Source organism: Pseudophryne corroboree, chromosome 4 (assembly GCF_028390025.1).
Source record: "Pseudophryne corroboree isolate aPseCor3 chromosome 4, aPseCor3.hap2, whole genome shotgun sequence".
In the NCBI taxonomy this organism is placed as follows: domain Eukaryota; kingdom Metazoa; phylum Chordata; class Amphibia; order Anura; family Myobatrachidae; genus Pseudophryne; species Pseudophryne corroboree.
This window is the reverse complement of record NC_086447.1, coordinates 752,618,445-752,690,533: the sequence shown is the minus strand read 5'-3', so window position 1 is coordinate 752,690,533 and position 72,089 is coordinate 752,618,445. Positions and strand designations below refer to the sequence as shown.

Genomic DNA, 72,089 nt, shown 5'->3' with positions numbered 1-72,089 from the left:
GGCAGGCCTGCCACAGAATGTGCAAGCTGAATTGTACTACACATCCAACTAGCAATCGTCTGCTTAGAAGCAAGAGCACCCAGTTTTTTGGGTGCCTACAGGATAACAGCAAGTCAGTTTTCCTGACTCCAGCCGTCCTGGAAACCTATATTTTCAGGGCCCTGACAACATCTAGCAACTTGGAGTCCTCCAAGTCCCTAGTAGCCGCAGGTACCACAATAAGCTGGTGCAGGTGAAACGCTGACACCACCTTAGGGAGAAACTGGGGACGAGTCCGCAGCTCTGCCCTGTCCGAATGGACAATCAGATATGGGCTTTGTGAGACAAAGCCGCCAATTCTGACACTCGCCTGGCCGAGGCCAGGGCCAACAGCATGGTCACTTTCCATGTGAGATATTTCAAATCCACAGATTTGAGCGGTTTAAACCAATGTGATTTGAGGAATCCCAGAACTACGTTGAGATCCCACATTGCCACTGGAGGCACAAAAGGGGGTTGTATATGCAATACTCCCTTGATAAACTTCTGGACTTCAGGAACCGAAGCCAATTTTTTCTGGAAGAAAATTGACAGGGCCGAAATTTGAACCTTAATGGACCCCAATTTGAGACCCATAGACACTCCTGTTTGCAGGAAATGCAGGAATCGACCGAGTTGAAATTTCTTCGTGGGGCCTTCCTGGCCTCACACCACGCAACATATTTTCGCCCCATGTGGTGATAATGTTGTGCGGTCACCTCCTTCCTGGCTTTGACCAGGGTAGGAATGACCTCTTCCGGAATGCCTTTTTCCCTTAGGATCCGGCGTTCCACCGCCATGCCGTCAAACGCAGCCGCGGTAAGTCTTGGAACAGACATGGTACTTGCTGAAACAAGTCCCTTCTTAGCGGCAGAGGCCATGAGTCCTCTGTGAGCATTTCTTGAAGTTCCGGGTACCAAGTCCTTCTTGGCCAATCCGGAGCCACGAGTATAGTTCTTACTCCTCTACGTCTTATAATTCTCAGTACCTTGGGTATGAGAAGCAGAGGAGGGAACACATACACCGACTGGTACACCCACGGTGTTACCAGAACGTCCACAGCTATTGCCTGAGGGTCTCTTGACCTGGCGCAATACCTGTCCAGTTTTTTGTTCAGGCGGGACGCCATCATGTCCACCTTTGGTCTTTCCCAACAGTTCACAATCATGTGGAAGACTTCCCGATGAAGTCCCCACTCTCCCGGGTGGAGGTCGTGCCTGCTGAGGAAGTCTGCTTCCCAGTTGTCCACTCCCGGAATGAACACTGCTGCCAGTGTTATCACATGATTTTCCGCCCAGCGAAGAATCCTTGCAGTTTCTGCCATTGCCCTCCTGCTTCTTGTGCCGCCCTGTCTGTTTACGTGGGCGACTGCCGTGATGTTGTCCCACTGGATCAATACCGGCTGACCTTGAAGCAGAGGTCTTGCTAAGCTTAGAGCATTGTAAATTGCCCTTAGCTCCAGTATATTTATGTGGAGAGAAGTCTCCAGACTATATCACACTCCCTGGAAATTTTTTCCCTGTGTGACTGCTCCCCAGCCTCTCAGGCTGGCATCCGTGGTCACCAGGACCCAGTCCTGAATGCCGAATCTGCGGCCCTTTAATAGATGAGCACTCTGCAGCCACCGCAGAAGAAACACCCTTGTCCTTGGAGACAGGGTTATCCGCTGATGCATCTGAAGATGCGACCCGGACCATTTTTCCAGCAGATCCCACTGAAAAGTTCTTGCGTGAAATCTGCCGAATGGAATCGCTTCGTAAGAAGCCACCATTTTTCCCAGGACCCTTGTGCAATGATGCACTGACACTTTTCCTGGTTTTAGGAGGTTCCTGACTAGCTCGGATAACTCCCTGGCTTTCTTCTCCGGGAGAAACACCCTTTTCTGGACTGTGTCCAGAATCATCCCTAGGAACAGCAGACGTGTCGTCGGAAACAGCTGCGATTTTGGAATATTTAGAATCCACCCGTGCTGTCGTAGAACTACTTGAGATAGTGCTACTCCGACCTCCAACTGTTCTCTGGACCTTGCCCTTATCAGGAGATCGTCCATTTTCTTTGAAGAAGAATCATCATTTCGGCCATTACCTTGGTAAAGACCCGGGGTGCCGTGGACAATCCAAACGGCAGCGTCTGAAACTGATAGTGACAGTTCTGTACCACGAACCTGAGGTACCCTTGGTGAGAAGGGCAAATTGGGACATGGAGGTAAGCATCCCTGATGTCCAGGGACACCATATAGTCCCCTTCTTCCTGGTTCGCTATCACTGCTCTGAGTGACTCCATCTTGATTTGAACCTTTGTATGTAAGTGTTCAAATATTTTAGATTTAGAATAGGTCTCACCGAGCCGTCTGGCTTCAGTACCACAATATAGTGTGGAATAATACCCCTTTCCTTGTTGTAGGAGGGGTACTTTGATTATCACCTGCTGGGAATACAGCTTGTGAATTGTTTCCAATACTGCCTCCCTGTCGGAGGGAGACGTTGGTAAAGCAGACTTCAGGAACCTGCGAGGGGGAGACGTCTCGAATTTCCAATCTGTACCCCTGGGATACTACTTGTAGGCTCCAGGGGTCCACTTGCGAGTGAGCCCACTGCGTGCTGAAACTCTTGAGACGACCCCCCACCGCACCTGAGTCCGCTTGTACGGCCCCAGCGTCATGCTGAGGACTTGGTAGAAGCGGTGGAGGGCTTCTGTTCCTGGGAATGGGCTGCCTGCTGCAGTCTTCTTCCCTTTCCTCTATCCCTGGGCAGATAAGACTGGCCTTTTGCCCGCTTGCCCTTATGGGGACGAAAGGACTGAGGCTGAAAAGACGGTGTCTTTTTCTGCTGAGATGTGACTTGGGGTAAAAAAAGGTGGATTTTCCAGCTGTTGCCGTGGCCACCAGGTCCGATGGACCGATCCCAAATAATTCCTCCCCTTTATACGGCAATACTTCCATGTGCCGTTTGGAATCTGCATCACCTGACCACTGTCGTGTCCATAAACATCTTCTGGCAGATATGGACATCGCACTTACTCTTGATGCCAGAGTGCAAATATCCCTCTGTGCATCTCGCATATATAGAAATGCATCCTTTAAATGCTCTATAGTCAATAAAATACTGTCCCTGTCAAGGGTATCAATATTTTCAGTCAGGGAATCCGACCAAGCCACCCCAGCGCTGCACATCCAGGCTGAGGCGATCGCTGGTCGCAGTATAACACCAGTATGTGTGTATATACTTTTTAGGATATTTTTTCAGCCTCCTATCAGCTGGCTCCTTGAGGGCGGCCGTATCTGGAGACGGTAACGCCACTTGTGATAAGCGTGTGAGCGCCTTATCCACCCTAAGGGGTGTTTAATTTATCTGATTCAGGAAAAACTACAGGTAGTTTTTTCACACCCCACATAATACCCTTTTTTGTGGTACTTGTAGTATCAGAAATATGTAACACCTCCTTCATTGCCCTTAACATGTAACGTGTGGCCCTAAAGGAAAATATGTTTGTTTCTTCACCGTCGACACTGGAGTCAGTGTCCGTGTCTGTGTCTGTGTCGACCGACTGAGGTAAATGGGCGTTTTAAAGCCCCTGACGGTGTTTGAGACGCCTGGACAGGTACTAATTTGTTTGCCGGCCGTCTCATGTCGTCAACCGACCTTGCAGCGTGTTGACATTATCACGTAATTCCCTAAATAAGCCATCCATTCCGGTGTCGACTCCCTAGAGAGTGACATCACCATTACAGGCAATTGCTCCGTCTCCTCACCAACATCGTCCTCATACATGTCGACACACACGTACCGACACACAGCACACACACAGGGAATGCTCTGATAGAGGACAGGACCCCACTAGCCCTTTGGGGAGACAGAGGGAGAGTTTGCCAGCACACACCAAAACGCTATAATTATACAGGGACAACCTTTATATAAGTGTTTTCCCTTATAGCATCTTAATATATAATCATATCGCCAAATAAGTGCCCCCCCTCTCTGTTTTAACCCTGTTTCTGTAGTGCAGTGCAGGGGAGAGCCTGGGAGCCTTCCCACCAGCAGTTCTGTGAGGGAAAATGGCGCTGTGTGCTGAGGAGAATAGGCCCCGCCCCCTTTTCGGCGGGCTTCTCCCGTTTTTCTGACAACCTGGCAGGGGTTAAATACATCCATATAGCCCCAGAGGCTATATGTGATGTATTTTTAGCCAGTATAGGTACTTTCATTGCTGCCCAGGGCGCCCCCCCCAGCGCCCTGCACCCTCAGTGACCGTTGGTGTGAAGTGTGCTGAGAGCAATGGCGCACAGCTGCAGTGCTGTGCGCTACCTCATGAAGACTGAGAAGTCTTCAGCCGCCGATTTCTGGACCTCTTCTCTCTTCAGCATCTGCAAGGGGGTCGGCGGCGCGGCTCCGGTGACCCATCCAGGCTGTACCTGTGATCGTCCCTCTGGAGCTAGTGTCCAGTAGCCTAAGAAGCCAATCCATCCTGCACGCAGGTGAGTTCACTTCTTCTCCCCTAAGTCCCTCGTTGCAGTGAGCCTGTTGCCAGCAGGACTCACTGAAAATAAAAAACCTAATAAAACTTTTACTCTAAGCAGCTCTTTACGAGAGCCACCTAGATTGCACCCTTCTCGGCCGGGCACAAAAACCTAACTGAGGCTTGGAGGAGGGTCATAGGGGGAGGAGCCAGTGCACACCACCTGATCCTAAAGCTTTTACTTTTGTGCCCTGTCTCCTGCGGAGCCGCTATTCCCCATGGTCCTGACGGAGTCCCCAGCATCCACTTAGGACGTCAGAGAAAATGATTTATCAGTGAAGAGAAAAAATAGGATTTTAATTACCTACCGGTAAAGCCTTTTCTTGTAGTCCGTAGAGGATGCTGGGGTCCATTTTAGTACCATGGGGTATAGACTGTTCCGCAGGAGCTTTCGGCACTTTAAGACTTTTTCAGAGTGTGAACTGGCTCCTCCCTCTATGCCCCTCCTCCAGACCTCAGTATAGGAACTGTGCCCGAGGAGACGGACAACTTCGAGAGAAGAATTTAAATTAAACTAGTGGCGAGATTCACACGAGCTCACACCATACAAAACATGCCGCCTAACATGGCTTTCAACATAACCCATGCTAACGTGCATGCATAACGCAACAGCTGTGAACATCTTAACACATGAGCACCTGTGTAAAAAGATCAAATGTAATTCTGCAGGAAAAATGAGCACTGGGCAGGCGCCCAGCATCCTCTACGTACTACGAGAAAAGGATTTACCGGTAGGTAATTAAAATCCTAATTTCTCTTATGTCCTAGAGGATGCTAGGGTCCATTTTAGTACCATGGGAATGTACCAAAGCTCCCAGTACGGGCGGGAAAGTGCTAATGTTCCTGTAGAACTGACTGACCAAACTGAAGGTAGTCAGCAGCCAAGGTGTCAAACCTGTAAAACTTAGCAAACGTGTTTGCCCCTGACCAAGTAGCTGCTAGGCAAATTTGCAACGCCGAGACACCCCGGGCAGCCGCCCAGGAAGAACCCACTTTCCTTGTAGAGTGGGTCTTTACTGAACTCGGTAACAGCAATCCTGCTGTGGAATAAGCGTGCTGAATGGTACCTCTGATCCAGCGCGCAATAGTCTGCTTAGAAGCAGGACCCCTAATCTTGTTGGGGTCATAGAGGACAAACAAAGAATAAGAATTTACTTACCGATAATGCTATTTCTCGTAGTCCGTAGTGGATGCTGGGGACTCCGTAAGGACCATGGGGAATAGCGGCTCCGCAGGAGACTGGGCACAAAAGTAAAGCTTTAGAACTACCTGGTGTGCACTGGCTCCTCCCCCTATGACCTTCCTCCAAGCCTCAGTTAGGATACTGTGCCCGGACGAGCGTACACAATAAGGAAGGATTTTGAATCCCGGGTAAGACTCATACCAGCCACACCAATCACACCATATAACTTGTGATCTAAACCCAGTTAACAGCATGATAACAGAGGAGCCTCTAGAAAAGATGGCTCACTACAGCAATAACCCGATTTTTTGGTAACAATAACTATGTACCAGTATTGCAGACAATCCGCACTTGGGATGGGCGCCCAGCATCCACTACGGACTACGAGAAATAGAATTATCGGTAAGTAAATTCTTATTTTCTCTGACGTCCTAGTGGATGCTGGGGACTCCGTAAGGACCATGGGGATTATACCAAAGCTCCCAAACGGGCGGGAGAGTGCGGATGACTCTGCAGCACCAAATGAGAGAACTCCAGGTCCTCCTCAGCCAGGGTATCAAATTTGTAGAATTTTACAAACGTATTTGCTCCTGACCAAGTAGCTGCTCGGCAAAGTTGTAAAGCCGAGACCCCTCGGGCAGCCGCCCAAGATGAGCCCACCTTCCTTGTGGAATGGGCTTTTACAGATTTTGGCTGTGGCAGGCCTGCCACAGAATGTGCAAGCTGAATTGTACTACAAATCCAACGAGCAATAGTCTGCTTAGAAGCAGGAGCACCCAGCTTGTTGGGTGCATACAGAATAAACAACGAGTCAGATTTTCTGACTCCAGCCGTCCTGGAAACCTATATTTCCAGGGCCCTGACAACGTCTAGCAACTTGGAGTCCTCCAAGTCCCTAGTAGCCGCAGGCACCACAATAGGTTGATTCAGGTGAAAACGCTGAAAACCACCTTAGGGAGAAACTGAGGACAAGTCCTCAATTCCGCCCTGTCCGAATGGAAAATCAGATGAGGGCTTTTACAGGATAAAGCCGCTAATTCTGACACGCACCTGGCCCAGGCCAGGGCCAACAGCATGACCACTTTCCATGTGAGATATTTTAACTCCACATATTTAAGTGGTTCAAACCAATGTGACTTTTGGAACCCAAAAACTACATTTAGATCCCAAGGTGCCACTGGAGGCACAAAAGGAGGCTGTATATACAGTACCCCTTTCACAACGTCTGAACTTCAGGGACTGAAGCTAGTTCTTTTTGGAAGAAAATTGACAGGGCCGAAATTTGAACCTTAATGGACCCCCATTTCAGGCCCATAGACACTCCTGTTTGCAGGAAATGTAGGAATCGACCTAGTTGAAAATTCCTCCGTCGGGGCCTTACTGGCCTCGCACCACGCAACATATTTTCGCCAAATGCGGTGATAATGTTTTGCGGTTATATCTTTCCTGGCTTTGATCAGGATAGGAATGAGTTCATCCGGAATGCCTTTCTCCTTCAGGATCCGGCGTTCAACCGCCATGCCGTCAAACGCAGCCGCGGTAAGTCTTGGAACAGACAGGGTCCTTGCTGGAGCAGGTCCCTTCTTAGAGGTAGAGGCCACGGATCCTCCGTGAGCATCTCTTGAAGTTCCGGTTACCAAGTCCTTCTTGGCCAATCCGGAGCCACGAATATAGTGCTTACTCCTCTCCATCTTATAATTCTCAGTACCTTGGGTATGAGAGGCAGAGGAGGGAACACATACACTGACTGGTACACCCACTGTGTTACCAGAGCGTCTACAGCTATTGCCTGAGGGTCCCTTGACCTGGCGCAATACTTGTCGAGTTTTATAAACATGTGGAAGACTTCTGGGTGAAGTCCCCACTCTCCCGGGTGGGGGTCGTGTCTGCTGAGGAAGTCTGCTTCCCAGTTGTCCACTCCCGGAATGAATACTGCTGACAGTGCTATCACATGATTTTCCACCCAGCGAAGAATCCTTGCAGCTTCTGCCTTGCCCTCCTGCTTCTTGTGTCACCCTGTCTGTTTACGTGGGTGACTGCCGTGATGTTGTCCGAATGGATCAACTCCGGGTGACCTTGAAGCAGAGGTCTTGCTGAGCTTAGAGCATTGTAAATGGCCCTTAGCTTCAGGATATTTATGTGAAGTGATGTCTCCAGGCTTGACCATAAGCTCTGGAAATTCCTTCCCTGTGTGACTGCTCCCCAGCCTCGCAGGCTGGCATCCGTGGTCACCAGGACCCAGTCCTGAATGTCGAATCTGCGGCCCTCTAGAAGATGAGCACTCTGCAACCACCACAGGAGAGACACCCTTGTGCTTGGTGACAGGGTTATCCGCTGATGCATCTGAAGATGCGACCCGGACCATTTGTCCAGCAGGTCCCACTGGAAAGTTCTTGCGTGGAATCTGCCGAATGGGATTGCTTCGTAGGAAGCCACCATTTTTCCCAGAACCCTTTCATTGATGTACTGAGACTTGGCTCGGTTTTAGGAGGTTCCCGACTAGCTCGGATAACTCCCTGACTTTCTCCTCCGGGAGAAACACCTTTTTCTGGACTGTGTCCAGGATCATCCCTAGGAACAGAAGACGAGTCGTCGGAATCAGCTGCGATTTTGGAATATTGAGAATCCAATCGTGCTGCCGCAACACTACCTGAGATAGTGCTACACCGACCTCCAACTGTTCCCTGGATCTTACCCTTATCAGGGAATCGTCCAAGTAAGGGATAACTAAAATTCCCTTCCTTCGAAAGAGTATCATCATTTCGGCCATTACCTTGGTAAAGACCCGGGGTGCCGTGGACCATCCATACGGCAGCGTCTGAAACTGATAGTGACAGTTCTGTACCACAAACCTGAGGTACCCTTGGTGAGAAGGGTAAATTGGGACATGAAGGTAAGCATCCTTGATGTCCCGAGACATCATGTAGTCCCCTTCTTCCAGGTTCGCAATCACTGCTCTGAGTGACTCAATCTTGAATTTGAACCTCCGTATGTAAGTGTTCAAGATTTTAGATTTAGAATCGGTCTCACCGAGCCATCCGGCTTCGGTACCACAACAGTGTGGAATAATACCCCGTTCCCTGTTGCAGGAGGGGTACCTTGATTATCACCTGCTGGGAATACAGCTTGTGAATGGCTTCCAAAACTGTCTCCCTGTCAGAAGGAGACATCGGTAAAGCCGACTTTAGGAAACGGCGAGGGGGAGACGTCTCGAATTCCAATTTGTACCCCTGAGATAATCACCTGAAGGATCCAGGGGTCTAATTGCGAGTGAGCCCACTGCGCGCTGAAATTCATTGAGACGGGCCCCCACCGTGCCTGATTCTGCTTGTAAAGCCCCAGCGTCATACTGAGGGCTTGGCAGAGGCAGGAGAGGGCTTCTGTTCCTGGGAACTGGCTGATTTCTGCAGCCTTTTTCCTCTCCCTCTGTCACGGGGCAGAAATGAGGAACCTTTTGCCCGCTTGCCCACGAAAGGACTGCGCCTGATAATACGGCGTCTTCTTATGTTGAGAGGCGACCTGGGGTACAAACGTGGATTTCCCAGCTGTTGCCGTGGCCACCAGGTCTGAAAGACCGACCCCAAATAACTCCTCCCCTTCTTCCAAATGCCGTTTGGAATCCACATCACCTGACCACTGTCGTGTCCATAACCCTCTACTGGCAGAAATGGACAACGCACTTAGACTTGATGCCAGTCGGCAAATATTCCGCTGTGCATCACGCATATATAGAAATGCATCTTTTAAATGCTCTATAGGCAATAATATACTGTCCCTATCTAGGGTATCAATATTTTCAGTCAGGGAATCCGACCACGCCAAACCAGCACTGCACATCCAGGCTGAGGCGATTGCTGGTCGCAGTATAACATCAGTATGTGTGTAAATACATTTTAGGATACCCTCCTGCTTTCTATCAGCAGGATCCTTAAGGGCGGCCATCTCAGGAGAGGGTAGAGCCCTTGTTCTTACAAGCGTGTGAGCGCTTTATCCACCCTAGGGGGTGTTTCCCAACGCACCCTAACCTCTGGCGGGAAAGGATATAATGCCAATAACATTTTAGAAATTATCAGTTGTTATCCGGGGAAACCCACGCATCATCACACACCTCATTTAATTTCTCAGATTCAGGAAAACTACAGGTAGTTTTTCCTCACCGAACATAATACCCCTTTTTGGTGGTACTCGTATTATCAGAAATGTGTAAAACATTTTTCATTGCCTCAATCATGTAACGTGTGGCCCTACTGGAAGTCACATTTGTCTCTTCACCGTCGACACTGGAGTCAGTATCCGTGTCGGCGTCTATATCTGCCATCTGAGGTAACGGGCGCTTTAGAGCCCCTGACGGCCTATGAGACGTCTGGACAGGCACAAGCTGAGTAGCCGGCTGTCTCATGTCAACCACTGTCTTTTATACAGAGCTGACACTGTCACGTAATTCCTTCCAACAGTTCATCCACTCAGGTGTCGACCCCCTAGGGGGTGACATCACTATTACAGGCAATCTGCTCCGTCTCCACATCATTTTTCTCCTCATACATGTCGACACAAACGTACCGACACACAGCACACACACAGGGAATGCTCTGATAGAGGACAGGACCCCACTAGCCCTTTGGGGAGACAGAGGGAGAGTTTGCCAGCACACACCAGAGCGCTATATATATACAGGGATAACCTTATATAAGTGCTTTTCCCCTTATAGCTGCTGTATTTTTAATACTGCGCGTAATTAGTGCCCCCCTCTCTTTTTTAACCCTTTCTGTAGTGTAGTGACTGCAGGGGAGAGCCAGGGAGCTTCCCTCCAACGGAGCTGTGAGGGAAAATGGCGCCAGTGTGCTGAGGAGATAGGCTCCGCCCCCTTCTCGGCGGCCTTATCTCCCGTTTTTCTGTGTATTCTGGCAGGGGTTAAATTCATCCATATAGCCCAGGAGCTATATGTGATGCATTTTTTGCCATCCAAGGTGTTTTTATTGCGTCTCAGGGCGCCCCCCCCCCAGCGCCCTGCACCCTCAGTGACCGGAGTGTGAAGTGTGCTGAGAGCAATGGCGCACAGCTGCAGTGCTGTGCGTTACCTTGTTGAAGACAGGACGTCTTCTGCCGCCGATTTTCCGGACCTCTTCTGTCTTCTGGCTCTGTAAGGGGGCCGGCGGCGCGGCTCTGGGACCTATCCATGGCTGGGCCTGTGATCGGTCCCTCTGGAGCTAATGTCCAGTAGCCTAAGAAGCCCAATCCACTCTGCACGCAGGTGAGTTCGCTTCTTCTCCCCTTAGTCCCTCGATGCAGTGAGCCTGTTGCCAGCAGGTCTCACTGAAGATAAAAAACCTAAAACTAAACTTTTCACTAAGCAGCTCAGGAGAGCCACCTAGTGTGCACCCTTCTCGTTCGGGCACAAAAATCTAACTGAGGCTTGGAGGAGGGTCATAGGGGGAGGAGCCAGTGCACACCAGGTAGTTCTAAAGCTTTACTTTTGTGCCCAGTCTCCTGCGGAGCCGCTATTCCCCATGGTCCTTACGGAGTCCCCAGCATCCACTAGGACGTCAGAGAAATTCTGTTTTCCTTATCCGAGCCGTTCTTGCAACATAAGTCCTCAACGCTCTGACGACATCCAAGGACTTTGTAACGGCTGAGGTGTCAGAAGCCACTGGCACCACCACAGGTTGGTTGATATGGAAATAAGACACAGCCTTTGGAAGAAAATGCTGACGCGTCCGCAGTTCAGCTCTATCTTCATGAAAAATCAAATAAGGACTCTTGTGTGACAGAGCCCCTAATTTAGACACTGGTCTGCCTGAGGCCAAGGCCAACAGCATGACCACTTTCCAAGTGAGAAACTTCAACTCTACCTCTTGTAGAGGCTCAAACCAGTCCGATTTATGGAACTGCAACACCACATTCAGATCCCATGGAGCCCCAGGAGGCACAAAGGGAGGTTGGATGCGCAGAACCCCCTTCACGAACGTCTGGACCTCAGGAAGGGAAGCCAACTGTTTCTGAAAGAAAATGGACAAGGCCGAAATTTGGACCTTGATAGACCCTAATCTCAAGCCAGCATCCACACCCGCCTGTAGAAATAGGAGAAGACGTCCTAATTTTATCTCCACCGCAGGAGACTTCTTGGATTCACACCAAGATACATATTTTCTCCAAATACGATGGTAATGTTTGGACGTTACCCCTTTCCTGGCCAGAATAAGTGTGGGAATGACTTCATTGGGAATACCCTTACGGGCTAGGATCTGGCGCTCAACAGCCATGCCATCAAACGCAGCCGCGGTAAGTCTTGATAAACAAACGGCCCGTGCTGAAGCAGGTCCTCGTGAAGAGGCTGAGGATCTTCCAGTAATAACTCCTGAAGATCTGGATACCAAGCCCTCCTTGGCCAGTCTGGAGCAATGAGAATTGCTCGAACCCTTGTTCTTCTGATGATCTTGAGAACTCTTGGTATTAGTGGAAGTGGAGGGAATAGATACACCGACTGAAACACCCACTGGGTCACCAGTGCATCCATTGCTATTGCTTGTGGGTCTCTCGACCTGGAACAATATTTCTGAAGCTTCTTGTTGAGACGTGATGCCATCATATCTACTTGAGGAACGCCCCAACGATCTGCTACCTCTGCAAAGACTTCTTGGATGGAGATCGTGTCTGCTGAGGAAGTCTGCTTCCCAGTTGTCCACTCCCGGAATGAAAATTGCCGACAGCTTTTAAATGTCTTTCTGCCCAGAGGAGTATCTTTGTCACCTCTGCCATTGCCGCTGTTTTTTTTTTTGTTCCGCCCTGGCGGTTTATGTAAGCTACTGCCGTTACATTGTCTGACTGGATCTGTATGGGACGACCTTGAAGAAGGTGTGCCGCTTGATGAAGGCTGTTGTACACAGCTCTCTATTCCAGAATGTTTATGTGAAGTTGTACTTCTTGACCTGACCATCATCCTTGGAAGCTTTCCCCTTGTGTGACTGCTCCCCAACCTCGGAGGCTTGCATCTGTGGTCACCAGGATCCAAGTCTGAATCCCGAATCTGCGTCCCTCCAGGAGGTGAGAACTTTGAAGCCACCACAAGAGTGAAATACTGGCTTTTGTTGACAGGATTATCCTCCGGTGCATGTGTAGGTGCGATCCGGACCACTTGTCCAGTAGGTCCCATTGGAACAACCTGCGTGGAATCGGACAAATTGTAGAGCCTCGTAGGCCGCTACCATCTTCCCCAGCAGGCGGATGCACTGATGAATCGATACGCGTGCTGGTTTTAAAACTTGGATCTCCAGAGCCTTTTCCACCGGTAGGAATACTTTCTGTGCTTCCATGTCCAATATCATTCCCAGAAATTATAACCTCATTGTGGGTTCAAATTGTGATTTTGGAAGTTTTATAATCCAACCGTGCTGTTGAAGCACCGTCAGGGAAAGTGCAATGTTCTGCACTAGTTTCTCCCTGGATCTCGCTTTTATGAGGAGATCGTCCAAGTATGGGATGACTTTGACTCCTTTCTTGCGAAGAAGAAGAACCATCATCTCCGTCATTACCTTGGTGAATATTCTCGGAGCCGCGGAGAGCCCGAAAGGCAATGTTTGGAACTGGTAGTGGCAGTCCTGCACCGCAAACCTCAGGTATGCCTCTTTGATGTCCATTGATACCAGAAAATTCCTTTTCCTCAAAGCTGGAGATCACTGCTCTCAGGGATTCCATCTTGAATTTGAACTTTTTCAAATAAAGGTTCAGAGTATTTAGGTTTAAAATCGGTCTGACCGAGCCATCCGGTTTCGGCACTACAAACAGGCTTGAATAAAACCCTTTTTCCTGTTGTGACACGGGGTGTGGTATGGTATGCCGGCGGCCGGGCTCCCGGCGACCAGCATACCAGCGCCGGAAGCCCGACCGCTGGCATACCGACAGCGTGGCAAGCGCAAATGAGCCCCTTGCAGGCTCGCTGCGCTCGCCACGCTGCGGGCACAGTGGCGCGCTACGCTATTTATTCTCCCTCCAGGGGGGTTGTGGACCCCCACGAGGGAGAAAAAATGTCGGTATGCCGGCTGTCAGGATTCCGGTGCGGTATACCGTGCGCCGGGATCCAAACAGTCGGCAGCCTGAAGACCACTCGACACAGGAACTAAGGAAATTACGTTGTCTTGACATAATTTCTGTATTGCATTCAGCACTTTTGCTCTGTCCTGAACAGAAGCTGGTAAGGTTGATTTGAAAAATCGGCATGGGGGAAGGTCCTGAAATTCCAATTTGTACCCTTGGGATACTATCTGCAATACCCAGGGATCCAGATCTGAGTGAACCCAGACCTGGCTGAAAGACAGTAGACGTGCCCCCACACGATCGTACTCCCGCAGGGGAGCCCCAGTGTCATGCTGAGGTTTTAGCAGAAGTAGCTGTTGACTTCTGCTCCTGTGAGCCTGATGGTGTTGATTTTTTACCTCTTCCTCGACCTCTTCCTGCGAAGAAGGAGGTACCCTTTGCCTTTTTGGACTTGTTGGGACGAAAGGATTGCATGTTATGAGAATGAAATCCTTTCCTAGGTGGAGCAGCTGCTGAAGGCAGAAATGCTGACTTGCCTGATGTAGTTGTTGAAATCATGGCATCCAGCTTGTCTCCAAAGTGGGCTTCTCCATTGTAAGGAAGCGCCTCAATATTCTTTTTTAATTCCGCATCAGCATTCCATTGGCGGATCCACAGCGCCCTGCGGGCTGAAATCGCCATAGCGGAGGATCTTGAGCTCAGCAACCCAATATCCTTCATAGCTTCAACTAAGTAACCTGCAGCATCTTTGATATGGCTGAGAGTTAGGACTATTTCATCCCTGTCAACTGTGTCTATGTTAACAAGCAAGTTGTCAGACCATTTTTCCCACAGCGTTACCTACCCACCCACAAGCAATGGTGGGCCTGAGCACCGTTCCGTTAGCCGTATATATGGATTTTAGGGTTGTTTCTAATTTACGGTCAGCTGGATCTTTTACGGAGGCTGAACCAGGGGAAGGCAAAACTATTTTCTTAGCCGAGAAACTGAGGTGTCTATCATTGGGGGTGTCTCCCATTTGTGCCTGTCTTCCTCAGGGAAGGGGTATGCTACACGTATCCTTCTGGGAAGGGTAAATTTCTTCTCAGGGTTAGCCCAGGATTCTTCAAAGAACGCATTTAAATCCTTTGAAGGAGGAAAAGTCACAACCTGCTTTTTATTTAATTTAAAATAATCCTTTTCCTCTGGGACCAGTGTTGTTTCAGGAAACTCCAACACTTCCTTTATAGCAACTATCATACATTGTATGCTTTTGGCTAATTTGGGGTCTACCCCTCTCAAATGCCCAGTGTCGACGTCAGAGTCGGAATCTGTGTGTGTCCCCTTGCATTATCTGGGCCAGAGACCTTTTCTGGGAACTGGATGGGACCCGAGTGGATGATATGGAGGGGTCAGTAAACAGTGCATCCTCCACAGACTGCCTCCAATATTTAGTCTGTTGTTCAGACTCAGAGAATTTCTTTGCAAGCATTGACATATTCTTTTGCAACATTCTCACCCACTCTGGGTCCTTCCAAGAGGGAAGGGCCACCACATTACCCTTTTGTGCATCTAAAATGGGTTCTTCCTGGGAAGAACCCTCCCCAATGTCTGACATGTTACACATTTATATATATATACACACACACACACACACACACACACACACACACACACACACACACACACACACACACACACACACACCCCTCCCCCCCCCCCCTCCACACCCCCTATCACACAGGGGAGCTATTGGGGACAGACCCACACTAGTCTGTCAGAGAGACACAGAGGGATTTGCCAGTCCACACACTGCGCCTTATTGTGAATTGTGGAAATATTACCCACTTACAGAACATATACCAATAATAGGCCCACAGACCTAATTATAATGAACACTCTCTGCCCCTTTTATAACACCCTGTACTTGTATCAGCGTTGTCATGAGGAGAAACAGCATTCAGGAGCTTCACACTGGAGTTTCTGCTGGAGAAAATGGCACCCAGTGAGTGTTCTGACAAGTCTGAGGAGAAGCCCCCCTTCAGCCTCAGCAATGTAATATTTATACTGGCTGGGGATGGCACATTAGCGCTGTACACGTATGTACCCTTTTTGCCAGTGAGAGGAAGGTTTTAAAACATGCCCTCAGAGCGCTCGCCCCCCCCCCCCCGCGCTCTGCACCCTTGTGCTGAGAGACATGGCGCGTGCGCACCTGTATGCCGCCAATGATGACCGGAGGATCCCCTTTCTGCAGAACTATGGTAATATACTCACCAGCCTTCTGGCTCTGTTAGGGGGTGGCAGCAGTGCTGTGGGAGTGAACGCTGGCCAGGCTTGGGCCGTGTTCAGTACCCTTCAGGAGCTATGGTGTCCTGCCAGCAGAAGCAGAACCATTAACTAATTGAGAAGTTGGTTCCTACTCCCCTCCCCCTCCCCCCCCCCCCCCCCCCAAGTCCCACGAAGCAGGGAAGCGGTTGCCAGCAGCTTCCCTGTAAAATAAAAAACCTAAGAAAGTATTTTTCCAGCAAAGCTCTGTAGAGCTTCACTAGTATGCATCCAGCCTCCTGGGCACATTTTCTAAACTGAGGTCTGGAGGAAGGGGCATAGAGGGAGGATCCAGTTCACACTGTTGAAAAGTCTATACCCCATGGTACTAAAATGGACCCCAGCATCCTCTAGGACGTAAGAGAAAATAAATAATTTATTTCTTCCATTGGGGTATACTGTAGTTGTAACGTCCTAAAACTGCAAGAAGACCCTACAGACCTGGCCAAATTGATTGCTACCTGCAAATGGGCAATGGATTGCTTTGTACGACTTAGTACAAGCACTATGGATTTATTTGGACCTATGTCTAGGGCATGAAGAGAACCTCTAGGATCTGTCTGAGTGGTGTCTGGTAATGAGGCAACCACAATTTCCTGTTGATATAGTAACAGGAAACTGCCCTTTGTTCTGAACAGCCTCTATTTTCATGGAATTTTAAGAAGGGTGACTGACAGGATAGAGCACTAACCTCAGTTGCTCTTCTTGCTGAAGAGCTACCCAGGAGAAAAAAATGTCTTCATGGTTACATTTCCAGTGGTCTTCGAAGGTTGGGACTGGTGAGCCTTTAAGAACGAGATTCAAATCTCATTGTACTATAGCACAGGTTCTCAAACTCGGTCCTCAGGACCACACACGGTTCATGTTTTGCAGGTCACCTGTAGATTTTTAAAATGTGACAGTTGGTAATACACAGTGCAGCTGCTGGGTGACATGGAAAACGTGAACCGTGTGGGGTCCTGAGGACCGAGTTTGAGAACCACTGTAATATAGTGATACAAAGGGAGGTTGAATATTAAGGGTATCCTGTCTATAGACCTACACTGAAAAGATCTACAGTCAACAGGTAGACCACTAATGTAGACATGCATTAGGTCGACACCTTTTTTTTTTTTTTTTCAACTTTTTCATACTTTACCATCCACATGAACTGAGATGGGGAATAGTAACCTTGCACGAAGCATGGCAAGCAAACGTGGTACACTAATGGGGCATGTTTGTGGCAGAAAAGTGACAAAACACCCCCCAAAAAAATAACTGTCTACATTTTTTTTGTGTCGAACATTTCCATGTTGACCTCTTGACCCTGTAAACTTTGTGACCGTGTTGCACTGAGGCATTTCCGGCGAAAGGTTCCCGGGGAACCCAGCTGGATCTACTTTTCCCAATCTGTAGTTCATAGGCAATATTGGGCTACCGTAATCTTTTGCGGTAGCTGCGGGGAACAGTTTCCTGATATTGATACATGGGGCAGCATCACATCCCTCATAGAAACCTTTTACATACCAGGGATACTTAATGTGCAGCTAACCCCTAAAAATGGGTGTTTTTGGGCACACAACCGCAAATATTAATTGATAAATGGGCCCCTAAGGCCTTTATTCTGCTAGCACATATTTCTCTAGCATCCATAATGGATATTGGGGACACATTAGTACGATGGGTATATACGGGGTCCAAAGGAGCCAGTGCACTTTAAATTTCTTCAATTGGGTATGCTGGCTCCTCCCTTCTATGCCCCCTCCCACAGGCAGTTTAGAAAAAGTGCCCTCAGGAGAGGATGCACTTTTCAAAGTTCCAAAGTTTTCTTCAGTTTTATTTCAAACTTTTATTAATATCGGTATGCTGTTTGGGCAACAGCATACCTGCGTCGTGGGAGTTAAGGGGGGAGGGGCGTTTCTTCCCTCAGGTGCCCCGCCAGCTAGTTGTACCTATGCAGGACTATCTACTCAGTCCTTTCGATCCACCAGATTTTGATCTAGGGCCAGAGGAGCCTCCAACGCAGCTAGAGGCACCAGAGGTGAGCCTAAGAAACCAGCCATTGCCGGCTCTCAGGAACAGGGCACCAGTTCAGCCTCCACTAAAGTCTCAGCATGACGGTGCCCGCCCACCCCAAGGGGATCTCTAGGTAGGAGCTCAGTTGCGTCACTTCAGCCACATCTGGGAAAGTTCCTGCCAGGATGCCTGGACAAGGGAGCGCATCTTTCACGGATACAAGCTGGAGTTCGGCGGTGCTCCTCCGCAACGATTTTTCAAATCAAGTTTACCAGCTTTGGAGGATACGCATGTTACGCTGCTGCTGGCCATCAACAAGCTGGTTCGGTCTCGGGTCATTGTTCCAGTACCACTACAACAACAAAGACAGGGTTACTACTACAATCTGTTCGTAATGCCAAAACCAGACGGGTCAGTAAGACCGATTTTGAATCTGAAGTCCTTGAACCCTTATCTGAAAGTTTTAAAGTTCAAGATGGAATCTTTGAGAGCAGTGATTGCAGGCCTGGAAGAACAGGAATTCCTGGTATCCCTGGATATCAAGGACGCTTTTCTCCATTTGCCCATTTGGCCTCATCAGGCCTATCTGAGGTTTGCCCTGCTGAATGATCACTACCAGTTCCAGGCATTACCCTTCGGCCTGTCTACGTCACGAGGGTGTTCACAAAGGTGATGGCGGAAATGATGTTCCAGCTCCCGATTCAGGGGGTCAATGTGGTCCCTTACCTGGACGATCTCCTGATAAAAGTGAGTTCCAGGGAGCTTCTATTGCTCCATATAGACCACACTATCCAACTTCTGTCACGACATGGATGGATCCTTAATCTACAGAAGTCCCACCTGGAGCCATCTTAGCGGCTCCTGTTTCTGGGCATGCTACTGGGCACTGTAGCACAGAAAGTGTTCCTCCCAGAGGACAAAACGAGAACACTCCAGGCAGTGGTTCGCATGGTTCTCCGACCTGCTCGAGTATCCATTCATCTCTGCATAAAATTGTTGGGGAAGACGGTAGCCTCGTATGAGGCGATCCAGAATGGAAGGTTCCATGCCAGACCTTTTCAATTGGATCTCCTGAACAATTGGTCCAGTTCACATCTTCTGATGCAAGAAATGTACTCCCAGAGCTATTAATCGGGTACTTGACGCTATATTCACAAATGTAAATCACAATTTTCATATAAAAAAATATATATATTTTATTTTTCTAAAAAGATTTCAATATCATTCATCATATGATAATAAAAGTTGGAATACTATTCCTCTCTCATACAGGTGGGCTTAAATTACCCTAAAGTGATTCCTAATACTGGTATACTAACATTGAGACAAAACATACATACACATAACACAATTGAGTGAAACACCTGGGCGCATTACTCACTCTGTTTAGGAATAATTATTCCAATTTTCATTAAAGTCCCATATTGGTTTTCAGTCGTGCAATACAAACAGTGTCCCTGGAGTCCTAAAATTGGGCTCTGCTCATAAAAAAACTTTCAGAAGTGTTTATATCCCAAGTGTAGACTTACTTCTTCACACTGCAGCTTCAGAAAAAAACATCAGTGTCTGCCGGCAGACTGGATGCGTGCTGAGGATCAACTAGTTTCGCCTGCAGTGGTTATCAGGGCTCCTGGGATAGAGCCAATGAAATGTTCAGCAGGGGGTGCGCCGCAGAGCTCTGTTGGAAGAGCAACGGACACACTTAGATCCTGCTCTTAACCACAGCTGGATGTGATCGGCTTGTCTATTTATGCCCCACACACAATACAATTCAATGGTCCCTACAATCTCATTGTTCATTGGACACAGGAATTCCTCCTAGCATTATAACAAAAGGTCATAGGTTGATTCATACAGGTGGGCCGTGACTATTTTCAACAGCTCAGGTGGGAGGGAAACTGGGTTTCCCGCCGCATGGATAAGTAAGTGCAAATACAGTAAATGTTCATAAACTTCTTATGTCCATAACTATTCGCACGAGCGATTAATCCGCTTCAAACCAACACCGGAATATTGCTAATTAAATACTCTTCCGATGGGTACTAAACACCACTGTATTACTCCTGTCTGACCCTTCGTATCAAACAAAGAGGGACTTCTCTGTTCATGAACATTCTATATTAACCAAACTTTCAGAATCTATCAAAGGGACCATGATCTACAAAATACATTATATAGTGAAAATATGTAACGATTGGGTCGCACGCTACGAACACATAAACTCTACCGTAAATACGCATACCGTGCGCCTGCGGGTGCCCGCGACTGTGAGTATGCGCACGCACGGGAGAGCGTACGCATGCGCAGCGCGGACGTGTATGAGGTGCAAATATGGCAGTGTGTATAGAGATATTTTTCTGACTTTGACACACATATAGCTCCTGGGCTATATGGATGTATTTAACCCCTGCCAGTTTTCCAGAAAAAAGCGGGAGAAGAGCCCGCCGTGAAGGGGGCGGGGCCTATCTCCTCAGCACACAGCGCCATTTTTCCCACACAGCTCCGCTGGTAGGAAGGCTCCCAGAATCTCCCCTGCATCCTGCAACTACAGAAACAGGGTAAAAAAGAGAGGGGGGCACTTATTTGGCAAAATAACAGATATAAGCAGCTATAAGGGATAGACACTTATTGTAAGGTTGTCCCTATACATATATAGCGCTCTGGTGTGTGCTGGCAAACTCTCCCTCTGTCTCCCCAAAGGGCTAAGTGGGTCCTGTCCTCTATCAGAGCATTCCCTGTGTGTGTGCTGGGTGTCGGTACGTGTGTGTCGACATGTATGAGGAGGAAAATGATGTGGAGGCGGAGCAATTGCCTATAATGGTGATGTCACCCCCTAGGGAGTCGACACCTGAATGGATGGCCGTAATTAAGGAATTACGTGACAGTGTCGGCACGTTACAGAAAACTGTTGACGACATGAGACAGCCGGCAGCTCAGTTAGTGCCTGTCCAGGCAGGGGCTATTAAACGCCCATTACCTCAGTGGGTCGACACGGACCCAGACACAAACACTGACTCCAGTGTCGACGGTGAAGAAACAAACGTATTTTCCAGTAGGGCCACACGTTACATGATCACGGCAATGAAGGAGGTTTTGCACATCTCTGATACTGCAAGTACCACAAAAAGGGGTATTATGTGGGGTGTGAAAAAACTACCCGTAGTTTTTCCTGAATCAGATGAATTGAATGAAGTGTGTGATGAAGCGTGGGTTACCCCCGACAGAAAACTGCTAATTTCTAAAAAATTATTGGCACTATATCCCTTCCCACCAGAGGTTAGGGCTCGTTGGGAAACACCCCCTAGGGAGGATAAGGCGCTCACACGCTTATCAAAACAAGTGGCATTACCGTCTCCAGAAACGGCCGCCCTTAAGGAGCCAGCAGATAGGAGGCTGGAAAATATCCTTAAAAGTATATACACACATACTGGTGTTATACTGCGACCAGCAATCGCCTCAGCCTGGATGTGCAGTGCTGGGGTGGCTTGGTCGGATTCCCTGACTGAAAATATTGATACCCTGGACAGGGACAATATATTATTGACTATAGAGCATTTAAAGGATGCATTCCTATATATGCGAGATGCACAGAGAGACATTTGCACTCTGGCATCAAGAGTAAGTGCGATGTCCATTTCTGCCAGAAGAGGATTATGGACGCGACAGTGGTCAGGGGATGCGGATTCCAAACGGCATATGGAAGTATTGCCGTATAAAGGGGAGGAGTTATTTGGGGGCGGCCTATCGGACCTGGTGGCCACGGCAACGGCTGGGAAATCCACCTTTTTACCCCAAGTCACCTCGCAGCAGAAAAAGATACCGCCTTTTCAGGCTCAGTCCTTTCGTCCCCATAAGGGCAAGCGGGCAAAAGGCCACTCATATCTGCCCCGGGGCAGAGGAAGGGGAAAAAGACTACAACAGACAGCTTCTTCCCACGACCAGAAGCCCTCCCCCGCTTCTGCCAAGTCCTCAGCATGACGCTGGGGCCTTACAAGCGGACTCAGGCACGGTGGGGGCCCGTCTCAAGAATTTCAGCGCGCAGTGGGCTCACTCGCAAGTGGACCCCTGGATCCTGCAGGTAGTATCTCAGGGGTACAAATTGGAATTCGAGACGTCTCCCCCTCGCCGGTTCTTGAAGTCTGCTTTACCAACGTCTACCCCCGACAGGGAGGCGGTATTGGAAGCCATTCACAAGCTGTATTCCCAGCAAGTGATAATCAAGGTACCCCTCCTACAACAGGGAAAGGGGTATTACTCCACGCTGTTTGTGGTACCGAAGCCGGACGGCTCGGTGAGACCCATTTTAAATCTGAAAACCTTGAACACTTACATAAAAAGGTTCAAGTTCAAGATGGAGTCACTCAGAGCTGTGATAGCGAACCTGGAAGAAGGGGACTACATGGTGTCTCTGGACATCAAGGATGCTTACCTCCATGTCCCAATTTGCCCTTCTCACCAAGGGTACCTCAGGTTTGTGGTACAGAACTGTCACTATCAGTTTCAGACGCTGCCGTTTGGATTGTCCACGGCACCCCGGGTCTTTACCAAGGTAATGGCCGAAATGATGATTCTTCTTCGAAGAAAAGGCGTCTTAATTATCCCTTACTTGGACGATCTCCTGATAAGGGCACGGTCCAGAGAACAGTTAGAGGTCGGAGTAGCACTATCGCAAATAGTACTACGACAGCACGGATGGATTCTAAATATTCCAAAATCGCAGCTGATTCCGACGACACGTCTGCTGTTCCTAGGGATGATTCTGGACACAGTACAGAAAAAGGTGTTTCTCCCGGAAGAGAAAGCCAGGGAGTTATCCGACCTAGTCAGGAAACTCCTAAGACCAGGCCAGGTGTCAGTGCATCAGTGCACAAGGGTCCTGGGAAAGATGGTGGCTTCTTACGAAGCGATTCCATTCGGCAGATTCCACGCAAGAACTTTTCAGTTGGATCTGCTAGACAAATGGTCCGGATCGCATCTTCAAATGCATCAGCGGATAACCCTATCTCCAAGGACAAGGGTGTCTCTCCTGTGGTGGTTACAGAGTGCTCATCTCCTAGAGGGCCGCAGATTCGGCATTCAGGATTGGGTCCTGGTGACCACGGATGCCAGCCTGAGAGGCTGGGGAGCAGTCACACAGGGAAAAAATTTCCAGGGCTTGTGGTCAAGCATGGAAACGTCACTTCACATAAATATCCTGGAACTAAGGGCCATTTACAATGCCCTAAGTCAGGCAAGGCCTCTGCTTCAGGGTCAGCCAGTATTGATCCAGTCGGACAACATCACGGCAGTCGCCCACGTAAACAGACAGGGCGGCACAAGAAGCAGGAGGGCAATGACGGAAGTGGCAAGGATTCTTCGCTGGGCGGAAAATCATGTGATAGCACTGTCAGCAGTGTTCATTCCGGGAGTGGACAACTGGGAAGCAGACTTCCTCAGCAGACACGATCTTCACCCGGGGGAGTGGGGACTTCACCCGGAAGTCTTCCACATGATTGTAAACCGTTGGGAAAAACCAAAGGTGGACATGATGGCGTCTCGCCTCAACAAAAAACTGGACAGATATTGTTCCAGGTCAAGGGACCCTCAGGCAATAGCTGTGGACGCTCTGGTAACACCGTGGGTGTACCGGTCAGTGTATGTGTTCCCTCCTCTTCCTCTCATACCAAAAGTACTGAGAATCATAAGAAGGAGAGGAGTAAAGACTATACTCGTGGCTCCGGATTGGCCAAGAAGGACTTGGTACCCGGAAATTCAAGAGATGCTCACGGAAGACCCGTGGCCTCTACCTCTAAGACAGGACCTGCTCCAGCAGGGACCATGTCTGTTCCAAGACTTACCGCGGCTGCGTTTGACGGCATGGCGGTTGAACGCCGGATCCTGAAGGAAAAAGGCATTCCGGATGAAGTCATCCCTACCCTGATCAAAGCCAGGAAGGATGTAACCGTACAACATTATCACCGTATTTGGCGTAAATATGTTGCGTGGTGCGAGGCCAGGAAGGCCCCTACGGAGGAATTTCAACTGGGTCGATTCCTGCATTTCCTGCAAACAGGACTGTCTATGGGCCTCAAATTAGGGTCCATTAAGGTTCAAATTTCGGCCCTGTCGATATTCTTCCAAAAAGAACTAGCTTCTGTACCTGAAGTTCAGACGTTTGTCAAGGGAGTACTGCATATACAGCCTCCTTTTGTGCCTCCAGTGGCACCTTGGGATCTCAATGTAGTGTTGGGATTCCTAAAATCACATTGGTTTGAACCACTCACCACTGTGGACTTGAAGTATCTCACTTGGAAAGTGGTAATGCTGTTAGCCCTGGCTTCAGCCAGGCGTGTATCAGAATTGGCGGCTTTATCCTATAAAAGCCCTTACCTAATTTTTCATACGGACAGGGCAGAATTGAGGACTCGTCCTCAATTTCTCCCTAAGGTGGTTTCAGCATTTCACTTAAACCAACCTATCGTGGTGCCTGCGGCTACTAGGGACTTGGAGGATTCCAAGTTGCTGGACGTAGTCAGGGCCCTGAAAATATATGTTTCCAGGACGGCTGGAGTCAGAAAATCTGACTCGCTGTTTATCCTGTATGCACCCAACAAGCTGGGTGCTCCTGCTTCTAAGCAGACGATTGCTCGTTGGATTTGTAGTACAATTCAGCTTGCACATTCTGTGGCAGGCCTGCCACAGCCAAAATCTATAAAAGCCCATTCCACACGGAAAGTGGGCTCATCTTGGGCGGCTGCCCGAGGGGTCTCGGCTTTACAACTTTGCCGAGCAGCTACTTGGTCAGGGGCAAACACGTTTGCTAAATTCTACAAATTTGATACCCTGGCTGAGGAGGACCTGGAGTTCTCTCATTCGGTGCTGCAGAGTCATCCGCACTCTCCCGCCCGTTTGGGAGCTTTGGTATAATCCCCATGGTCCTTTCGGAGTCCCCAGCATCCACTAGGACGTTAGAGAAAATAAGAATTTACTTACCGATAATTCTATTTCTCATAGTCCGTAGTGGATGCTGGGCGCCCATCCCAAGTGCGGATTGTCTGCATTACTTGTACATAGTTATTGTTACAAAAATCGGGTTATTGTTGTTGTGAGCCATCTTTTCAGAGGCTCCTTCTGTTATCATGCTGTTAACTGGGTTCAGATCACAAGTTGTACGGTGTGATTGGTGTGGCTGGTAATGAGTCTTACCCGGGATTCAAAATCCTTCCTTATTGTGTACGCTCGTCCGGGCACAGTATCCTAACTGAGGCTTGGAGGAGGGTCATAGGGGGAGGAGCCAGTGCACACCAGCTAGTCCTAAAGCTTTTACTTTGTGCCCAGTCTCCTGCGGAGCCGCTATTCCCCATGGTCCTTTCGGAGTCCCCAGCATCCACTACGGACTATGAGAAATAGAATTATCGGTAAGTAAATTCTTATTATTGCGAAAAGATTTTTCTGTGCAGTTTCTGAGTAGCTCGAGACTTACTCTTCCAGTGCGATCAGTTCAGTGCTTGTCGTTCCTGGTTTGACGTCACAAACACACCCAGCGTTCGCCCAGACACTCCCCCGTTTCTCCAGCCACTCCCGCGTTTTTCCCAGAAACGGCAGCGTTTTTTCACACACCCATAAAACAGCCAGTTTCCGCCCAGAAACACCCACTTCCTGTCAATCACACTACGATCACCAGAACGAAGAAAAAACCTCATAATGCCGTGAGTAAAATACCAAACTTCTTAACAAATTTACTTGGCGCAGCCGCAGTGCGAACATTGCGCATGCGCAGTTAGCGGAAAATCGCTGCGATGCGAAGAAAATTAACGAGCGAACAACTCGGAATGAGGGCCTATATGCAATGTGGTGCAAAAATACCTGCCTGCACATACTATTTTGCCATGATATATGGACTAGACGGGAGCGTGCATCGCATGGGACAATGCACACAGTGCTATTTAAACTGGATGCAACGCTATTTGAACTAAAAAGATCAAATAGCATGCGAGATATGCACCGTAAGGCGCAGAAGAGTGGAATCATGTGCTGGAAGACAGCTATAAGGAGGCACTGGGAGGAGAGAGACTGGGTCGTCGCCCTGCCTCTCCCTCCGCCCGGGCTCAGGGATACATTAGATGAAATAACAGTGTTGACTATAATAAGATTTTACTCACCGGTAAATCTATTTCTCGTAGTCCGTAGTGGATGCTGGGAACTCCGTAAGGACCATGGGGAATAGCGGCTCCGCAGGAGACTGGGCACAACTAAAGAAAGCTTTAGGTCACCTGGTGTGCACTGGCTCCTCCCACCATGACCCTCCTCCAAGCCTCAGTTAGGACACTGTGCCCGGACGAGCTGACATAATAAGGAAGGATTTTGAATCCCGGGTAAGACTCATACCAGCCACACCAATCACACCGTATAACTCGTGATACTATACCCAGTTAACAGTATGAATATAACTGAGCCTCTCAACAGATCAACAATAACCCTTTAGTTAGGCAATAACTATATACAAGTATTGCAGACAATCCGCACTTGGGATGGGCGCCCAGCATCCACTACGGACTACGAGAAATAGATTTACCGGTGAGTAAAATCTTATTTTCTCTGACGTCCTAGTGGATGCTGGGAACTCCGTAAGGACCATGGGGATTATACCAAAGCTCCCAAACGGGCGGGAGAGTGCGGATGACTCTGCAGCACCGAATGAGAGAACTCCAGGTCCTCCTCAGCCAGGGTATCAATTTTGTAGAATTTAGCAAACGTGTTTGCCCCTGACCAAGTTGCAGCTCGGCAAAGTTGGAAAGCCGAGACCCCTCGGGCAGCTGCCCAAGATGAGCCCACCTTCCTTGTGGAATGGGCTTTTACAGATTTTGGCTGCGGTAGTCCAGCCGCAGAATGCGCCAGCTGAATTGTGCTACAAATCCAGCGAGCAATAGTCTGCTTAGAAGCAGGAGCACCCAGTTTGTTGGGTGCATACAGGATAAACAGCGAGTCAGTTCTCCTGACTCTAGCCGTCCTGGAAACATAATTTTTCAAGGCCCTGACTACGTCCAGTAACTTGGAATCCTCCAAGTCCCTAGTAGCCGCAGGCACTACAATAGGTTGGTTCAAGTGAAAAGCTGATACCACCTTAGGGAGAAACTGGGGACGAGTCCTCAATTCTGCCCTATCCATATGGAAAATCAGAAAAGGACTTTTATATGACAAAGCCGCCAATTCTGATACACGCCTGGCCGAAGCCAAGGCCAATAACATGACCACTTTCCGCGTGAGATATTTTAGATCCACGGTTTTTAGTGGCTCACACCAATGTGATTTTAAGAAACTCAACACCACGTTGAGAACCCAAGGTGCCACTGGAGGCACAACCGGGGGCTGAATATGCAGCACTCCTTTTACAATGTCTGAACTTCAGGTACTGAAGCTAGTTCTTTCTGGAAGAAAATCGACAGAGCCGAGATCTGTATCTTAATGGAGCCTAATTTTAGGCCCATAGACACTCCTGCTTGTAGGAAATGCAGAAATCGACCTAGTTGAAATTCCTCTGTTGGGGCCTTTTTTGGCCTCACACCAAGCAACATATTTCCGCCATATGCGGTGATAATGTTTTGCAGTTACATCTTTCCTGGCTTGAATCAGCGTAGGAATGACTTCCTCCGGAATGCCCTTTTCCTTTAGGATCCGGCGTTCAACCGCCATGCCGTCAAAACGTAGCCGCGGTAAGTCTTGGAACAGACAGGGCCCCTGCTGCCGCAGGTCCTGTCTGAGCGGCAGAGGCCATGGGTCCTCTGATATAAGTTCTTGAAGTTCTGGGTACCAAGCTCTTCTTGGCCAATCCGGAACCACGAGTATCGTTCTTACTCCTCGCCTTCCTATTATTCTCAGTACCTTTTATATGAGAGGCAGAGGGGGGAACACATAAACCGACTGGTACACCCACGGTGTTACCAGAGCGTCCACAGCTATCGCCTGAGGGTCCCTTGACCTGGCGCAATATCTTTTATAGCTTTTTGTTGAGGCGGGATGCCATCATGTCCACCTGTGGCCTTTCCCAATGGTGTACAATCCTTTGGAAGACTTCTGGATGAAATCCCCACTCTCCCGGGTGGAGGTCGTGTCTGCTGAGAAGATCTGCTTCCCAGTCGTCCACTCCGGGAATGAACACTGCTGACAGTGCTAACACATGATTTTCCGCCCATCGGAGAATCCTTGTGGCTTCTGCCATCGCCATCCTGCTTCTTGTGCCGCCCCGTTGGTTTACATGGGCGACTGCCGTGATGTTGTCTGATTGGATCAGTACCGGCTGGTTTTGAAGCAGAGGCCTTGCCTGACTCAGGGCATTGTAAATGGCCCTCAGTTCCAGAATATTTATGTGTAGGGAAGTCACCTGACTTGACCAAAGTCCCTGGAAGTTTCTTCCCTGTGTGACTGCCCCCCAGCCTCAAAGGCTGGCATCCATGATCACTAGGACCTAGTCCTGTATGCCGAACCTGCGGCCCTCTTGAAGATGGGCACTCTGCAGCCACCACAGTAGAGATACCCTGGTCCTTGAAGACAGGGTTATCAGCCGATGCATCTGAAGATGTGATCCGGACCACTTGTCCAACAGGTCCCACTGAAAAGTTCTTGCATGGAACCTGCCGAATGGGATTGCTTCGTAGGAAGCTACCATTTTTCCCAGGACTCGCGTGCAATGATGCACCGATACCTGTTTTGGCTTCAGGAGGTCTCTGACTAGAGATGACAGCTCCTTGGCTTTCTCCTCCGGGAGAAACACTTATTTCTGTTCCGTGTCCAGAACCATCCCCAGGAACAGTAGACGTGTCGTAGGAACCAGCTGTGACTTTGGACTGTTTAGAATCCAACCGTGCTGTTGTAGCATTTTCCAAAATAGTGCTACCCCGACTAGCAACTGCTCCTTGGACCTTGCCCTTATAAGGAGATTGTCCAAGTACGGGATAATTAAAACTCCCTTTTTTCGAAGGAGTATCATCATTTCGGCCATTACCTTGGTAAACACCCTCGGTGCCATGTACAGTCCAAACGGCAGTGTCTGGACTTGGTAATGGTAATCCTGTACCACAAATCTGAGGTACTCCTGGCGAGGATGGTAAATGGGGACATGCAGGTAAGCATCCTTGATGTCCCGGGATCCCATGTAATCCCCCTCGTCCAGGCTTGCAATAACCGCCCTGAGCGATTTCATCTTGAACTTGAATTTTTTTTATGTATGTGTTCAAGGATTTTAAATATAAAATGGGTCACACCGAACCATGCGGTTTCGGTACCCCAAACCGTGTGGAATAGTAACCCCGTCCTTGTTGAAGTAGGGGCACCTTGAGTATTACCTGCTGGGAATACAGTTTATTAATTGCCTCTAGCGCAGCCTCCCTGCCTGAGGGAGTTGTCGGCAAGGCATATTTGAGGAAACGGCGGGGGGGAGACATCTCGAATTCCAGCTTGTACCCCTGAAATACTACTTGAATGAAACAGGGATCCACCTGTGAGCGAGCCCACTGATCGCTGAAATTTTTGAGACGGCCCCCCACCGTACCTGGCTACACCTGTGGAGCCCCCGCGTCATGCTGTGGACTCAGAGGAAGCGAGAGAAGAATTTTGATTCTGGGAACAGGCTGACTGGTGCAGCTTTTTCCCTCTTCCCATGTCTCTGTACAGAAAGGAAGCGCCTTTGACCCGCTTGCTTTTCTGAAGCCGAAAGGACTGTACCTGATAATACAGTGCTTTCTTAGTCTGTGAGGAAACCTGAGGTAAAAATATTTCTTCCCAGCTGTTGCTGTGGATACGAGGTCCCAGAGACCATCCCCAAATAATTCCTCACCCTTATAAGGCAGAATCTCTATGCGCCTTTTAAAGTCAGCATCACCTGTCCAGTGACAGGTCTCTAATACCCTCCTGACAGAATGGACATTACATTCATTTTGGATGCCAGCCGGCAAAATATCCCTCTGTGCATCCCTCATATATAAGACGACGTCTTTAATATGTTCTCATGTTTGACAGGGTCACCGACCACGCTGCAGCAGCACTATCTGCAGGTCTCAGTCTAGTACCTGAGTGTGTAAATACAGACTTCAGGATAGCCTCCTGCTTTTTATCAACAGGTACCTTCAAAGTGGCCGTTCCTAAAACGGCAGTGCCACCTTTTTTGACAACCGTGTGAGCGCCTTATCCACCCTAGGGGATATCTCCCAGCGTAACTTATCCTCTGGCCGGAAAGGGTACGCCATCAGTAATTTTTTTAGAAATTACCAGTTTCTTATCGGGGGGAACCCACGCTTTTCACACACTTTTTTTTTAATTCATCTGATGGGGGAACAAAACACTGCCTGCTTTTTCTCCCCAACATAAAAACCCATTTTTAGAGGGTTAATGTCAGAAATGTGTAACACATTTTTTTTATTGCCGGGATCAAGTCACGGATGTTCCTAGTGGATTGTGTATATGTCTCAACCTTGTCGACACTGGAGTCAGACTCCGTGTCGACATCTGTGTCTGCCATCTGAGTGAGCGGGCGTTTTTGAGCCCCTGATGGCCTTTGAGACGCCTGGGCAGGCGCGGACTGAGAAGCCGGCTGTCCCACAGCTGTTACGTCATCCACCATTTTATGTAAGGAGTTGACACTGTCGGTTAATACCTTTCACCTAACCATCCACTCTGGTGTCGGCCCCACAGGGGGCGACATCACATTTATCGGCATCTGCTCCGTCACCATATAAGCCTCCTCATTAAACATGTCGACACAGCCGTACCGACACACCGCACACACACAGGGAATGCTCTGACTGAGGACAGGACCCCACAAAGCCCTTTGGGGAGACAGAGAGAGAGTATGCCAGCACACACCAGAGCGCTATATAATGTGGGGATTAACACTATAACTGAGTGAAATTTCCCCAATAGCTGCTTGTATATAATAAGAATTTACTTACCGATAATTCTATTTCTCGGAGTCCGTAGTGGATGCTGGGGTTCCTGAAAGGACCATGGGGGATAGCGGCTCCGCAGGAGACAGGGCACAAAAAGTAAAGCTTTAGGATCAGGTGGTGTGCACTGGCTCCTCCCCCTATGACCCTCCTCCAAGCCAGTTAGGTACTGTGCCCGGACGAGCGTACACAATAAGGGAGGAATTTTGAATCCCGGGTAAGACTCATACCAGCCACACCAATCACACCGTACAACTTGTGATCTAAACCCAGTTAACAGTATGATAACAGCGGAGCCTCTGAAAAGATGGCTCACAACAATAATAACCCGATTTTTGTAACTATGTACAAGTATTGCAGATAATCCGCACTTGGGATGGGCGCCCAGCATCCACTACGGACTCCGAGAAATAGAATTATCGGTAAGTAAATTCTTATTTTCTCTATCGTCCTAGTGGATGCTGGGGTTCCTGAAAGGACCATGGGGATTATACCAAAGCTCCCAAACGGGCGGGAGAGTGCGGATGACTCTGCAGCACCGAATGAGAGAACTCCAGGTCCTCTTTTGCCAGGATATCAAATTTGTAGAATTTTACAAACGTGTTCTCCCCTGACCACGTAGCTGCTCGGCAGAGTTGTAATGCCGAGACCTCTCGGGCAGCCGCCCAAGATGAGCCCACCTTCCTTGTGGAATGGGCCTTAACCGATTTAGACTGTGGCAGGCCTGCCTCAGAATGTGCAAGTTGAATTGTGTTACAAATCCAACGAGCAATCGACTGCTTAGAAGCAGGCGCACCCAACTTGTTGGGTGCATACAGTATAAACAGCGAGTCAGATTTTCTGACTCCAGCTGTCCTGGAACATATTTTCAGGGCCCTGACAACTTCTAGCAACTTGGAGTCCTCCAAGTCCCTAGTAGGTGCAAGGCACCACAATAAGCTGGTTCAGGTGAAACACTGACACCACCTTAGGGAGAGAACTGGGGACGAGTCCGCAGCTCTGCCCTGTCCGAATGGACAAACAGATATGGGCTTTTTTGAGAAAAAACCACCAATTTGACACTCGCCTGGTCCAGGCCAGGGCCAAGAGCATGGTCACTTTTTATGTGAGATGCTTCAAATCCACATATTTGACTGGTTTTAAACCAATGTGATTTGAGGAATCCCAGAACTACGTTGAGATCCCACAGTGCCACTGGAGGCACAAAAAAGGGGTTTGTATATGCAATACTCCCTTGACAAACTTCTGGACTTCAGGAACTGAAGCCAATTCTTTCTGGAAGAAAATTTACAGGGCCGAATTTGAACCTTAATGGACCCCAATTTGAGGCCCATAGACACTCCTGTTTGCAGGAAATGCAGGAAACGACCGAGTTGAAATTTCTTTGTGGGGCCTTCCTGGCCTCACACCACGCAACATATTTTCGCCACACGTGGTGATAATGTTGTGCGGTCACCTCCTTTCTGGCTTTGACCAGGGTAGGAATGACCTCTTCCGGAATGCCTTTTTTCCCTTAGGATCCGGCTTTCCATCGCCATGCCGACAAACGCAGCTGCGGTAAGTCTTGGAACAGACATGGTACTTGCTGAAGCAAGTCCCTTCTTAGCGGCAGAGGCCATAAGACCTCTGTAAGCATCTCTTGAAGTTCCGGGTACCAAGTCCTTCTTGGCCAATCCGGAGCCATGAGTATAGTTCTTACTCCTCTACGTCTTATAATTCTCAGCACCTTAGGTATGAGAAGCAGAGGAGGGAACACATACACCGACTGGTACACCCACGGTGTTACCAGAACGTCCACATCTATTGCCGGAGGGTCTCTTGACCTGGCGCAATACCTGTCCCGTTTTTTGTTCAGACGGGACGCCATCATGTCCACCTTTGGTATTTCCCAACGGTTTACAATCATGTGGAAAAAACTTCTCAATGAAGTTTCCACTCTCCCGGGTGGAGGTCGTGCTGAGGAAGTCTGCTTCCCAGTTTCCATTCCCGGGATGAAAAACTGCTGACAGTGTTATCACATGATTTTCCGCCCAGCGAAAAGTCCTTGCAGTTTCTGCCATTGCCCTCCTGCTTCTTGTGTCGCCCTGTCTGTTTACGTGGGCGACTGCCGTGATGTTTTTCCCACTGGATCAATACCGGCTGACCTTGAAGCAGAGGTCTTGCTAAGCTTAGAGCATTATAAATTTACCCTTAGCTCCAGTATATTTATGTGGAGAAAAGTCTCCATACTTGATCACACTCCCTGGAAATTTTTCCCTTGTGTGACTGCTCCCCAGCCTCTCAGGCTGGGCTCCGTGGTTACCAGCATCCAATCCTGAATGCCGAATCTGCGGCCCTCTAGAAGATGAGCACTCTATAACCACCACAGGAGAGACACCCTTGTCCTTGGATATTGGGTTATCCGCTGATGCATCTGAAGATGCGATCCGGACCATTTGTCCAGCAGATCCCACTGAAAAGTTCTTACGTGAAATCTGCCGAATGGAATTGCTTCGTAGGAAGCCACCATTTTTACCAGGACCCTTTTGCAATGATGCACTGTTTTTAGGAGGTTCCTGACTTGCTCGGATAACTCCCTGGCTTTCTCTTCCGGGAGAAACACCTTTTTCTGGACTGTGTCCAGAATCATCCCTAGGCACAGCAGACGTGTCGTCGGGATCAGCTGCGATTTTGGAATATTTAGAATCCACCCGTGCTGATTGTAGCAGTATCCGAGATAGTGCTACTCCGACCTCCAACTGTTCCCTGGACTATGCCCCTATCAGGAGATCGTCCAAGTAAGGGATAATTAAGACGCCTTTTCTTCGAAGAAGAATCATCAATTCGGCCATTACCTTGGTAAAGACCCCGGGGTGCCGTGGACAATCCAAACGGCAGCGTCTGAAACTGATAGTGACAGTTCTGCACCACGAACCTGAGGTACCCTTAGTGAGAAGGGCAAATTTGGGACATAGAGGTAAGCATCCCTGATATCCCGGGACACTATATAGTCCCCTTCTTCCTGGTTCGTTATCACTGCTCTGAGTGACTTCATCTTAATTTGAACCTTTGTAAGTGTTCAAAAAAAAAATTTTTTTTTTTTTTTAGAATAAGTCTCACCTAGCCTTCTGGCTTCAGTACCACAATATAGTGTGGAATAATACCCCTTTTCTGTAGTAGGAGGGGTAATTTAATTATCACCTGCTGGGAATACAGCTTGTGAATTTTTTCCCATACTACCTCCTTGTCGGAGGGAGACTTGGTAAAGCAGACTTCAGGAGCCTGCGAAGGGGAAACGTCTCGACATTCCCATCTGTACCCCCGGGATACTACTTGTAGGATCCAGGGGTCCTGTACGGTCTCAGCGCCATGCTGAGAACTTGTCAGACGCGGTGGAACGCTTCTGTTCCTGGGAATGGGCTGCCTGCTGCAGTCTTCTTCCCTTTCCTCTATCCCTGGGCAGATATGCTCTTATAGGGACGAGAGGACTGAGGCTGAAAAGACGGTGTCTTTTTCTGCAGAGATGTGACTTAGGGTAAAAAACGGTGGATTTTCCAGCAGTTGCCGTGACCACCAGGTCCGATGGACCGACCCCAAACAAGTCCTCTTCCTTTATACGGCCATACTGTGCCGTTTGGAATCTGCATCACCTGACCACTGTCGTGTCCATAACATCTTCTGGCAGTTATGGACATCGCGTTTATTCATGATGCCAGAGTGCAAATATCCCTCTGTGCATCTCGCATATATAGAAATGCTCTATAGTCAATAAAATACTGTCCCTGTCAAGGGTATCAATATTTTTAGTCAGGGAATCCGACCAAGCCACCCTAGCTCTGCACATCCAGGCTGAGGCGATCGCTGGCCGCAGTATAACACCAGTATGTGTGTATATACTTTTTATTATATTTTCCAGCCTTGTCAGCTGGTCCTTGAGGACGGCCCTATCTATAGACGGTACCGCCACTTGTTTTGATAAGCGTGTGAGCGCCTTATCCACCTTAAGGGGTGTTTCCCAACGCGCCCTAACTTCTGGCGGGAAAGGGTATACCGCCCATAATTTTCTATCGGGGGGAACCCACGCATCATCACACACTTTTTTTAATTTATCTGATTCAGGAAAAACTATGGTAGTTTTTTCACATCCCACATAATACCCTCTTTTGTGGTACTTGTAGTATCAGAAATACGTAACACCTCCTTCATTGCCTTTAACGTGTGGCCCTAGTAAGGAATACGTTTGTTTATTCACCGTCGACACTGGATTCAGTGTCCCTGTCTGTGTCTGTGTCGACCGACTAAAGTAAACGGGCGTTTTAAAACCCTTGACGGTGTTTTTGAGACGTCTGGACCGTACTAATTGTTTGTCGGCCGTCTCATTTCGTCAACCGACTTTGCAGCGTGTTGACATTATCACGTAATTTCCTAAATAAGCCATCCATTCCGGTGTCGACTCCCTAGAGAGTGACATCACCATTACAGGCAATTGCTCCGCCTCCTCACCAACATCGTCCTCCTACCTGTCGACACACACGTACCGACACACAGCACACACACAGGGAATGCTCTGATAGAGGACAGGACCCACTAGCCCTTTGGAGAGACAGAGGGAGAGTTTGCCAGCACACACCAAAAACGCTATAATTATATAGGGACAACCTTATATAAGTGTTTTCCCTTATAGCATCTTAATATATATATAAGCATATCGCCAAATTAGTGCCCCCCCTCTCTGTTTTAACCCTGTTTCTGTAGTGCAGTGCAGGGGAGAGCCTGGGAGCCTTCCCTCCAGCCTTTCTGTGAGGGAAAATGGCGCTGTGTGCTGAGGAGATAGGCCCCGCCCCTTTTTCGGCGGCCTCGTCTCCCGCTCTTAACGGATTCTGGCAGGGGTTAAATATCTCCATATAGCCTCCGGAGGCTATATGTGAGGTATTTTTAGCCAAAATAGGTATTCATTTGCCTCCCAGGGCGCCCCCCTCCCAGCGCCCTGCACCCTCAGTGACTGCCGTGTGAAGTGTGCTGAGAGGAAAATGGCGCACAGCTGCAGTGCTGTGCGCTACCTTTAGAAGACTGAGGAGTCTTCTGCCGCCGATTCTGGACCTCTTCTTACTTCAGCATCTGCAAGGGGGCCGGCGGCAAGGCTCCGGTGACCATCCAGGCTGTACCTGTGATCGTCCCTCTGGAGCTGATGTCCAGTAGCCAAGAAGCCAATCCATCCTGCACGCAGGTGAGTTCACTTCTTCTCCCCTAAGTCCCTCGTTGCAGTGATCCTGTTGCCAGCAGGACTCACTGTAAAATAAAAAACCTAAGCTAAACTTTCCTAAGCAGCTCTTTAGGAGAGCCACCTAGATTGCACCCTTCTCGGCCGGGCACAAAAATCTAACTGGCTTGGAGGAGGGTCATAGGGGGAGGAGCCAGTGCACACCACCTGATCCTAAAGCTTTACTTTTTGTGCCCTGTCTCCTGCGGAGCCGCTATCCCCCATGGTCCTTTCAGGAACCCCAGCATCCACTAGGACGATAGAGAAATAATATTGCGCCTAAATTTAGTGCCCCCCCTCTCTTTTTAACCCTTTGAGCCTGAAAACTACAGGGGAGAGCCTGGGGAGCTTTCTTCCAGCTGCACTGTGAAGAGAAAATGGCGCCAGTGTGTCTGAGGGAGATAGCTCCGCCCCTTTTTCGCTGACTTTTCTCCCGCTTTTTTCTGGATTCTGGCAGGGGTATTTACCACATATATAGCCTCTGGGGCTATATATGACCGGAGTGTGAAGTGTGTATATATAAGTGTGTATATATGACCGGAGTGTGAAGTGTGTATGAGGAGCAATGGCGCACAGCTGCAGTGCTGTGCGCTACCTTGGTGAAGACTGATGTCTTCTGCCGCCGATTTTCCGGACCTCTTCTTGCTTCTGGCTCTGTAAGGGGGACGGCGGCGCGGCTCTGGGACCGAACACCAAGGCTGGGCCTGCGGTCGATCCCTCTGGAGCTAATGGTGTCCAGTAGCCTAAGAAGCCCAAGCTGGCTGCAAGCAGGCAGGTTCGCTTCTTCTCCCCTTAGTCCCTCGCTGCAGTGAGCCTGTTGCCAGCAGGTCTCACTGAAAATAAAAAACCTAATTCTATACTTTCTTTCTAGAAGCTCAGGAGAGCCCCTAGTGTGCATCCAACCTCGGCCGGGCACAAAATCTAACTGGGGCTTGGAGGAGGGTCATGGTGGGAGGAGCCAGTGCACACCAGGTGACCTAAAGCTTTCTTTAGTTGTGCCCAGTCTCCTGCGGAGCCGCTATTCCCCATGGTCCTTACGGAGTTCCCAGCATCCACTAGGACGTCAGAGAAAAAGAAAAGAAAAACACGAGGGCGCGTTACTTCACAATGGCAGAATATGTGACTACAGCCCAGCGCAAAGCAGAACAATTACTGACGCCTCCCAGCAGCTGACACTGTGTTAGGTACGTACATAAACAGAAGAGGAAATAGAAGGCTCATACTAAATAGTCTAGTTCCTCTTCAGTTACTGAAACAGAGGGGGATCTAGTCTCTACCCACTGGGGGATATTTGGAGCACGAAGCACGTGCTCTGACCCCAGATTAAATAGGAATCCCTCCGCCCGTACTGGCAGGCTCACATTCTAGTTGTACTCTAGAAAATAGCCCGAGCCAGCCGCAGCTGCCCGCCCATCTCTATGACAACCTCAGCCAGCAGCTAGTATGGCTGCCACGGGTTTGTCCAGTGATATGACGACACTTCCGGTTCATGCCCAGCTTCCGCCAGTGCCTTCCTGCCGGCGGCGTTCTCTTGCCGGTACACAGAGAGGATGACCTCGTTACGAGCCTTCAACTGCGATGATCTGTTTCGGTTCAACAACATGTGAGGCCAGGGGCGGGGTCCAGGACTGATTCCTATGCTCTTACCCGCAGCACTTCCCTAGGCTGGTCAGGCTTATGTTGGGGAGGGCTGCCAGTATAGTCACCCTGCTGCTATTACGTTGGCAATAGCCACTCTAGAGTTTCATATGGTCACCTAATTGATAGATGCAAGCCTGGCGAACTTTCTGCAGGCACATCATGTCCCCCCCCCCCCCCCCACCCTTAAGTTAGAAAAGCTAAACTGCTCCAAAATATCATTAAACGTCTTCAGGACATTAAAAAGTGTACCATCGTGGGCATAACACAGTTCACTATTCCCATTATATGTATGTGTGGATAGTGAAACGGACAGCCAAGGGGACCCATGTTCTGAACTTGAGCCCCTAGGTGCAACAGTATGGGGTCACACACAGCACCCATCCAGCTGTACTGCACCAATCTGTGCTAGCAGCACATTGGCTGGGTGACTTCTGTTTTGGCACCTGTTATTAATCACTCAATACATGCTTTTAATGTGCGCGTGCTCCATAACCAACAGAGTCGTACACAGTTCAGCCTTCTCATTTGTCTAAGAAGGAGTGTAACGGTGATCTCACAGAGGTAATGTGCACTGATGGCATTGTGGGTAGGGACAGTCTGGCTGCAGAGAGACACCTCTGATCACCGATTCTGTACACAGGCCCACTTGCGCTCGCTTCTGGATCATCCCCTAAAAAACAACTAGTAGAGCACACATGGTGAAAACCAGAAATACAATAAGGGTGTTTTAAAACTGCAGGGTCAGTAACCACCTGAATGAATGGCAAATTGAATGTATAAAATGAATGCGCAATATTGTTGCTCGGCCTAGGAAAAATGGAGGCTTTCTGTAAAAGCATTCACTAATAATCACCAAATCTCATAAGACAGGTAGAGATAATTAAAACACCCAGCCCTGCTAAAACCCTAAATTAGCTAGCTGGTAGTTTCTCAGTGGGTAACAAATATGTTATTCTACAAGCAAAGCCATAAGTAGGCTATTTGCTAGGTATTATGTTGAACCCGACAGAATACAGTAACATGTAAAGAACTCGTACAATAGTACTCACAGTATTTCATAGAGTGCAAGTCTTTGCCATCACAAAACAGCTGTGCAACAATGATGGCTAACTATATTAAGTATAAGGGGTCTATTCATGAAGCGGTGAAAAGAGTGGAGAAGTGAGCCAGTGGAGTAGTTGCCCATGGCAACCAATCAGCTGCTCTGTATAATTTTATAATATGCAAATTATAAATGTTACGTCAATGCTGATTGGTTGCCATGGGCATCTTCTCCACTGGCTCACTTCTCCACACTTTTCACTGCTTCATAAATAGACCCACAAGTATCCAAACCTTACCAGTGCCCTCCTTTCTCTAGCTGATGCTATTTTGTCCCCCTATGTGCCCTTGACCCTTACCTCCTGTATGTCTTATTGATGATTACATTGATGCGTTAGCTTATCTTCTGCCACTATGTAATACATGTTTAAAAGAATTATTAAGGTCTAAATAGTATTTCTCTGACGTCCTAGTGGATGCTGGGAACTCCGTAAGGACCATGGGGAATAGCGGCTCCGCAGGAGACTGGGCACAAAAGTAAAGCTTTAGGACTACCTGGTGTGCACTGGCTCCTCCCCCTATGACCCTCCTCCAAGCCTCAGTTAGATTTTTGTGCCCGACCGAGCAGGGTGCAATCTAGGGGGCTCTCCTGAGCTTCTTAGAAAAAGTTAGTTTTAGGTTTCTTATTTTCAGTGAGACCTGCTGGCAACAGGCTCACTGCATCGAGGGACTAAGGGGAGAAGAAGCGAACCTGCCTGCTTGCAGCCAGCTTGGGCTTCTTGGCTACTGGACACCATTAGCTCCAGAGGGACCGAACACAGGCCCAGCCTCGGAGTCCGGTCCCAGAGCCGCGCCGCCGGCCCCCTTACAGAGACAGAAGCAAGAAGAGGTCCGGAAAATCGGCGGCAGAAGACATCCGTCTTCAACAAGGTAGCGCACAGCACTGCAGCTGTGCGCCATTGCTCCTTAGGCACACTTCACACTCCGGTCACTGAGGGTGCAGGGCGCTAGGGGAGGGCGCCCTGAGCAGCAATATAAACACCTTGGCTGGCGAAAATACACCACATATAACCCCCAGGGCTATATGGATGTATTTTAACCCCTGCCAGAATTCAGCAAAAAGCGGGAGAAAAGTCCACCGAGAAGGGGGCGGAGCCTATCTCCTCAGCACACTGGCGCCATTTTCCATCACAGCTCCGCTGGAAGGACGTCTCCCTGACTCTCCCCTGCAGTCCTGCACTACAGAAAAGGGTAAAAAAGAGAGGGGGGGCACTAATTTGGCGCAGTTTGATAATATCAGCAGCTATAAAGGGAAAAACACATTATATAGTGGTATACCTGTGTGTATATATAGCGCTCTGGTGTGTGCTGGCATACTCTCCCTCTGTCTCCCCAAAGGGCTAGTGGGGTCCTGTCCTCTATCAGAGCATTCCCTGTGTGTGTGTGCGGTGTGTCGGTACGATTGTGTCGACATGTTTGAGGAGGAAAATGATGTGGAGGCGGAGCATTTGCCTGTAATAGAGATGTCACCCCCTAGGGAGTCGACACCTGAGTGGATGGGCTTATGGAAGGAATTACGTGACAGTGTCAGCTCTTTACAAAAGACAGTTGACGACATGAGACAGCCGGCTACTCAGCTTGTGCCTGTCCAGGCGTCTCAAAGGCCATCAGGGGCTCTAAAACGCCCGTTACCTCAGATGGCAGACACAGACGCCGACATGGATACTGACTCCAGTGTCGACGATGAAGAGACGAATGTGACTTCCAGTAGGGCCACACGTTACATGATTGAGGCAATGAAAAATGTTTTACATATTTCTGATAATACAAGTACCACTAAAAAGGGTATTATGTTTGGTGAGAAAAAACTGCCTGTAGTTTTTCCTGCATCGGAGGAATTAAATGAAGTGTGTGATGAAGCGTGGGTTTCCCCCGATAAAAAACTGATAATTCCTAAAAGGTTATTGGCATCATACCCTTTCCCGCCAGAGGATAGGGCACGTTGGGAAACACCCCCTAGGGTGGATAAAGCGCTCACACGCTTGTCTAAACAGGTGGCACTACCCTCTCCTGAGACGGCCGCCCTTAAGGAACCTGCTGACAGAAAGCAGGAAAATATCCTAAAATGTATATACACTCTCACGGGAGTTATACTGCGACCAGCAATCGCCTCAGCCTGGATGTGCAGTGCTGGGGTGGCTTGGTCGGATTCCCTGACGGACAATATTGATACCCTAGACAGGGACAGTATATTACTGACTATAGAGCATTTAAAAGATGCATTTCTATATATGCGTGATGCACAGAGGGATATCTGCCGACTGGCATCAAGAGTAAGTGCGCTGTCCATTTCTGCCAGAAGAGGGTTATGGACACGACAGTGGTCAGGGGATGCGGATTCCAAAAGGCATATGGAAGTATTGCCTTATAAAGGGGAGGAGTTATTTGGGGTAGGTCTATCAGACCTGGTAGCCACGGCAACTGCTGGGAAATCCACATTTTTACCCCAGGTAGCCTCTCAACATAAGAAGACGCCGTATTATCAGGCGCAGTCCTTTCGGCCCCATAAGGGCAAGCGGGCAAAAGGTTCCTCTTTTCTGCCCCGTGGCAGAGGGAGAAGGAAAAGGCTGCAGCAAACAGCCAGTTCCCAGGAACAGAAGCCCTCTCCCGCCTCTGCCAAGTCCTCAGCATGACGCTGGGGCTTTACAAGCGGACTCAGGCACGGTGGGGGCCCGTCTCAAGAATTTCAGCGCGCAGTGGGCTCACTCGCAAGTGGACCCCTGGATCCTTCAGGTGGTATCTCAGGGGTACAAATTGGAATTCGAGACATCTCCCCCTCGCCGTTTCCTAAAGTCTGCTTTACCGACGTCTCCCTCCGACAGGGAGGCGGTATTGGAAGCCATTCACAAGCTGTATTCCCAGCAGGTGATAATCAAGGTACCCCTCCTGCAACAGGGAAAGGGGTATTATTCCACGCTGTTTGTGGTACCGAAGCCGGACGGCTCGGTGAGACCGATTTTAAATCTAAAATCCTTGAACACTTACATACAGAGGTTCAAATTCAAGATGGAGTCACTCAGAGCAGTGATTGCGAACCTGGAAGAAGGGGATTTTATGGTGTCTCTGGACATCAAGGATGCTTACCTCCATGTCCCAATTTACCCTTCTCACCAAGGGTACCTCAGGTTTGTGGTACAGAACTGTCACTATCAGTTTCAGACGCTGCCGTTTGGATTGTCCACGGCACCCCGGGTCTTTACCAAGGTAATGGCCGAAATGATGATACTCCTTCGAAGGAAGGGAGTTTTAGTTATCCCTTACTTGGACGATCTCCTGATAAGGGCAAGATCCAGGGAACAGTTGGAAGTCGGGGTAGCACTATCTCAGGTAGTGTTGCGGCAGCACGGTTGGATTCTCAATATTCCAAAATCGCAGCTGATCCCGACGACACGTCTTCTATTCCTAGGGATGATCCTGGACACAGTCCAGAAAAAGGTGTTTCTCCCGGAGGAGAAAGCCAGGGAGTTATCCAAACTAGTCAGAAACCTCCTAAAACCAGGCCAAGTGTCAGTGCATCAATGCACAAAGGTCCTGGGAAAAATGGTGGCTTCCTACGAAGCAATCCCATTCGGCAGATTCCACGCAAGAACTTTCCAGTGGGATCTGCTAGACAAATGGTCCGGGTCGCATCTTCAGATGCATCAGCGGATAACCTTGTCACCAAAGACAAGGGTGTCTCTCCTGTGGTGGTTGCAGAGTGCTCATCTTCTAAAGGGCCGCAGATTCGGCATTCAGGACTGGGTCCTGGTGACCACCGATGCCAGCCTGCGAGGCTGGGGAGCAGTCACACAGGGAAGGAATTTCCAGGGCTTGTGGTCAAGCCTGGAGACATCACTTCACATAAATATCCTGGAGCTAAGGGCCATTTACAATGCTCTAAGCCCAGCAAGACCTCTACTTCAAGGTCAGCCGGTGTTGATCCAGTCGGACAACATCACGGCAGTCGCCCACGTAAACAGACAGGGCGGCACAAGAAGCAGGAGGGCAATGGCAGAAGCTGCAAGGATTCTTCGCTGGGCGGAAAATCATGTGATAGCACTGTCAGCAGTGTTCATTCCGGGAGTGGACAACTGGGAAGCAGACTTCCTCAGCAGGCACGACCTCCACCCGGGAGAGTGGGGACTTCATCCAGAAGTCTTCCACATGATTGTAAACCGTTGGGAAAAACCAAAGGTGGACATGATGGCGTCCCGCCTCAACAAAAAACTGGACAGGTATTGCGCCAGGTCAAGGGACCCTCAGGCAATAGCTGTGGACGCTCTGGTAACACCGTGGGTGTACCAGTCAGTGTATGTGTTCCCTCCTCTGCCTCTCATACCCAAGGTTCTGAGAATTATAAGACGGAGAGGAGTAAGAACTATACTCGTGGCTCCGGATTGGCCAAGAAGGACTTGGTACCCGGAACTTCAAGAGATGCTCACAGAGGACCCGTGGCCTCTGCCTCTAAGAAGGGACCTGCTCCAGCAAGGTCCCTGTCTGTTCCAAGACTTACCGCGGCTGCGTTTGACGGCATGGCGGTTGAACGCCGGATCCTGAAGGAAAAAGGCATTCCGGAGGAAGTCATCCCTACCCTGATCAAAGCCAGGAAGGATGTAACCGCAAAGCATTATCACCGCATTTGGCGAAAATATGTTGCGTGGTGCGAGGCCAGGAATGCCCCAACGGAGGAATTTCGACTGGGTCGATTCCTGCATTTCCTGCAAACAGGAGTGTCTATGGGCCTCAAATTGGGATCCATTAAGGTTCAGATTTCGGCCCTGTCGATTTTCTTCCAGAAAGAACTGGCTTCAGTTCCTGAAGTTCAGACGTTTGTCAAGGGGGTGCTGCATATACAGCCTCCTTTTGTGCCTCCAGTGGCACCTTGGGATCTCAATGTAGTTTTGGGGTTCCTCAAATCACATTGGTTTGAACCACTTAAATCTGTGGATTTCAAATATCTCACATGGAAAGTGGCCATGCTGTTGGCCCTGGCTTCGGCCAGGCGAGTGTCAGAATTGGCGGCTTTATCCTGCAAAAGCCCCTGTCTGATTTTCCATTCGGACAGGGCGGAATTGAGGACTCGTCCTCAGTTTCTCCCTAAGGTGGTGTCAGCGTTTCACCTGAACCAACCTATTGTGGTGCCTGCGGCTACTAGGGACTTGGAGGACTCCAAGTTGCTAGACGTTGTCAGGGCCCTGAAAATATGTTTCCAGGACGGCTGGAGTCAGAAAATCTGACTCGCTGTTTACTTGTATGCACCCAACAAGCTGGGTGCTCCTGCTTCGAAGCAGACTATTGCTCGTTGGATTTGTAGTACAATTCAGCTTGCACATTCTGTGGCAGGCCTGCCACAGCCAAAATCTGTAAATGCCCATTCTACAAGGAAGGTGGGCTGATCTTGGGCGGCTGCCCGAGGGGTCTCGGCTTTACAACTTTGCCGAGCAGCTACTTGGTCAGGGGCAAACACGTTTGCTAAATTCTACAAATTTGATACCCTGGCTGAGGAGGACCTGGAGTTCTCTCATTCGGTGCTGCAGAGTCATCCGCACTCTCCCGCCCGTTTGGGAGCTTTGGTATAATCCCCATGGTCCTTACGGAGTTCCCAGCATCCACTAGGACGTCAGAGAAAATAAGAATTTACTTACCGATAATTCTATTTCTCGTAGTCCGTAGTGGATGCTGGGCGCCCATCCCAAGTGCGGATTGTCTGCAATACTTGTACATAGTTATTGTTAACTAAATCGGGTTATTGTTGTTGTGAGCCATCTTTCCAGAGGCTCCTCTGTTATCATGCTGTTAACTGGGTTCAGATCACAAGTTGTACGGTGTGATTGGTGTGGCTGGTATGAGTCTTACCCGGGATTCAAAAATCCTTCCTTATTGTGTACGCTCGTCCGGGCACAGTATCCTAACTGAGGCTTGGAGGAGGGTCATAGGGGGAGGAGCCAGTGCACACCAGGTAGTCCTAAAGCTTTACTTTTGTGCCCAGTCTCCTGCGGAGCCGCTATTCCCCATGGTCCTTACGGAGTTCCCAGCATCCACTACGGACTACGAGAAATAGAATTATCGGTAAGTAAATTCTTATTTTAGAGGATGTAGACAATAGAACCACAAAAACGTATGACGGGACAAAACCGTCTGTGCCCAAACATGCCTATCAGCTTGGGAAATAGATTCCGGATAGTATAGCAAAATCCAAGTCCGTATTCATAGTATCTATGTACTTGATACTACTGATTTGGTTTAATGTATACTGTTCCATTGGCTTTTTCTCAGTACTTCATTGAAATTACATCATATTAGAAATATCTTACATGTTTGTTTTAGTTCTTATTTCAGGAAGTTAATATAATTCATTTTGTGTTTTTTTTGTTTTGTTTTTTATCACAGAAATTTGGATCCTCTCACAGAAACTGTATCCTTGTTAAAGATTTGTAAAAGTAATAATATCGTTAAATGTAATGATGGTCACTAAGCTAGACCAGGATAGTGAAACGTTGTGTAAGGGATTTTACTGACACACTGGTATATTCAATTGAAGTCTGATCCATTCCGACATTCATTTGTCAGAATGGATCCAACAAGGGCTATTCAATGCCATCTCAATTCGACTTTAAAAAAAGTTGAATTGAGATGCGGGAGCTGAGACGGTGGAGAGCTGCGGGCAGACGGGGGAGAGCCGCGCTACAGCAGCAGCTACAGCAGCGTAGCCGGAGGATGTGTCACAGCCGCTGCTCACGGCAGTGTCCACCCGGCTCCAGCAGGTTTCTCTTGCTGGAGCCGGGTGGACGCTGCTGTCAGCGGCGGCTGTGACACATCCTCAGGCTTCACTGCTATAGCTGCTGCTGTAGCGCTGCTCTCCCCCGTCTGCCCGCGGCTCTCCCCCGTCTGCCCGCTGGTCTGCCCCCTCTCTTCCTCCTCGGCTCCCTCATCTCAATCCGACTGTTTTTAAAGTCGGATTGACATGGTCGAAAAGGAGGCCAAAACAGTTTCGACAGAAGCACGTGAATCGGCAGCTATTCCGCCGATCCACGTGCTTTTCAACAAGTCGAATTCCTCGACTTGTTGAATAATTTGGGGCTATATTGAATAGGTCGGAATCCCTTCCGACCCAAAAAAGTCGAAAACTGACGTCTTTTTGACAGACGGCAGCTTTCGACTTCAGTTGAATATACCCCTTAATGTCTTTCCTTAATAAAAGATGCCAGTATGGGATCCCTTTCTACTTGCAGTATCTGGCACACTGGCCGGAATATTTTATAGTTGCAGAGGCTCCAGGGGGAGAACTCATGGGTTACAGTAAGTCATTCCTTATCATTCTTAATATTCTCATTCACTATTTATTGCTTCATCTTCTGAGTGACTTTGCAGCGCAGCAAATTGAATAATCTATGCTGTTGAAATATACCTGCTGGATGGTTAAACACAGACATTATAATAAATTGTGCTGCTACTCTTGGAGACATTGCCACTGTGCTACGGGTGGGCGGTGTATTTCAGTGTGTCAACAGTGATCAAATATTTCTTATTTCCTGTACACACATGGGGGAGAGGTATCAAATCTTCTAAAGAGTCTGAGACATTGCCCATAGTAACCAACTGGTTAGGGAACCGCTGGTCACAATACCCATGGCGGGATCCCGGCTGTTAAATGGCCGGTGGGGGGAGGGGGGCAAGCACGATGAAGCCCCTTGCAGGCTCATTTGCTAGCTGCGTTCGCCACAGGTTCTATTCCCACTCTATGGTTGTCGTGGATACCCACGAGTGGGAATAGTCCCTGTTGGTCGGCATAACAACCGGCTGGATTTTCAGATGCCGGGATCCCTGCATCGGTATTGTGACCGGCGGTCACTTAAACATATCCCAGCTCAGCCTATCATTTTATACACTGTACTTGATAAATGCTAGCTACAGTCTGAACTGGGTGCTATGTGTAACAGCTCCAGCTGTCGCCACTATTTTAGAAGATTTACTACGTTTCTCCCATGGTTTCTCTCTTATACCCCTTTTCCACTGACATACAAAACCCCAGGATTTGTATATGTGAACGCTCTAAACTCAGGATTTTGGTCAGTAGGAAAGGAGACTATCCGGCACCAAGTCCGATGTACAAGACCCTGCTCGCAACTAGGGTCACAGAACGGAGACCTGTAAATTTGCCGGGTATTTGGACCCGACAATTTCCTGGATCGCAGTGGAAAAGGGGTATAAAGCATTGATTTAGAATTGTGTGCATGTATAATCAGTACAGCCTGGTTATAAATACCGTTTATTTCAGAGTGCTCATTAATTCATGGCTCAGCACTTAGCAGACACATATCAGAAGCATTCTTCAGTCATGTTTGTTATCATAGGCAAATGTTTAATATAGAGTATATCTTATGATTATTATGGATATGCTATATTTGGTGTATATATTTTTTGTATACTTTATTGGTGTTTGTGGTGATTACAACATTTATAATTGTGATTTCTCTCACGTGGTTTTTACAGTGATTAATTAGGGGTGTGTTCTGCGGTATAAAACTAGTGAATGCTGGAGCAATGATGTACTGCAGTTTGAGAAAGAACTAGGATTTTTGTGAATAAAGGGTTCATCCATTGACGAGTTCTTTAAAAGAGAAGTCCTCTAAGTAGACCTACTACCTGCTCTCATTAACTTATGTTAATTATTAGTAAGTTTTTGATGTGATCATTCACCAGGGTGTTTTATTTTAAAAGTTCTATCTGATTTTTCTTTCATTAAAAAAATAATAATAATAATTTTATTTATATATATATATATATATATATATATATATATATATATATATATATATATATATATATATATATATATATATATATATATATATATTATTTTTTTCTTTTTTCTATATGAATCATTTTCCTTGCAGTGCACTTGCAGGATTTCAGTCTTTCAAGAAGAGCAGCTAGAGGAGGGTGTGGGTGATCCTGAGGATCACCCATCCATGCTGGTTGTGGTGAGGGCTGTTGCAGTGCAATTAGCCCAGGCTATTGAGCGATCCCATTGGTACCGCTGATTGCAGCTGCCTCCTAGTTAAAAGTTTAAATGAAATAATTTGTTCCCAAAATGCTCAGTTTATTTCTAGGTAATTTCTGTATGTGAATCCACATGTTCCTTCTTAAGTAGTCATTCGTGAAATGTTCACAAGCTACAGTATTAGCTACTTGTGAAATCCATATGGAATGCATGTAACTCACCAATGTTTGTGTTGTAGTAATGGGGAAAGCTGAAGGCTCAGTGGCCAGAGAAGAGTGGCATGGACACGTCACCGCTCTCTCCGTAGCACCTGAATTCCGGCGTCTAGGCCTAGCTGCTAAATTAATGGAACTTCTGGAAGAGATCTCTGAAAGGTGACCGCTACGGAATAGAACACGGTGACTCATACTCTCCTGTGCTCTGTGCTAACTGCATATCTTCGTTTGTCCTTGTATTCAGGAAAGGAGGATTTTTCGTGGATCTTTTTGTTAGAGTCTCCAATCAGGTGGCAGTCAACATGTATAAACAGCTGGGTTACAGTGTTTACAGGACAGTGATAGAGTATTACTCAGCCAGCAATGGGGAGCCAGATGAGGATGCCTATGGTAAGAATAATCATGGTCCTGCCCTGTCCTTGTCTTATTGCCAATGTCTAAGTCAGTGGTTCTCAAACTGTGGGGCAGATGTATTGAGCCTTGAGAAGTGATAAAGCAGTGATAAGTGCAAGATGATAACGCACCAGCCAGTCAGCTCCTAACTGTTGTTTTTCAAACCCATAATGATTGGCTGGTGCGTTATCACCTTGCGCTTATAGCACTGCTTTATCCCTTCTCCAAAACCACTTTTTACTTTGTAAGGCTGCTTTTTTTTTTTTGTATTACATTTGAATGTGTGAAGCCCATATATTTGTCACCATCAATTGCTGATACAAGTAAGGTCGGGATATTAATATCTATATAGCGCCAGCCAATTATGCAGCCCTTAATAGGGCATATTTGTTATTTATTTCATATTTGTCATTTATTTCAGTCCTGGTTCCATTGGAGTCTAAAGAGCGGAAAAGTAGACCATTTGTCCGTGGCAACCAATCAGCTTGTGACTATAGTTTTATGCTTTGCTCGCATACCACCATCAGGCTTCTACCGGCTTGCACCTCATGTCATCTGTCTGTTGCCCCTCCCCACTAGATTGTTAGCTCTTCAGAGCAGGGCCTTCTTTCCTCTTGTCTAAACCCTCTTCTTGACACATTTCACTCAGCGACCATCTTTACCTGCTTTCTCTCCTGCTGGTAAAGGCTCATCTCTATCTATGGCCGCCAGCCCCAAGTAGTACAATGATTACTCCTTCGCTACTTACATCTAAGATGTTTTGAGAATTGTGTTGCTCTTTGTTACCTGCACTCCATTTTTGTTATTTATTTACTGTTATGCTAAGTTTTGTCTCCCTGTACTGTCCTTTGTACGGCGCTGCGAAACACTTGTGGCGCCCTATAAATAAAATGTAATAATAATACAGTGTGCTTAATAAATAAGTTATAAGCTAATAGGTTGCTATTGACAACTTCACTCATTAGCAGGTTTGATACATTTCCCCTGTATTCCATAATACATTTTATCAGCCCTGAGTAGCTGGAAGAAACCCATGAAACAGATAGCTTCATGGTCTACGGCACAATAACAATACTAACCAGTGTGCTGCATTCCTGGTAAGCACCCTGTTCTAGCACAAACCAATAAGTATCTACTCATTCTTGAGGGGCTGTTAATACTAGTTTCATCATTTAGTGAATTGCAGGTCAAATTAATCTTTTTCCAATGCCCTGCGAAGTAGAGTGATTGTACAACATACAGAGCTACAGTAGTACCCGCATTATCCATAAATGTAAAAGTATCGGGAACAATAGCTGGATTTTTGATACCAGTCTGAGATTCGATGTGTTGAAGATGACAAATGTTAAGTAACAGAATTCTTGGTGGAAACCCCAAAAAGATTCCACAGAACATTATCAGAACCAGTGCCACAAAGTCAGAAAGACCAGTGATCACAAGTACAAATGACTGAAGAACTAGGGTGGACCGTGCATACTAGCTTGTATAATCCCACATTCTCCATTATACACGGCATATAACTTTCCACTCTGCACACATCTAATAACATAAATCAGATGACAGAATTATTACAATTAAAGCCTTGCACTGGAACATACTGTGTGTAATACACAACGGCTGTACAGCACTGTAGCTTAAAAATCAATAATAATAATAATAAGGCAATTTGTACATCAAGGGTCCATAAATTCCTAGGCTGACCAAGCTTATTGTATTGTGCAGCCATGATGACACGAGCCAGGACCTTTGCTGTTTCATCAAAAAATGTAATAACCCCCTTAACTAATGTCCTGGCTTGTGTCGTCATGGCTGCAAAATAACAATACACTTAAGCAGCCTAGGAATTTATGGACCCTTAAAGTACGAATTGCCTTATTGTTGATTTAAAGGTAGCTACAGTGCTTTACAGCCACAGACCGTGTGAAAGACATTTAGAAAATGGGGACATACAAGGTAGACTAAGTAAACATATGCCGGTTGTCGGGATTCCGGACTCTGTATCCTGACCGCCAGGATACCGTCAGCCAGCAAATAAACTGCATCTCTAATGAAGACCACAGAAAGTAGCTCTCCTCAGAAATTGTCAGTGACGGTTCACGGTCTGTCCTAATATTTGTGACTTCTTCCACATGTCCTCAAACTGAATGTCTCATTTGTGTTTGTTTGCACTTAACATGGACAAACAAAACAATTAAATCAACTTTTTTTTTTTTTTTTATGTTTTTAGATATGAGGAAAGCACTATCAAGAGACACAGAGAAAAAGTCCATTATACCTCTACCTCATCCTGTGCGGCCAGAAGACATTGAATAACCTTAGCTGTGGTTCCTGGGCGAAGTAATGAAGACTATCTACATATTCTGTAGCAATGCCTTTTAGTTATCGCTTTGTGCTTATTACAAACTAAACACTGAAAAATTAATTTATTATGGTATTTACTTGACATATTTCTATTAAACTATGGTCAAGCAAATTATTTTGTTTAATGTAAATGTAGATTTACTAAAGCTTCTAAAAATGAAAATGATGGTGTTGGCCTTACCAACCTCAGATTGTCTTTCGTTTTCTAGGATGCAATAGAGAAATGATCGCTAGAATCTGATTAGTCGCTATGGGTAACACCACCATTCTTCATTTGTAGAAGGTTTAATAAGTGTACACCTTAATGTAGACTGCAGAAATGCCAAACATTTGTTTTTTGTCTGTGATTTTTTTTTTGAGAGAGGGTGTCCTGTTTATATTGTATCGTTTCTACAGTCTTTCTGGATTTTTGCATTGAAAGTTTTCATTTAAAAAGTACTACTTGTGTGTATGTATATGTGCACACGTGTGCATATATACACACCACTTTGCCCAAGAACCATAATGTAAATATAGCTTACAGATGTTATGCACTGATCTTTAATGCCCTGCAATACGCTCCTATATATAGGAGTTAATGACGCTGTATACAGCTGATGTGTTAAACAATAGTTAAAACATGCTGCTGTTCTGGAGACTACAATTACATTATTTATGTTGACGCATTGGTCCGATATACTACTTAATACATAAGCAGAAGGAAGTTGTTTAATCATTCCATTGATACTTTTTTTTTTCTGGATATATTTCGGTAACATGTCACTCCCAAAGGGTTTTTGTGCTTTACATTTATTGACTTCACTATGTCTTGACCAATTTAAACCATTCTTTTAATTACTATTATTTTATACATTAATCTTCAGAATACACTTAAGTATCTGCCTGTTCCAAGTACATTTATTTTGTTAGAGCTGTAACTAAACACTTTAGGCCCCTGGACAAGAAAGGGTACCACGAACCCTACATCCTAACCAATTCTTATAATCTATGTTACTGTTCAACCTAGTCTAGGTCAATATTACAAGCAACAGGATATTATTTGCAGGAATCTGCTTATAAAGGTGCATGTGGAGGGGATTGATTTCACATAAGATGCATGTGGAGGGGAATGGTGGCACAAAAGGGGCATGTGGAAGGGAATGATGACACAAAGGGTATATAGAGGAGAATGGTGGCTCTAAAGGGCCATGTGCAGGGGACTGATGGCAGTTAAGGGGCATGTGGAGGCTACTGATGTCAAATAAAGGGCATGTGGTGAGGACTGATGGCAAATAAGGGGTTTGTGGTGGACTGGTGGCAAAGTGGCACATGGATGGAATTGATGAGACAACGGGCGTCTGGAGGGGACTGAGGCAAATAAGGGGCATGTGGAGGAGACTGAGGCAAATAAGGGGCATGTGGAGGAGACAGGCAAATAAGGGGCATGTGGAGGGGACTGAGGCAAATAAGGGGCATGTGGAGGGGACTAATGGCAAATAGGGGGCATGTGGTGAGAATCGATGACACAGCAGAAGTATGTGAAAGGGGACTGGTTGCACAAAAGGGTCATGAAGGTGGGACTGGTGGCACAAAAAGGGTACATGGATGGGACTGGTGGCAAAAAAGGGACATGTGGAGGAGACTGCACATAAGGGGCATGTGGAAGGAATTGATGACACAACAGGGGGAGGGGAAGGGTCTGATGGCTTGAAAGGGGCCTGAGTGGCAGTGGCATCTCTATGGGGTGTGCAGGCCAACGAGGGGTGACAGGAGCCAAGTTCTGCACTGTAACATTACGTGCAGCACCTGGCTCTTGTTACAGTGGAAGAGCCGGCACTGCACACACACTGGCCTCCGGGTGAAATCTAGCAGCTCTGGGACCCGCAGATTGAAGAAAACTGGAGTTCGTGCCATGAGGCCATGCCCCCTTTTTGACGCCGAGCACACTATGAATATCCCTGCGCCATGTGTCACTGCAGGTACAGACGCCGCTATTGTGTCAGTCTAAAAGGCATTAAAAGGGCATATGAAGAGGTAAAGTCTGATAGGTCGCAATTTTTTTTAGAACCATTCTTTATATATATTTTTACTTAATGATTTGTGTCATTCACTAACTATGTGATGTACGAGGCTGCTAAATCCTCTCCATAGTTGAGAAAGGCAGACCGATATAAACCCCCAGGTTCCTGGCAATCACTGATGGTGGATGGAGGAGGTTTACAGACACGGAATGAAAGATCTTTCCCATAGATTGTAAACTTGTGAGCAGGGCCCTCCTACCTCTATGGCTGTTTGTTTTCTCTGATGTCCTAGTGGATGCTGGGACTCCGTCAGGACCATGGGGAATAGCGGCTCCGCAGGAGACAGGGCACAAAATTTAAAAGTTTGACCACTAGGTGGTGTGTACTGGCTCCTCCCCCTATGACCCTCCTCCAAGCCTCAGTTAGGTTTTTGTGCCCGTCCGAGCAGGGTGCAATCTAGGTGGCTCTCCTAAAGAGCTGCTTAGAAAAAGTTTGTTAGGTTTTTTATTTTCAGTGAGTCCTGCTGGCAACAGGCTCACTGCAACGAGGGACTTAGGGGAGAAGAAGTGAACTCACCTGCGTGCAGGATGGATTTGCTTCTTAGGCTACTGGACACTAGCTCCAGAGGGACGATCACAGGTACAGCCTGGATGGGTCACCGGAGCCGCGCCGCCGACCCCCTTGCAGATGCCGAATAGAGAAGAGGTCCAGAAACCGGCGGCAGAAGACGTCTCAGTCTTCATGAGGTAGCGCACAGCACTGCAGCTGTGCGCCATTGCTCTCCGCACACTTCACACCAGCGGTCACTGAGGGTGCAGGGCGCTGGGGGGGGCGCCCTGGGCAGCAATGTAATATACCTATTCTGGCTAAAATATATCACATATAGCCCCTGGGGCTATATGGATGTATTTAACCCCTGCCAGGTTCCAAAAAAAACGGGAGAAGAAGCCCGCCGAAAAGGGGGCGGGGCCTATTCTCCTCCGCACACAGCGCCATTTTCCTGCCCAGCTCCGCTGCGAGGAAGGCTCCCAGGACTCTCCCCTGCACTGCACTACAGAAACAGGGTAAAAACAGAGAGGGGGGGCACTTATTGGCGATATTTATAATATTTGAGCTGCTATAAAGGGAACACACTTATTAAGGTTGTCCCTATATATATTTATAGCGCTTGGGTGTGTGCTGGCAAACTCTCCCTCTGTCTCCCCAAAGGGCTAGTGGGGTCCTGTCTTCTATCAGAGCATTCCCTGTGTGTCTGCTGTGTGTCGGTACGTGTGTGTCGACATGTATGAGGACGATGTTGGCGTGGAGGCGGAGCAATTGCCTGTAATGGTGATGTCACCCCCTAGGGAGTCGACACCAGAATGGATGGCTTTGTTTATAGAATTACGGGATAGTGTCAGCACGCTACAAAAGTCGGTTGACGACATGAGACAGCCGGCAAACCAGTTAGTACCTGTCCAGGCGTCTCAGACACCGTCAGGGGCTGTAAAACGCCCTTTACCTCAGTCGGTCGACACAGACACTGACACTGAATCCAGTGTCGACGGTGAAGAAACAAACGTATTTTCCAGTAGGGCCACACGTTATATGATCACGGCAATGAAGGAGGCTTTGCATATCTCTGATACTGCAAGTACCACAAAAAGGGGTATTATGTGGGGTGTGAAAAAACTACCGATAGTTTTTCCTGAATCAGAGGAACTGAATGAAGTGTGTGATGAAGCGTGGGTTACCCCAGATAGAAAACTGCTAATTTCAAAGAAGTTATTGGCATTATACCCTTTCCCGCCAGAGGTTAGGGCGCGCTGGGAAACACCTCCTAGGGTGGATAAGGCGCTCACACGCTTATCAAAGCAAGTGGCGTTACCGTCTCCTGATACGGCCGCCCTCAAGGATCCAGCTGATAGGAGGCTGGAGAATACATTAAAAAGTATATACACACATACGGGTGTTATACTGAGACCAGCAATCGCCTCAGCCTGGATGTGCAGTGCTGGCGTGGCTTGGTCGGAGTCACTGTCTGAAAATATTGATACCCTGGATAGGGACAGTATTTTACTGACTATAGGGGGTAATTCCAAGTTGATCGCAGCAGGAAATTTTTTAGTAGTTGGGCAAAACCATGTGCACTGCAGGTGTGGCAGATATAACATTTGCAGAGAGAGTTAGATTTGGGTGGGTTATTTTATTTCTGTGCAGGGTAATACTGGCTGCTTTACTTTTACACTGCAAATTAGATTGCAGATTGAACTCACCACACCCAAATCTAACTCTCTCTGCACATGTTATATCTGCCTCCCCTGCAGTGCACATGGTTTTGCCCAGTTGCTAACAGAATTCCTGCTGCGATCAACTTGGAATTACCCCCATAGAGCAGTTAAAGGATGCATTTCTTTATATGCGAGATGCACAGAGAGATATTTGCACTCTGGCATCAAGAGTAAGTGCGATGTCCATATCTGCCAGAAGAAGTTTATGGACGCGCCAGTGGTCAGGTGATGCGGATTCCAAACGACATATGGAAGTATTGCCGTATAAGGGGGAGGAATTATTTGGGGTCGGTCTATCGGATCTGGTGGCCACGGCAACGGCCGGAAAATCCACCTTTTTACCCCAGGTCACCTCCCAGCAGAAAAAGCCGCAGGCTTTTCAGCCGCAGTCCTTTCGTTCCTATAAGAACAATTGGAGGCCATTCACAAGCTGTATTCTCAGCAGGTGATAGTCAAGGTACCCCTCCTACAACAGGGACAGGGGTATTACTCCACGCTATTTGTGGTACCGAAGCCGGACGGCTCGGTAAGACCGATTCTAAATCTAAAATCTCTGAACCTGTACATACAAAAATTCAAGTTCAAGATGGAGTCACTCAGAGCAGTGATAGCGAATCTGGAAGAAGGGGATTTTATGGTGTCCTTGGACATCAAGGATGCTTACCTTCATGTTCCAATTTGTCCTTCACACCAAGGGTACCTCAGGTTCGTGGTCCAAAACTGTCATTATCAGTTTCAGACGCTGCCGTTTGGATTGTCCACGGCACCCCGGGTCTTTACCAAGGTAATGGCCGAAATGATGATCCTTCTTCGAAGAGAAGGCGTCTTAATTATCCCTTACTTGGACGATCTCCTGATAAGGGCAAGATCCAGAGAACAGCTGGAGGTCGGAGTAGCACTAACCCAAGTAGTGCTCCAACAACACGGGTGGATTCTGAATTTTCCAAAATCCCAACTGATCCCGACGACACGTCTGTTGTTCCTAGGGATGATTCTGGACACTGTTCAGAAAAAGGTATTTCTTCCGGAGGAGAAAGCCAGGGAGTTATCCGATCTAGTCAGGAACCTCCTAAAACCAGGAAAAGTATCTGTGCATCAATGCACAAGAGTCCTGGGAAAAATGGTAGCTTCTTACGAAGCGATTCCATTCGGCAGATTCCATGCACAAACTTTTCAGTGGGATCTGCTGGACAAATGGTCCGGATCGCATCTGCAGATGCATCAGCGGATAAAATTGTCCACAAGGACAAGAGTGTCTCTGCTATGGTGGTTGCAGAGTGCTCATCTGTTAGAGGGCCGCAGATTCGGCATACAGAACTGGGTCCTAGTGACCACGGATGCCAGCCTGAGAGGCTGGGGAGCGGTCACACAGGGAAGAAACTTCCAGGGCGTGTGGTCAAGCCTGGAGACGTCTCTTCACATAAATATACTGGAGCTAAGAGCAATCTACAATGCTCTAAGCCTGGCAAAACCTCTGCTTCAGGGTCAGCCGGTGTTGATTCAGTCGGACAACATCACGGCAGTCGCCCACGTAAACAGACAGGGCGGCACAAGAAGCAGGAGGGCAATGGCAGAAGCTGCAAGGATTCTCCGCTGGGCAGAAAATCATGTGTTAGCACTGTCAGCTGTGTTCATCCCGGGAGTGGACAACTGGGAAGCAGACTTCCTCAGCAGACACGATCTGCACCCGGGAGAGTGGGGACTTCATCCAGAAGTCTTCCACATGATTGTGGTCCATTGGGAAAGACCAATGGTGGACATGATGGCGTCCCGCCTCAACAAAAAACTGGACAGGGATTGCGCCAGGTCAAGAGACCCTCAGGCAATAGCTGTAGACGCTCTGGTAACACCATGGGTGTACCAGTCAGTGTATGTGTTTCCTCCTCTGCCTCTCATTCCAAAAGTACTGAGAATTATACGGCAAAGGGGAGTAAGAACGATACTCGTGGCTCCGGATTGGCCAAGAAGAACTTGGTACCCGGAACTTCAGGAGATGCTCACGGAAGATCCGTGGCCTCTACCTCTAAGACGGGACCTGCTTCAGCAGGGACCGTGTCTATTCCAAGACTTACCGCGGCTGCGTTTGACGGCATGGCGGTTGAACGCCGAATCCTAAGGGAAAAAGTCATTCCGGAAGAGGTCATCCCTACCCTGGTAAAAGCCAGGAAGGAGGTGACTGCACAACATTATCACCGCATTTGGAGAAAATATGTTGCGTGGTGTGAGGCCAGGAAGGCCCCGACGGAGGAATTTCAACTGGGTCGATTCCTACATTTCCTGCAAACAGGATTGTCTATGGGCCTCAAATTAGGGTCCATTAAGGTTCAAATTTCGGCCCTGTCGATTTTCTTCCAGAAAGAATTGGCTTCAGTTCCTGAAGTCCAGACTTTTGTAAAAGGAGTACTACATATACAGCCCCCGGTTGTGCCCCCAGTGGCACCGTGGGATCTTAATGTAGTTTTGGATTTTCTCAAATCCCATTGGTTTGAGCCACTCAAATCGGTGGATTTGAAATATCTTACATGGAAAGTAACCATGCTACTGGCCCTGGCTTCAGCCAGGAGAGTGTCAGAATTGGCGGCTTTATCGTATAAAAGCCCATATCTGATTTTCCATTCGGACAGGGCAGAACTGCGGACGCGTCCTCACTTTCTGCCTAAGGTGGTTTCAGCGTTTCACCTGAACCAGCCTATTGTGGTGCCTGCGGCTACTAGCGATTTGGAGGATTCCAAGTTGCTGGACGTTGTCAGAGCGTTGAAAATATATATTTCAAGGACGGCTGGAGTCAGAAAATCTGACTCGCTGTTTATACTGTATGCACCCAACAAGCTGGGTGCTCCTGCTTCTAAGCAGACGATTGCTCGTTGGATTTGTAGCACAATTCAACTTGCACATTCTGTGGCAGGCCTGCCACAGCCTAAATCTGTCAAGGCCCATTCCACAAGGAAGGTGGGCTCATCTTGGGCGGCTGCCCGAGGGGTCTCGGCTTTACAACTCTGCCGAGCAGCTACGTGGTCAGGGGAGAACACGTTTGTAAAATTCTACAAATTTGATACCCTGGCTAAGGAGGACCTGGAGTTCTCTCATTCGGTGCTGCAGAGTCATCCGCACTCTCCCGCCCGTTTGGGAGCTTTGGTATAATCCCCATGGTCCTGACGGAGTCCCAGCATCCACTAGGACGTCAGAGAAAATAAGATTTTACTTACCGATAAATCTATTTCTCGTAGTCCGTAGTGGATGCTGGGCGCCCATCCCAAGTGCGGATTGTCTGCAATACTTGTACATAGTTATTGTTACAAAAAAATCGGGTTGTTATTGTTGTGAGCCGTCTGTTCAGAGGCTCCTACGTTTGTCATACTGTTAACTGGGTTCAGATCACAAGTTGTACGGTGTGATTGGTGTGGCTGGTATGAGTCTTACCCGGGATTCAAAATCCTTCCTTATTGTGTACGCTCGTCCGGGCACAGTATCCTAACTGAGGCTTGGAGGAGGGTCATAGGGGGAGGAGCCAGTACACACCACCTAGTGGTCAAACTTTTAAATTTTGTGCCCTGTCTCCTGCGGAGCCGCTATTCCCCATGGTCCTGACGGAGTCCCAGCATCCACTACGGACTACGAGAAATAGATTTATCGGTAAGTAAAATCTTATTTTTACCCAGTCTTGTCTTCTAATTGTGTCCAGTTGTAAAGCGCAACGGAATTTGCTGCACTATACAAGAATCTGTTAATAAATAAAATAGATACATCTTTCATTGCTTGTAAGGACTGGGAGAGTAGAAAATATACGTTATGGTAAGAACTTACCGTGGATAACGGTATTTCTCCTAAGTACACAGGTTCCACAGGATAACAATGGGATATGATGGAGCGACAGCGGATTGGCACCAAACGATCAAAAGCTTTCTGGCATCCCAGGATGCAACGGGCCCGTCCATATATCCTGCCCACTGGCTCAGGCAAATCAGTTGTATTCCAGAGTACAAGGCAGTAGCATCATGTAGAGCCCTAATCAGGCGAGAAGAACACACATGCACACCCTTCCATACAAGAAGGAAGAGGTTAGTGAGTAAAAGGATCCTCAAATCAGGTGCGTCAGGGTGGGATCCCTGTGGAACCTGTGGACTTAGAGAAATACGTTATCGACGGTAAGTTCTTACCATAACGTATATTTCTCCGGCAGGGTCCACAGGTTATCCACAGGATAACAATGGGATTTCCCAAAGCAATTTAGTGGTGGGGACGCTCCTGATTGGACAGGAGAACCTTACGCCTGAATTCAGCGTCATGAGAGGCAAAAGTATCCAAGGCATAATGTCTAATGAATGTGTTAATGGAAGACCATGTGGCTGCCTTACATATCTGTTCTGCTGAAGCACCATGTTGTGCTGCCCATGAAGGACCTACCTTACGAGTAGAGTGAGCAGAGACATTAGCTGGAACAGGGAGATCAGCTTGAGAATATGCTTCTGAAATAGTCATTCAAAGCTATCTTACCAGCGTCTATTTAGTAGCAGGCCATCCTCTCTTGTGAAATCCGTAGAGAACGAAGAAAGAATCTGTCTTTCTGATAGCACTGGTACGATCCACGTAGATCCTTAATGCCCGGACTACGTACAGCGACGCATCTCCCGCAGAAAGTCCCGATACCTGAAAAGCCGGGACTACAATTTCTTCATTAAGGTGGAATTTAGACACCACCTTCGGAAGATGCCCAGACCTAGTTCTGAGAACTGCTTTAGCTGGATAAAAATCAGAAATGGGGAACGACATGACAGCGCTCCTAAATCTGATACAATCTAGCTGATGCCATAGTCAGTAGAAAGAGTACTTTTGCTGTCAACCGTTTAAGATCCACCTTGTTAAGTGGTTCAAATGGGGCAACTTGAAGGGGTTTCAGGACTAAACATAAGTCCCACGGTATTGTAGGTGGAACAAAGGGAGGTTGAATTTGCAGCATTCCCTGGATAAAAGTACGCACATCCTGTATATTGGCAATTTTCTTTTGGAACCATACACTCAAAGCCGATACCTGCACTCTCAAGGAGCTAAGACCCTGAAAACTAAATGATTTCGGGTCCATACCTCCTTCACTGCACCAATGAATACAGGTCTGCCATATTTGATGATAAATACGTGCTGAGGAGGGTTTCCTTGCTCTGAGCAGTGTTTGAATTACCTGTTTAGAAAATCCTCTTGACTTTAGGATAGAGGTTTCAAGAGCCACGCCGTCAAAGACAGTTGATCCAGATGTCTGTGATAACAGGGACCCTGCATCAGTAGATCTGGACGTTGAGGAAGCAGAAGTGGAGCATCCATCGATATTCTCTGCAGATCTGTGTACCAATGCCTTCCGGGCCAAGCCGGAGCTATTAGAATCACGGCACCCTTTCCTTGCTTTATTTTCCTCACCACCCCGGGTAACAGGGTGATTGGAGGAAACGGATAAGCCAGATGAAAGTCCCATTTCACCGACAAGGCGTCCACAAAGATCGCTCCGGGATCCTATGTTCTTGACCCATATGCGGGCACTTTGTTGTTCAGACGCAGAGGCGGATTGGCCATAGGGTTTACAGGGAAGATTCCCGGTGGGCCGACGCACCCGCGGGGCCTGTTTTGTTTGAGGACATGTGGTCCTTTTTATAGACATAATGAATAAGATGCAAAATAATTTGCATATATGAAAATTACTTTGCCACTTAGCCTGTGATTGCAGATGATCTGGGTGTATGCTCTGTCTGCCTGCTTGGCTGACATATAAGATTGAGTGAATAGTGATTGGGATACGCGGTTGGTGTAATAAGCAAAAAAATATATCTTTCTAAAGAATGATATAGTTTCCTAAATTCTGAAGGTGTATCATTGATAGAATGTGCTTATAATATTTAATTTTATTTATTTTTAACTTCCCCCTGATGCTGGACATGCCCACTATCTGGAAAGTATTGGGGGGAGGGTGCTGCTGCCATGGCCCATGGCTAGACCTTACACCTCTGGTGCTGCCCATGTGGGGCCACTAGTACAAATTTTTCCAGGGCCGCTTTTTGTTCCCAATCCGCCCCTGTTCAGACGGGATGCCATGAGATCTATCTCTGGCAACCCCCATTTGTCTACTAGAGTCTGAAAGACCTCCGGGTGTAGAGCCCATTCGCTTGTTTAAATGGTGTGTCGACTGAGTTTAGAACTCCTGGAACGAACACTGCGGACAAGGCTGGAAGATGGCGTTCTACCCACTTTAGTATGTGACATACCTCCTTCATTGCTTTTTGGCTGCGAGTTCCTCCCCTGATGGTTGAGGTACGCTACTGCCGTCGCATTTTCCGAGCGGATCTGGACTGGTTTTCCCTGAAGAATGTCCTTTGCCTGAATCAGGGCCATGTATATGGCCCGAAGTTCTAACAGGTTTATTGGCAGGAAACTTTCTTCTCTGGTCCACTGTCCCTGGAACCATAATATTCCAGACACTGCTCCCCAGCCACGAAGACTGGCATCTGTTGTCAGGATCTCCCTATCTGATATCCAAAAGGGTCTCCCTTTGTCTAAATGGGATGTCTGTAGCCACCAGGCTAATGACTTTCTTACCTTTTACTGGCAGTACCATCGTTTGTTTCTTTATTGTCTGATGTACTCCATTCCATCTGGCCAGAATCGGATGCTGCAGAGGCCTCGAGTGGAGTTGCGCATACTCCACCATGTCGAATGTTGGCACCATCAACCCCATTACTCGCATAGCTACGTGAATGGATACCCTCTGACTGTGTAACAAGTCCTGAATCTTTGACTGTACCTTGGATATCTTGTTCCGAGGTAAAAATATTTTCTGCAGACCTGAATCCAGTAAAGTCCCCAAATGAGTCATCCGTTGTGACAGCACCAGAGATGATTTTGCCCAATTTTGGAGCCACCAGTGCCTCTGCAGACATGTTATTGTCTGTTGGAGATGACACAGGAGCAATTCTTGTGATTGTGCCAGGATTAGAAGGTTGTCGAGGTATGGAAAAATTCTTATCCCCTGCTTGCGGAGATAAGCTGCCATAACCACCATAATCTTGATGAATACTCTGGGTGCTGTGGCTAACCCAAAAGGTAGGGCCTGGAACTGGAAATGCTGCTGGAGGATAGCGAACCAGAGATAACACTGATGGGACAGTGCTATAGGAACATGTAGGTAAGCATCCTGAATATCCAGGGATACCATATAATCCCCTGGCTCCATGGCCAAAACTATGGAGCGGAACGTCTCCATGTGGAACCTTGGTTCCCAAATATATTTGTTTAGCAATTTGAGATTAAGAATGGGCCAAAATGACCCATTTGGCTTCTGAACTAAAAACAGGTTGGAGTAAAAGCCCTGTCCCCGTTGTGCAGGGGGTACTGGAATGGCTACTCCTGACTGAAGCAATTTCTGAACTGCTTCTTGCAAAGCCCTGGCCTTTGTCTCTACCCGAGACGGGCTGGTGCAGAAGAACCAGAGGTACCGCATTTTGCACACAGGCATCTGTTGGAGACTGCACCAGATTTGTGCAAACTGAAGAAGTCCCCCAGGAGGAGGCCCACACCATCAGGCTGATGGCTTATCTTCTGGTTTGGAAGCTGGCCCTCTGGTAGCCCAATGCTTTTTTGACTTACCAAACTTATTATATTGGGGCTGCTTACGATCACTTTTCTCTTACGTCCTAGAGGATGTGGGGACTCTGTAAGGACCATGTGGTATAGACGGGCTCCGCAGGAGACATGGGCACTATAAAGAACTTTAGATGGGTGTGCACTGGCTCCTCCCTCTATGCCCCGCCTCCAGACCTCAGTTAGATCCTGTGCCCAGAGGAGACTGGGTGCACTACAGGGGAGCTCTCCTGAGTTTCTCTGAAAAATTATTTTGTTAGGTTTTTTATTTTCAGGGAGCACTGCTGGCAACAGGCTCCCTGCATCGTGGGACTGAAGAGAGAGAACCAGACCTACTTAAATGATAGGCTCTGCTTCTTAGGCTACTGGACACCATTAGCTCCAGAGGGTCGGAACGCAGGTCTCACCCTCGCCGTTCGTCCCGGAGCCGCGCCGCCGTCCTCACAGAGCCAGAAGATAGAAGCCGGGTGAGTATAAGAAGAAAGAAGACTTCAAAGGCAGCAGAAGACTTCAGATCTTCTCTGAGGTAACGCTGCGCGCCATTGCTCCCATACACAACACACACAGCGCGCACTAAAGGGTGCATGGCGCAGGAGGGGCGCCCTGGGCAGCAATTATAAACCTCTAGGGACTGGCTAATATATATATATATATATATATATATATATAGAGGCTGCGGAGGCAGTATATTATATAATCCCCCGCTAGTATAGAAAATTTGAGCGGGACCGAAGCCCGCCGCTGAGGGGGCGGAGCTTGATCCTCCAGCACTTACCAGCGCCATTTTCTCCACAGCACACTGCAGAGAAGCTGGCTTCCCGGACTCTCCCCTGCTGAACACGGTGACAGAGGGCAAAAAAGTGGGGGGGGGGGGCACTTTTTATTGGCGCAGTGAGTGTATATTTATATAAAAGCGCTGTTTTGTCTGGGAATTTGGTTTCCAGTGTCAGTTGGCGCTGGGTGTGTGCTGGCATACTCTCTCTCTGTCTCTCCAAAGGGCCTTATTGGGGAACTGTATCCATATAGATATATCCCTGAGTGTGTGGGGGTGTCGGTACGCGTGTGTCGGCATGTCTGAAGCGGAAGGCTCATCTAAGGAGGAGGTGGAGCAGATGATTGTGGTGTCTCCGTCGGCAACGCCGACACCTGATTGGTTGGATATGCTGAATGTTTTAAATGCAAATGTGTCTTTATTACATCAGAGGTTGGACAAAGCAGAGTCCAGGGATAGAACAGGGAGTCAATCCATGGCTTTGGCTTTGTCACAGGGCCCTTCAGGGTCTTAGAAACGTCCCCTGTCCCAAGTAGCAGACACTGATACCGACACGGATTCTGATTCCAGTGTCGACTACGATGATGCGAGGTTACACCCAAGGGTGGCCAAAAGTATTCATTATATGATTATTGCAATAAAGGATGTTTTACATATCACTGATGACCCCTCTGTCCCTGACAAGAGGGTACACATGTTTAAGGAAAAGAAACCTGAGGTAACCTTTCCCCCATCTCATGAGTTCAACGCGTTATTTGAAAAGGCTTGGGAAACTCCAGACAAGAAACTGCAGATTCCCAAAAGAATTCTTATGGCGTATCCTTTCCCTGCGCAGGACAGGTTACGGTGGGAATCCTCACCCAGGGTGGACAAGGCGTTAACGCGCTTGTCCAAAAAGGTGGCGCTACCGTCTCCAGACACGGCAGCCCTCAAGGATCCTGCTGATCACAGACTGGAAACTACCTTAAAATCTATTTATACACATACGGGGGCCTTGCTCAGACCGGCAATAGCGTCGGCTTGGGTTTGTAGCGCTGTTGCGGCTTGGATGGATACTTTGTCAGCTGACATTGATCCCCTGGATAGGGATACCATTTTATTGACCTTAGGTCACATTAAAGACGCAGTCTTATATATGAGAGACGCTCAGAGAGACGTTGGTCTGCTAGGTTCGAGAGCCAACGCCATGGCGATTTCTGCTAGGCGAGCCCTGTGGACCCGCCAATGGTCGGGTGATACCGACTCAAAGAAGCATATGGAAGTTTTACCTTACAAAGGCGAGGATATATTTGGGGAAGGTCTCGCGGACCTGGTTTCCACAGCTACCGCGGGCAAATCTACTTTTTTACCTTATGTTTCCCCACAGCAAAAGAAAACGCCGCAATATCAGATGCAGTCCTTTCGGTCGTATAAGTCCAGAAGAGGTCGGGGCTCTTCCTTCCTCGCCAGAGGTAAGGGAAGAGGGAAAAAACAGCCTGCTACGGCTAGTTCCCAGGAGCAGAAGTCCTCCCCGGCTTCTACTAAATCCACCGCATGACGCTGGGGCTCCACTGAGGGAGTCTGCGCCGGTGGGGGCACGTCTTCGACTCTTCAGCCACGTCTGGGTTCAGTCAGATGTGGATCCTTGGGCAATGGAAATTGTATCCCAAGGCTACAAGCTAGAATTCGAAGACATGCCTCCTCTCCGGTTTTTAAAATCGGCTCTACCAGCTTCTCCCCCAGAGAGGGAGATAGTTTTAGCTGTAATTCAAAAACTGTGTCAACAACAAGTGGTTGTCGAGGTTCCCCTAGTTCAACAGGGGAAGGGGTTCTATTCAACCCTATTTGTGGTCCCGAAACCGGATGGCTCGGTCAGACCCATTCTAAATTTAAAATCCCGAAACCTGTACTTGAAAAAGTTCAAATTCAAGATGGAATCGCCCTGGGCAGTTATCCCCAGCCTGGAGGGGGGGGGATTTATGGTGTCACTGGACATAAAGGACGTATACCTTCAAGTCCCCATATATCCCCCTCATCAGGCGTACCTGAGATTCGCTGTACAGGACTGTCATTACCAGTTTCAGATGTTGCCGTTTGGGCTTTCCACGGCCCCGAGGATTTTCACCAAGGTAATGGCGGAAATGATGGTGCTCCTGCGCAGGCAGGCAGTCACAATTATCCCGTACTTGGACAATCTCCTGATAAAGGCGAGATCGAGAGATCAGTTGCTGAAAAGCGTGGCGCTCTCCCTGAGAGTGCTGCAGCAACATGGCTGGATTCTGAATCTACCAAAGTCACAGTTGGTTCCAACAACTCGGCTATCTTTCTTAGGCATGATTCTGGACACGGAACAAAAGAGGGTTTTTTCTGACGTCCTAGTGGATGCTGGGTACTCCGTAAGGACCATGGGGAATAGACGGGCTCCGCAGGAGACTGGGCACTCTTAAAAGAAAGATTAGGTACTATATCTGGTGTGCACTGGCTCCTCCCTCTATGCCCCTCCTCCAGACCTCAGTTAGAATCTGTGCCCGGCCAGAGCTGGATGCACCTAGTGGGCTCTCCTGAGCTTACTAGAAAAGAAAGTATTTGTTAGGTTTTTTATTTTCAGTGAGATCTGCTGGCAACAGACTCACTGCTACGAGGGACTGAGGGGAGAGAAGCAAACCTACCTGCTTGCAGCTAGCTTGTGCTTCTAAGGCACTGGACACCATTGGCTCCAGAGGGATCGAACACAGGGCCCGACCTCGATCGTCCGTTCCCGAAGACGCGCCGCCGTCCCCCTTGCAGAGCCAGAAGACGGAAGAACCAGGAGAAAATCGGCGGCTGAAGACTCCGGTCTTCAATAAGGTAGCGCACAGCACTGCAGCTGTGCGCCATTGCTCCCACTGCACACCACACGCTCCAGTCACTGGTGGGTGCAGGGCGCTGGGGGGCGCCCTGGGCTGCAATAAGTATACTTTTTTGGCAAATGTGCACATAATACAGTTATAGACTGTATATGTGCCTAATCCCCCGCCATAAACTTTATTAAAAAAGCGGGAGAAGCCCGCCGCGGAGGGGGCGGGGCTATCTCCCTCAGCACACCGGCGCCATTTTCTCTTCACAGCTCCGCTGGAAGGACGCTCCCCAGGCTCTCCCCTGCAGTATACACTACAAGAAGGGTAAAAAAGAGAGGGGGGGCACATAAATTTAGGCGCAAAAGGTGATATAAGCAGCTATTGGGGGAAAATTCACTTTGTGTTAGTGTAAATCCCTCTGTTATATAGCACTCTGGTGTGTGCTGGCATACTCTCTCTCTGTCTCCCCAAAGGACTTTGTGGGGTCCTGTCCTCAGTCAGAGCATTCCCTGTGTGTGTGCGGTGTGTCGGTACGGCTGTGTCGACATGTTTGTTGAGGACGCTTACGTGGAGGCGGAGCCGACACCAGAGTTGTTGGATATGTGGAAGGTATTAACCGACAGTGTCAACTCCTTGCATAAAAGGTTCGATAACGTGACAGCTTGGGGACAGCCGGCATCTCAGCCCGCGTCTGCCCAGGCATCTCAGAGGCCATCAGGGGCTCAAAAACGCCCGCTACCTCAGATGGCAGACACAGATGTCGACACGGAGTCTGACTCCAGTGTAGACGAGGATGAGACAAATGTACAGTCCACAAGGGCCATCCGATGCATGATTACGGCAATGAAAAATGTGTTGCACATTTCTGACATTAACCCGGTTACCACTAAAAAGGGTATTATGTTTGGGGAGAAAAAGCAGCCAGTGACTTTTTCCCCATCTGATGAGTTAAATGAATTGTGTGAAGAAGCGTGGTTTTCCCCAGATAAGAAATTAGTGATTTCTAAGAGGTTACTAATGGCGTACCCTTTCCCGCCAACGGACAGGTTACGTTGGGAAACATCCCCTAGGGTGGACAAGGCGCTCACACGCTTATCTAAAAAGGTGGCACTGCCGTCTCAGGAACCGGCCGCCTAAAAGGAGCCTGCAGATAGAAAGCAGGAGGCTATCCTGAAGTCTGTGTATACACACTCAGGTACTATACTGAGACCTGCAATTGCTTCAGCATGGATGTGTAGTGCTGCAGCTGGGTCTGATACCCTGTCAGATAACATTGATTCCCTTGACAGGGATACTATTTTGCTAACCATAGAGCATATTAAAGACGTCGTCTTATATATGAGGGATGCACAGAGGGACATTTGCCGGCTGGCATCTAGAATTAATGCAAAGTCCATTGCTGCCAGGAGAGTATTATGGACTCGGCAGTGGACAGGTGATGCTGATTCTAAAAGGCACATGGAGGTTTTGCCTTATAAGGGTGAGGAATTGTTTGGGGACGGTCTCTCGGACCTCGTATCCACAGCAACAGCTGGGAAGTCGACTTTTTTACCTCAGGTTCCCTCACAGCCTAAGAAAGCACCGTATTATCAAGTACAGTCCTTTCGGCCTCAGAAAGGCAAGCGGGTCAGAGGCGCATCCTTTCTGCCCAGAGGCAGGGGTAGAGGGAAAAAGCTGCACTAGACAGCCAGTTCCCAGGAACAAAAATCCTCCCCTGCTTCCACTAAGTCACCGCATGACGCTGGGGCTCCACAAGTGGAGCCAGGTGCGTTGGGGGCGCGTCTCCGGAACTTCAGCGACCAGTGGGTTTGCTCACAGGTGGATCTCTGGGTTCTACAAGTGGTATCTCAGGGATACAAGCTGGAGTTCGAGGCGTCTCCCCCTCGCCGTTATCCCTCAGGTTTGTAATACAGGACTGTCATTACCAATTCCAGACGTTGCCGTTTGGTCTGTCCACGGCACCGAGGGTATTTATCAAATCAGCCTTGCCAGCTGCTCCCAAGGAAAGGGAGGTAGTACTGGCGGCAATTCACAAGCTGTACCTTCAGCAGGTGATAATCAAAGTTCCCCTCCTTCAACAGGGACGGGGTTACTATTCCACAATGTTTGTGGTACCAAAACCAGACGGTTCGGTGAGACCCATTCTAAATTTGAAATCCTTGAACACTTATATAAGGAAGTTCAAGTTCAAAATGGAATCGCTCAGGGAGGTTATTGCAAGTCTGGAAGAGGGGGATTTTATGGTGTCACTGGACATCAAGGATGCTTAATGGACGAAATTATGATACTCCTTCGAAAGAAGGGAGTTATAATTATCCCGTACTTGGACGATCTCCTTATAAAGGCAAGGTCCAAGGAGCAGTTGTTAGTCGGAGTAGCACTATCTCGGGAAGTGCTACAACAGCACGGCTGGATTCTGAATATCCCAAAGTCGCAGCTGATTCCTACGACGCGTCTGCTGTTTATGGGCATGATTCTGGAAGAACAGAAGAAGGTGTTTCTCCCGGAGGAGAAGGCCCAGGAATTGTCATCTCTGGTCAGGGACCTCCTGAAACCAAAACAGGTGTCGGTGCATCACTGCACGCGAGTCCTGGGAAAGATGGTAGCTTCTTACGAAGCAATTCCCTTCGGCAGGTTCCATGCAAGGATCTTTCAGTGGGATCTGTTAGACAGGTGGTCCGGATCGCATCTTCAGATGCATCGGTTGATCACCCTGTCCCCTGTGGTGGCTGCAGAGTGCTCATCTTCTCGAGGGCCGCAGATTCGGCATTCAGGACTGGGTCCTGGTGACCACGGACGCAAGCCTCCGAGGTTGGGGGGCAGTCACTCAGGGAAGAAACTTCCAAGGACAGTGATCGAGTCAGGAGACTTCCCTACACATAAATATTCTGGAACTAAGGGCCATTTACAATGCCCTGAGTCAAGCAGAACCCCTGCTTCAAAACCAACCGGTGCTGATTCAGTCAGACAACATCACGGCGGTCGCCCATGTAAACCGACAGGGCGGCACAAGAAGCAGGATGGCGATGGCAGAAGCCACAAGGATTCTCCGATGGGCGGAGAATCACGTGCTAGCACTATCAGCGGTGTTCATTCCGGGAGTGGACAACTGGGAAGCAGACTTCCTCAGCAGGCACGACCTCCACCCGGGAGAGTGGGGACTTCATCCAGAAGTCTTCAAGCTGATTGTAGTGACACCGTGGGTGTACCAGTCAGTTTATGTGTTCCCTCCTTTTCCTCTCATACCAAAGGTACTGAGGATAATAAGAAAGAGAGGAGTAAGAACTATACTCATCGTTCCGGACTGGCCAAGAAGAACTTGGTACCCGGAACTACAAGAAATGATCTCAGAGGACCCTTGGCCTCTGCCGCTCCGACAGGACCTGCTACAGCAGGGGCCCTGTCTGTTCCAATACTTACCGCGGCTGCGTTTGACGGCATGGCGGTTGAACGCCAGATCCTAATGGAAAAGGGCATTTTGATGAAGTCATTCCTACGCTGATTAAAGCTAGGAAGGATGTGACAGCAAAACATTATCACCGCATATGGCGAAAATATGTTGCTTGGTGTGAGGCCAGGAAGGCCCCAACAGAGGAATTTCAGCTGGGACGATTTCTGCTCTTCCTACAGTCAGGAGTGACTATGGGCCTAAAATTGGGATCCATTAAAGTCCAGATTTCGGCCCTGTCTATTTTATTTCAAAAAGAACTGGCTTCACTGCCTGAAGTTCAGACGTTTGTTAAGGGAGTGCTGCATATTCAGCCCCCTTTTGTGCCTCCAGTGGCACCTTGGGATCTCAACGTTGTGTTGGATTTCCTAAAATCACATAGGTTTGAGCCACTTCAGACCGTGGACTTGAAGTATCTCACGTGGAAGGTAGTCATGCTGTTGGCCTTGGCCTCAGCTAGACGTGTGTCAGAATTGGCGGCTTTGTCCTGTATAAGCCCATATCTGATTTTCCATATGGACAGGGCAGAATTGAGGACTCGTCCCCAATTTCTCCCAAAGGTGGTATCAGCGTTTCATTTGAACCAACCTATTGTGGTGCCTGCGGCTACTCGTGACTTGGAGTATTCCAAGTTGCTGGACGTAGTCCGGGCCCTGAAAATCTATGTTTCCAGGACGACTAGAGTCAGGAAAACTGACTCGCTGTTTATCCTGCATGCACCCAACAAGCTGGGTGCTCCTGCTTCAAAGCAGACTATTGCTCGCTGGATCTGTAGCACGATTCAACTTGCACATTCTACGGCTGGACTGCCGCATCCATTCCACGAGGAAGGTGGGCTCTTCTTGGGTGGCTGCCCGAGGGGTCTCGGCTTTACAACTTTGCCGAGCTGCTACTTGGTCGGGATCAAACACTTTTGCAAAATTCTACAAGTTTGATACCCTGGCTGAGGAGGACCTTGAGTTTGCTCATTCGGTGCTGCAGAGTCATCCGCACTCTCCCGCCCGTTTGGGAGCTTTGGTATAATCCCCATGGTCCTTACGGAGTACCCAGCATCCACTAGGACGTCAGAGAAAATAAGAATTTACTCACCGGTAATTCTATTTCTCGTAGTCCGTAGTGGATGCTGGGAGCCCGTCCCAAGTGCGGACTTTCTGCAATACATGTATATAGTTATTGCTTAACTATAGGGTTATTGTTATGAGCCATCTGTTGAATGTTCATACTGTTAACTGGGTATAGTTATCACAAGTTGTACGGTGTGATGGTGTGGCTGGTATGAGTCTTACCCTGGATTCCAAATCCTTTCCTAGTAATGTCAGCTCTTCCGGGCACAGTTTCCCTAACTGAGGTCTGGAGGAGGGGCATAGAGGGAGGAGCCAGTGCACACCAGATATAGTACCTAATCTTTCTTTTAAGAGTGCCCAGTCTCCTGCGGAGCCCGTCTATTCCCCATGGTCCTTACGGAGTACCCAGCATCCACTACGGACTACGAGAAATAGAATTACCGGTGAGTAAATTCTTATTTTTCTCCCAATGGAAAAAGCCCAGGAACTCCAGAACATGGGCCCTCATTCCGAGTTGTTCGCTCGTTGCCGAATTTTGCTATATTGCGATTAGTCGCTTACTGCGCATGCGCAATGTTCGCAGAGCGCATGCGCTTAGTTATTTTACTCAAAAGGTAGGGATTTTACTCACGGCATTACGGGGAATTTTCTTCGTTCTGGTGATCGGAGTGTGATTGACAGGAAGTGGGTGTTTCTGGGCGGAAACTGGCCATTTTATGGGTGTGTGTGAAAAAACGCTGCCGTTTCTGGGACAAACGCGGGAGTGGCTGGAGAAACGGGGGAGTGCCTGGGCGATCGCTGGGTGTGTTCGTGACGTCAAACCAGGAACGAAACTGACTGACTGAACAGTAAGTGTCGAGCTACTCGGAAACTGCTAAGAAATTTCTACTCGCAATTTTGCGAATCTTTCGTTCGCAATTCTGCTATGCTAAGATACACTCCCAGAGGGCGGCGGCTTAGCGTGTGCAATGCTGCTAAAAGCAGCTAGTGAGCGAACAACTCGGAATGAGGGCCATGGTCAGAGACCTGTTAAAACCGAAAAGAGTGTCAGTCCATCAATGCACTCGAGTACTGGGAAAAATGGTGGCGACCTACGAGGCCATCCCCTTCGGCAGGTTTCATGCGAGGACGTTTCAGTGGGACCTTCTGGACAAGTGGTCCGGGTCCCATCTTCAATTTCATCAGAAAATAAGCCTGTCCACCAGG

General features: G+C 48.3%; 1 protein-coding gene across 1 annotated transcript; it reads left to right on the top strand.

Moving 5' to 3' along the window:
• Positions 1–37,608: 37,608 nt before the first annotated feature.
• Positions 37,609–51,554, top strand: NAA20 (N-alpha-acetyltransferase 20, NatB catalytic subunit). Its single transcript, XM_063918166.1, has 6 exons — positions 37,609–37,802; positions 45,311–45,335; positions 46,129–46,219; positions 48,163–48,298; positions 48,384–48,529; positions 50,760–51,554. The coding sequence occupies exons 1-6, from the start codon at positions 37,750–37,752 to the stop codon at positions 50,843–50,845; spliced, it is 537 nt and encodes a 178-aa protein (XP_063774236.1). The 5' UTR covers positions 37,609–37,749; the 3' UTR covers positions 50,846–51,554.
• The last annotated feature ends 20,535 nt before the right edge of the window (positions 51,555–72,089 follow it).

What these genes read in the sequence shown, in the direction of transcription:
- NAA20 (XM_063918166.1), top strand. Translation starts at nt 37,750, where the DNA reads ATGACCTCGTTACGAGCCTTCAACTGCGATGATCTGTTTCGGTTCAAC. An exon ending in CTGTTTCGGTTCAACAACAT is followed by an intron (nt 37,803 to 45,310) that starts GTGAGGCCAGGG and finishes TTTTTATCACAG; the next exon opens with AAATTTGGATCCTCTCACAG. An exon ending in GGGAGAACTCATGGGTTACA is followed by an intron (nt 46,220 to 48,162) that starts GTAAGTCATTCC and finishes TTTGTGTTGTAG; the next exon opens with TAATGGGGAAAGCTGAAGGC.